Here is a 72089-nt window from a genome sequence, read left to right as displayed (position 1 = left end):
CCCGGTAGAACGTCTTATACCTCCCCTCCCTCCCTTACTCGGTAGAACGTCTAATCCCTCCCCTCCCCCCCCCCGGTATAAGGTCGAATCACTCCCCTCCCTCCCCAAGTAGAACGTCTAATCCCTCCCTTCCCTCCCCAGGTATAACGTCTTATACCTCCCCTCCCTTCGGTAGAACGTCTAATCCCTCCCCTCCCTCCCCCGGTAGAAAGTCTAATCCCTCCCCTCCCTTACTCGGTAGAACGTCTAATCCCTCCCCTTCCCCGGTAGAACGTCTAATCCCTCCCCTCCCTCCCCCGGTAGAACTTCTAATCCCTCCCCTCCCTCCCCCGGTAGAACGTCTAATCCCTCCCCTCCCTTACCCGGTAGAACGTCTTATACCTCCCCTCCCCCCGGTAGAACGTCTAATCCCTCCCCTCCCTCCCCCGGTAGAACGTCTAATCCCTCCCCTCCCTTACCCGGTAGAACGTCTAATCCCTCCCCTCCCTTACCCGGTAGAACGTCTTATACCTCCCCTCCCTCCCCCGGTAGAACGTCTAATCCCTCCCCTCCCTCCCCGGGAAGAACGTCTAATTCCTCCCCTCAGTCCCCCGGTAGAACGTCTAATCCCTCCCCTCCCCCCCCCGGTAGAACGTCTAATCCCTCCCATCCCTCCCCAAGTAGAACGTCTAATCCCTCCCCTCCCCCCCAAGTAGAACGTCTAATCCCTCCCCTCCCTCCCCCGGTGGAACGTCTAATCCCTCCCCTCCCTTACCCGGTAGAACGTCTTATGCCTCCCCTCCCTCCCCCAGGTAGAACGTCTAATCCCTCCCATCCCTCCCCAAGTAGAACGTCTAATCCCTCCCCTCCCTCCCCCGGTAGAAAGTCTAATCCCGCCCCTCCCTCCCCCGGTAGAACGTCTAATCCCTCCCCTCCCTTACCCGGTAGAACGTCTAATCCCTCCCCTCCCTTACCCGGTAGAACGTCTAATCCCTCCCCTCCCTTCCCCGGTAGAACGTCTAATCCCTCCCCTCCCTCCCCCCGGTAGAACGTCTAATCCCTCCCCTCCCTCCCCCGGTAGAAAGTCTAATCCCGCCCCTCCCTCCCCCGGTAGAACGTCTAATCCCTCCCCTCCCTCTCCCGGTAGAACGTCTAATCCCTCCCCTCCCTCCCCCGGTAGAAAGTCTAATCCCTCCCCTCCCTTACTCGGTAGAACTTCTAATCCCTCCCCTCCATCCCCCGGTAGAACGTTTAATCCCTCCCCTCCCTTACCCGGTAGAACGTCTTATACCTCCCCTCCCCACGGTAGAACGTCTAATCCCTCCCCTCCCTCCCCCGGTAGAACGTCTAATCCCTCCCCTCCCTTACCCGGTAGAACGTCTAATTCCTCCCCTCAGTCCCCCGGTAGAACGTCTAATCCCTCCCCTCCCCCCCGGTAGAACGTCTAATCCCTCCCATCCCTCCCCAAGTAGAACGTCTAATCCCTCCCCTCTCTCCCCCCGTAGAACGTCTAATCCCTCCCCTCCCTCCCCCAGTAGAACGTCTAATCCCTCCCCTCCCTTACCCGGTAGAACGTCTAATCCCTCCCCTCCCTCCCCCGGTAGAACGTCTAATCCCTCCCCTCCCTTACCCGGTAGAACGTCTAATCCCTCCCCTCCCTTACCCAGTAGAACGTCTAATCCCTCCCCTCCCTTACCCGGTAGAACGTCTAATCCCTCCCCTCCCTTACCCAGTAGAACGTCTAATCCCTCCCCTCCCTTACCCAGTAGAACGTCTAATCCCTCCCCTTCCTCCCCCGGTAGAACGTCTAATCCCTCCCCTCCCTCCCCCGGTAGAACGTCTAATCCCTCCCCTCCCTCCCCCGGTAGAACGTCTAATCCCTCCCCTCCCTCCCCCGGTAGAACGTCTAATCCCTCCCCTCCCTCCCCCGGTAGAACGTCTAATCCCTCCCCTCCCTCCCCCGGTAGAACGTCTTATCCCTCCCCTCCCTCCCCCAGGTAGAACGTCTAATCCCTCCCCTCCCTTACCCGGTAGAACGTCTAATCCCTCCCCTCCCTTACCCAGTAGAACGTCTAATCCCTCCCCTCCCTCCCCCGGTAGAACGTCTAATCCCTCCCCTCCCTCCCCAAGTAGAACGTCTAATCCCTCCCTTCCCTCCCCCGGTAGAACGTCTTATACCTCCCCTCCCTCCCTTACTCGGTAGAACGTCTAATCCCTCCCCTCCCCCCCCCCCCGGTATAAGGTCGAATCACTCCCATCCCTCCCCAAGTAGAACGTCTAATCCCTCCCTTCCCTCCCCAGGTATAACGTCTTATACCTCCCCTCCCTTCGGTAGAACGTCTAATCCCTCCCCTCCCTCCCCCGGTAGAAAGTCTAATCCCTCCCCTCCCTCCCCCGGTAAAACGTCTAATCCCTCCCCTCCCTCCCCCGGTAGAACGTCTAATCCCTCCCCTCCCTCCCCCGGTAGAAAGTCTAATCCCTCCCCTCCCTTACTCGGTAGAACGTCTAATCCCTCCCCTTCCCCGGTAGAACGTCTAATCCCTCCCCTCCCTCCCCCGGTAGAACTTCTAATCCCTCCCCTCCCTCCCCCGGTAGAACGTCTAATCCCTCCCCTCCCTTACCCGGTAGAACGTCTTATACCTCCCCTCCCCCCGGTAGAACGTCTAATCCCTCCCCTCCCTCCCCCGGTAGAACGTCTTATACCTCCCCTCCCTCCCCCGGTAGAACGTCTAATCCCTCCCCTCCCTCCCCGGGAAGAACGTCTAATTCCTCCCCTCAGTCCCCCGGTAGAACGTCTAATCCCTCCCCTCCCCCCCGGTAGAACGTCTAATCCCTCCCATCCCTCCCCAAGTAGAACGTCTAATCCCTCCCCTCCCCCCCGGTAGAACGTCTAATCCCTCCCCTCCCCCCCGGTAGAACGTCTAATCCCTCCCATCCCTCCCCAAGTAGAACGTCTAATCCCTCCCCTCCCCCCCGGTAGAACGTCTAATCCCTCCCCTCCCCCCCGGTAGAACGTCTAATCACTCCCATCCCTCCCCAAGTAGAACGTCTAATCCCTCCCCTCCCTCCCCCGGTGGAACGTCTAATCCCTCCCCTCCCTTACCCGGTAGAACGTCTTATGCCTCCCCTCCCTCCCCCAGGTAGAACGTCTAATCCCTCCCATCCCTCCCCAAGTAGAACGTCTAATCCCTCCCCTCGTTCCCCCGGTAGAACGTATAATCCCTCCCCTCCCTCCCCCGGTAGAACGTCTAATCCCTCCCATCCCTCCCCCGGTAGAACGTCTAATCCCTCCCCTCCCTTACCCGGTAGAACGTCTAATCCCTCCCCTCCCTTCCCCGGTAGAACGTCTAATCCCTCCCCTCCCTCCCCCCGGTAGAACGTCTAATCCCTCCCCTCCCTCCCCCGGTAGAAAGTCTAATCCCTCCCCTCCCTCCCCCGGTAGAACGTCTAATCCCTCCCCTCCCTCTCCCGGTAGAACGTCTAATCCCTCCCCTCCCTCCCCCGGTAGAAAGTCTAATCCCTCCCCTCCCTTACTCGGTAGAACTTCTAATCCCTCCCCTCCATCCCCCGGTAGAACGTCTAATCCCTCCCCTCCCTTACCCGGTAGAACGTCTTATACCTCCCCTCCCCACGGTAGAACGTCTAATCCCTCCCCTCCCTCTCCCGGTAGAACGTCTAATCCCTCCCCTCCCTCCCCCGGTAGAAAGTCTAATCCCTCCCCTCCCTTACTCGGTAGAACTTCTAATCCCTCCCCTCCATCCCCCGGTAGAACGTCTAATCCCTCCCCTCCCTTACCCGGTAGAACGTCTTATACCTCCCCTCCCCCGGTAGAACGTCTAATCCCTCCCCTCCCTCTCCCGGTAGAACGTCTAATCCCTCCCCTCCCTCCCCCGGTAGAAAGTCTAATCCCTCCCCTCCCTTACTCGGTAGAACTTCTAATCCCTCCCCTCCATCCCCCGGTAGAACGTCTAATCCCTCCCCTCCCTTACCCGGTAGAACGTCTTATACCTCCCCTCCCCACGGTAGAACGTCTAATCCCTCCCCTCCCTCCCCCGGTAGAACGTCTAATCCCTCCCCTCCCTTACCCGGTAGAACGTCTAATCCCTCCCCTCCCTTCCCCGGTAGAACGTCTAATCCCTCCCCTCCCTCCCCCCGGTAGAACGTCTAATCCCTCCCCTCCCTCCCCCGGTAGAAAGTCTAATCCCTCCCCTCCCTCCCCCGGTAGAACGTCTAATCCCTCCCCTCCCTCTCCCGGTAGAACGTCTAATCCCTCCCCTCCCTCCCCCGGTAGAAAGTCTAATCCCTCCCCTCCCTTACTCGGTAGAACTTCTAATCCCTCCCCTCCATCCCCCGGTAGAACGTCTAATCCCTCCCCTCCCTTACCCGGTAGAACGTCTTATACCTCCCCTCCCCACGGTAGAACGTCTAATCCCTCCCCTCCCTCCCCCGGTAGAACGTCTTATACCTCCCCTCCCTCCCCCGGTAGAACGTCTAATTCCTCCCCTCAGTCCCCCGGTAGAAAGTCTAATCCCTCCCCTCCCCCCGGTAGAACGTCTAATCCCTCCCATCCCTCCCCAAGTAGAACGTCTAATCCCTCCCCTCTCTCCCCCCGTAGAACGTCTAATCCCTCCCCTCCCTCCCCCAGTAGAACGTCTAATCCCTCCCCTCCCTTACCCGGTAGAACGTCTAATCCCTCCCCTCCCTCCCCCGGTAGAACGTCTAATCCCTCCCCTCCCTTACCCGGTAGAACGTCTAATCCCTCCCCTCCCTTACCCAGTAGAACGTCTAATCCCTCCCCTCCCTTACCCGGTAGAACGTCTAATCCCTCCCCTCCCTTACCCAGTAGAACGTCTAATCCCTCCCCTCCCTTACCCGGTAGAACGTCTAATCCCTCCCCTCCCTTACCCAGTAGAACGTCTAATCCCTCCCCTCCCTTACCCGGTAGAACGTCTAATCCCTCCCCTCCCTTACCCAGTAGAACGTCTAATCCCTCCCCTCCCTCCCCCGGTAGAACGTCTAATCCCTCCCCTCCCTCCCCCGGGAAGAACGTCTAATCCCTCCCCTCGTTCCCCCGGTAGAACGTATAATCCCTCCCCTCCCTCCCCCGGTAGAACGTCTTATCCCTCCCCTCCCTCCCCCAGGTAGAACGTCTAATCCCTCCCCTCCCTTACCTGGTAGAACGTCTTATGCCTCCCCTCCCTCCCCCAGGTAGAACGTCTAATCTTTCAACAAAAAAACAATATGTATGAAATTGTGTACTACACACAAATTGCACTCAATATTTCACTAAACGTTGGAGCTATCTTTCATTTATCATAATTCAGAAAGTCGATAATATTTTTAAAACAAATATGGTATCTATGGATATAAATAAAGATGGGAACATGGTGTATGTTTGTTTGTCTGTTTGTTTTTCAGTATCTTTGGTGTAGATTAAATATTGTCACTTTAAATTCAATTCAGTTGGATGAATGTCTACAAACTTCACTCGTACTTGATAACTGACAGTATATTGTAATACAGTTGGAAAAAAATTTCCGACCAAAATAAATTATTTCAATCAAACTAAAAATTACATTTTACACTAAGATAAAAAGTAAAAAGGAAATTTATAATACTGCTGTATCAATGTCAATAGATGATACCCAATCGATGGTCTTTGATATATGTATAATGCAGTGGTTCCCAACCTTTTTCGAGTGGCGACCCCCTTTAATAAAATTAAGTGACCCGCGACCCCCATTGAATTAAAAAGCCGAAATTAGTATGGAAATTAATAAGCACTAAAATAACATTTTCTAGTAGACTTTCAATATGAACTACTCTTGATAACTGTTTTAGTACAATGAGTAACATTGCATACTATTCACTAAACATTCGTGGTTAATTTTTTTTAAAGCATTTTTTTTGTTAACGCCAACCTATGTCATTATCATTATCGTAATTTTGTTTTTAATCGAAAAATAGTGTTGAAAATCTATTCTCGAAAAGTCAATCAATTTTACGTTTGGGTATGAACGGTGAATACTACACCAAAATTGAGTGTGCAGTTTTTTATCTTACACGGAATCATTCTACAAATCAAAGAATTCATCTTGTAATTCATCGTGAATGCTGACAACATCAAGGGAAGAAGAGAATGGGTAATGCGTCAATGCAGATTCTTCTTTTTTTTTCAGCTCAGAGAAATAGCGCTGCAGTTCGTTTTCACTTGATTCAAGATGCCCAAAAAATTTTTCTTTCAAAATTTTAATTATCTCACAATTAGATTCATCTACCAAACTGCAGAGTTTCTCAAATTTACAATATTTCTAAGATTTATTTTCCGATTTTGCAGCTTTGATACAAATGCCCCGAGATAATCATGGAAAGTGTTAATATTTGTTCATTTTCCCTGAAGCTTCAGGTTATGCTTATGTTGATGTTCGAACACATCTGCTAGGTATGAGACTCTCTCCAACCACTCTATGTCGTTTTAAGTATACCAAAAGGTCTTGTTTCCTTTGCATTCCCAAGAACAATTTGATTTCAGATTTCAATTCAAAAACACGATTCACAACAATTCGTTTGATAACCAGCGCACTGTAGTGTAGAAGAGCAGAACCTCGTGATCTTTATTCAGGCCTTTGCTGAGTTCTTTGAAGGCTCCAGGCAATGGAGTCTTGATGGCGATTGGTGAGGGCAGTGGTTAGGGAGCTAAATCTTTTCTGCTTTCTGAAAGCTCGATTTTGACCTAAACATAGATGGTGCACCATCCGTACAAACCCTCACAGCCGTTTTAACCCATTTTAATCATCCTATTTTTTAAAAAAAAGCTATTTATTTTCTCCATGCTATCTTCACAAAAGAGCAACTCTTCTTTGCTATCATCTGAATGAATATAGACAAAGACCAGCAACTGCGAACACGAACTCACGACTGTTGATTTATCAACTTGAAAAGCAAACAATGGTGAAAGCTTAATTTCAATAAAAATGTGTTATTTAACATCTACGGACATGTAATAATTAACTTCACCATCTTCAACATGCAGCGTTTGATGAGATTTTCTCCTATTGTGTTTTTTTTTTTTTTTGCTTGGCATTTTCTGTCGCGACTTCATGTGATGCTTGCACTAATGTTGTGTTTCCTTGGTGAAAACTTCCTGTTCGATCAAGTCTCTGACGTTTGCAACTAGCTTCATACCGACGAAAGAACTCCATATCTTTTTTGGTGTGTTGCGAATGACTCGTCTCAAATGACGTTTTAGTTTTAAAGAATTCATAAACTCGTGACTGAGAAAAACTTTGTACAGTACGCTTTGCTTCTTCTCTATTCTTCTCTATTCCCTTTCCGGTGTTGTTAGTAAAGCCGAATTTCAAAAATTCTTCTAATTATTTATGTTTTATTTCAAATCACTAAGGTTTAGTATACCAGTTGGCGACCCCCCAGAAAGCCCTTCGCGACCCCCAGGGGGGTCGCGACCCCCAGGTTGGGAACCCGTGGTATAATGCTTGGCCACTGTCTTTGTAATTAATTCAGTCATCGAACTTTTAACGACACATATAAGAATAAAGCTAATACTGTTTCTTTGTATCAACATTGTATCTTGATAATTGATTGCATGAAATTATTGGCCTATTTTAGTATATAAAATGAAAATTCAACGATATCAAGTACGGAGGTAAGTTATATGTTCGGTTATCGCCCTTGAAATGTTTTCGAAGAAGAAGGTAGCATATTAAGACCATTTATTCTAGCCTAATTGCGTAATTACTTAATATACATTGGGATATTTTTAATGAATGTAACACTGTATGATATTTATCCCATCAGTAAGCCACGTCATTTCTACTGTTATTTCATAATTAAATTGAAATCCTACCAGTACTTAGCTAGACGCGTGGAAAGTTATAGCAGCTTGCCACTCAAGAAACACATCCAACACTTAGACCACTCAGGGTGTGAGCTGAGATACAAGAAACACATCCAACACTTAGACCACTCAGGGTGTGAGCTGAGATACAAGAAACACATCCAACACTTAGACCACTCAGGGTGTGAGCTGAGATACAAGACACACATCCAACACTTAGACCACTCAGGGTGTGAGCTGAGATACAAGAAACACATCCAACACTTAGACCACTCAGGGTGTGAGCTGAGATACAAGAAACACATCCAACACTTAGACCACTCAGGGTGTGAGCTGAGATACAAGAAACACATCCAACACTTAGACCACTCAGGGTGTGAGCTGAGATACAAGACACACATCCAACACTTAGACCACTCAGGGTGTGAGCTGAGATACAAGAAACACATCCAACACTTAGACCACTCAGGGAGTGAGCTGAGATACAAGAAACACATCCAACACTTAGACCACTCAGGGTGTGAGCTGAGATACAAGAAACACATCCAACACTTAGACCACTCAGGGTGTGAGCTGAGATACAAGAAACACATCCAACACTTAGACCACTCAGGGTGTGAGCTGAGATACAAGAAACACATCCAACAATTAGACCACTCAGGGTGTGAGCTGAAATACAAGAAACACATCCAACACTTAGACCACTCAGGGTGTGAGCTGAGATACAAGAAATACATCCAACACTTAGACCACTCAGGGTGTGAGCTGAGATACAAGACACACATCCAACACTTAGACCACTCAGGGTGTGAGCTGAGATACAAGAAACACATCCAACACTTAGACCACTCAGGGTGTGAGCTGAGATACAAGAAACACATCCAACACTTAGACCACTCAGGGTGTGAGCTGAGATACAAGAAACACATCCAACACTTAGACCACTCAGGGTGTGAGCTGAGATACAAGAAACACATCCAACACTTAGACCACTCAGGGTGTGAGCTGAGATACAAGAAACACATCCAACAATTAGACCACTCAGGGTGTGAGCTGAAATACAAGAAACACATCCAACACTTAGACCACTCAGGGTGTAAGCTGAGATACAAGAAACACATCCAACACTTAGACCACTCAGGGTGTGAGCTGAGATACAAGAAACACATCCAACACTTAGACCACTCAGGGTGTGAGCTGAGATACAAGAAACACATCCAACACTAGACCACTCAGGGTGTGAGCTGAGATACAAGAAACACATCCAACACTTAGACCACTCAGGGTGTGAGCTGAGATACAAGAAACACATCCAACACTTAGACCACTCAGGGTGTGAGCTGAGATACAAAAGAACCACATCCAACACTTAGACCACTCAGGGTGTGAGCTGAGATACAAGAACCACATCCAACCCTTAGACCACTCAGGGTGTAAGCTGAGATACAAGAAACACATCCAACACTTAGACCACTCAGGGTGTGAGCTGAGATACAAGAAACACATCCAACACTTAGACCACTCAGGGTGTGAGCTGAGATACAAGAAACACATCCAACATTTACAGTGACAGTAGCAGAACAATGTGATCATCAGAAGTTTTGGCGTTAATCTATACGATTTTTTTCAATAAAGAGAAGAATAAAATAAGTCATGTTGTCGACAATTTTTATCCCTTATTGTTGTATTGTATAACGGCTGATTATGATAATGGCAGACTTTACATAGTAGTGGATCACCCTTATCAGAGCATCATCCTATTTGTGGTAAAAATAATGGTGGTGTTGGTGATGATAATAATAATTTGGATGATAATGAAAACATATAGTTGAATCTACTTTTGCAATGTCGAGTTTAGATCGTTTACCTTGTCTTTGTCTATGCATAACACTCCAGTAAATTCACCGTTAATATACATACGTGTGTATGTCGGACAGTTTCACCATATCTAACCGTCCAACACGTTCACCTTTGGCACACATCTCTTTGTACTTTGACCAGTTTTAAAGTATGTGAGACATTTAACAAAATGAGTAGCCATGAACCCGATGTGGCCTTACGACCTTTGAATGTTATGATCGTTAATAACACATCGAACGAGTACAGTGAATGTTACTTTTAAAGGGAAGACTAAAAAAAGAACAATAAAAATAAATCAAGATTTTGTATATTTATACTGTGAAGTTTAAAATAGTGTATTTATTCTGTTTTTTTTTTCAAGTCTATGTTTTACTTCCAATTTGTAGTGCTAAATATAAAAATGATCTAAAATAAGTCGCTGTATTAAAGTGTTAATTAATGGCGCTGAAAGATACACAATACGTGTTATTGAATGAGTTAAGTAGGTGTAATATTTTAGTGGTCTATTAAGTTTTTGTGGACGTTAGCATCAGAGGTGGGAGGTTGATTTGGTTGTTGACATGTGACACGTGTGGACTGGGTGAGGACTGAGGGGGTGGGTGAGGGGTGTAATATTTAAATATTTTCGGTCGCCATACATGGTTAGATAACCTTTTATTCGATATAATACAATTAATTTTGAAGCGTCTTATAACTTGCGCACTCGAATGTAAAAATATTATGTTTTAAATGCATACGACTTGTCATGCATAACTTGTGTTTTAAATATTACGTGTCTCCATGTGTGGTGTATGTGTCAAAAAATATTATTTGATTTGGCCAATGGTTTATTTAAATATTATAATAAAACACAACTCGTATTACAACATTTTAAGCCCGATTATTTTAAAGAATGTATTAATTAGTAATTGGTTATTCTGTGGAGACAGGGTATACGCTAATATAGATGTACAAATAGAACATGGCTTATACATGTATGCACACATGTAACCTGGCTTATACAATATGTTTGTACACATTGAACCTGGCTTATACATGTATGTACACATGGAACCTGGCTTATACAATATGTATGTAGAGGCCTGGCTTATAAATGCATGTAAAATTAACATCTAGCTTATAACTTTTTTTTTTATTTGGGTTGAGTGGTGTGGACTAATAACTATTACTGAAATACATTTGAAAATTTAAAAACAAAATAATAATATAAGTAACTAATTAAGTTTTTGCAGCTACGATGTAAACGTTGTGATTACATTGCTGGATCCTTTTATTGTGTTAATAATGAATTAAAAATGTTCATGTATTTAAACATGTTTATTTATGACTTCCCATTTTGCTTTAAAAATCTGTTAAGGGAAATAATGACTAAGAAAAAAAAAACCAGTACATCAGTCAAAGATAATTAACTTTTGCTATACTTTCTCTATATTAAATATATTAAAAATGTTTTGTTATAAACAAATATTAATTTTTTTGCAAGATATCTGAAAAATATAAAAATTACTCATAAGTTAAAATGTTTAACGGTATTAATATGTTTTAAAATTTAGTACTTGAAATAAATCTTCAGTTTAAATAATGTTGGCATGTCTATATCTCTTGTAGCGTAATATTTGTGCAATTAAAAATGAAAATGGCCTCTTCTTCCATTCGAAGTAACAAACCTGCATGAGATGTGGCACATGAAGTAGAGATCAACTGTTTCTTGAGATAACACATTGTCAGATGACCTGACATATACCAGATTAAGGTGTCATCATACCATCTTAATCTTAATCAATTTATCTGAAACTTAAAAATGAACTATATATGTAAACCTAGTCTGTTGTTTGTAATTATAAAGCTTTATATAAATTAACCATTCAGTAATTAAAATGCCTTTAATTATAAAAATTAGTAAAACAGAAAGTTGGGCACTAAATAAAATGACTGTTTCTAGTGATATTATAAAGTTTATTAACACGAAAAAAATATGATACTGATACCCCTGGCTATAACAACATATTTACAACAAAAAAAATGAAAAAAATAAAAATGAAAAACAAATTCATTAATTAGAAGTCATTTAATTAAAGTGAATATATGATTCAATTAAGTTTCATGTAATGTGTATGTATGATCCATGTAATAAACTGTAGTCTTCAAGTAAATTTTCTTGACTTGTGTTGTTATTAATATTTTTAAAAAAAATTATTTAGTAACTCTATAACACAAGTTGATGTTTGAGAACTTTCATCAATACAGTATAAAAACGTTAATTTCCAGATAAAACAGTATGTGATATGTATAACGTTAAAAGTGTTAATTTTTTGTTTGTTTTTGTTTTACTGTGAAACATACTGCAACACTTAACAGCAAGTTTGTCGTATTCGTGCACATGTCTTACGACACAACAAAAACAGAGTTAGATCAAGTCCATTGAGAAGAAAATTAGCTCAGGTTAAGCTGCAACTTTTTTTTTTTAACTCAAAAAGAGAACAACGATTATGACAGAAGTAAATTAAGAGACAATTAAACCAAAATTGTTGTGGAAAAGTGTATGGTTATATAACAAACGTCAAATATTCACAGTATCTGTTAATGGTATTATGCTATTAATATATTTACGCATAGCTGTATTAGCTAGACCTCGTTAAAACTATATGATTTACATAATCGTCTTGTTAACTTTAACATATAAGTTTATGCAGACACATTTAAGAATTAAAACACTTTTATCAAAATAGAATACAAATAGATATGGCTAACTATTTTTCATATTTCAGCAATATACTTTATAATTAGATAAGTAAGCCAAGACCAGATGGTAATGTGATGTAACATAATCTGTGACACAATCAGATGTTGGGTTAATACAAAACAAATTAACAGCAAGTTGACCGACAGGATGGTGACGATGTAACAGATGTAACATCAACATTTACTAAATGAACCTCTACTAGACGGTTTACCTTCCAGTATATCACACGATCCTGACAACGTCTATGTAAGACCCTTGCCAGACATATGCTAGGCAAGTTAGAGACACAAGTTCTAGTAATCCAGTGAAATAACCATTAAGATTAGAACACACAAGTTCATTATCTGATTGGTAAGGTAAACCATGATGTGACTGAGTAATTATGACTGTCGCAATAGTTTCAGGAACGTTTTATACATAAACCATGCACTAAATACAATTTTACTTTGAACCCATTCACTAATTATTTACCAACAGTCCCGCAAAGTTTTCTATCATATCCCTAACATGGTTTAAATATTGGGGTGTCGGCGCCCCACGTACATGTGTGGTTGAGCGCCCAAAGTTTTCTATCATAGGCCTAACATGGTGTAAATATTGGGGTGTCGGCGCCCCACGTACATGTGTGGTTGAGCGCCCAAAGGTTTCTATCATAGCCCTAACATGGTTTAAATATTGGGGTGTCGGCGCCCCACGTACATGTGTGGTTGAGCGCCCAAAGTTTCCCAGTGCCTGTCTTAGCACACGGGGTCCGCCTATTGGATGACCTGCACAGCGGGATCAGTCGCGATACAATAGGCTTCTCCTCCGGTGCCCCGGGCTCCCATATGAGCACTATGGCCCCTACATTCGTTTAAAAGATGTGTTCTTCTTCACCATTGATGAGGGTAGTCAGAGTAAACTAAAGGTTTGTTTACTGCACATGTTGGTGCGTCTCCAGTAACTAATAATATCAAAGAAATAAAGTGCCGACACAATTATATAAAGGGAGATCTGAGAAACAAGGTCACGCATTAAAAAAAAATACATTATTGGTAAAAGTTTGATGGCAACATTTTAAAAAGCTTCCTCAGTTTTTCTCACGTAGGACTAGTTCTAGACTTTAAAAGACCGTGTTTCTCACATGGACAATTCTATGTGGCCATCTCACGCGTTGTTAAAATGTAAGAATAATGTTTTTATTTTAAAAACGGTGAATATCGTGTATTATTGTTATTAAAGTATACTACGGAAAACGAAGTATAACTTAAGATGAGTGTTTTATTTTTAATAAACCGGGAGTGATCTCCTCTAAACTTTCTCGAATATTCTTATGTAAAACAACAGGGGATGGGAACTTGGGATATAGTTATGATTTTTAATCCATTTTAAATACATACACTTTTTAAAAATAAAATAGAATCTCATAGAAAAAAGTATTGCGAACGCCAAATAAAAATGTTCATAATGGTGCGCAATAGTATTAGTACTTTATAAATTTAGATGCGTTTTTGAGAAATCGGAAATTGCGTAAATTAGTACTTCCCGTCAACGGAAATCACTCAAAACAGAAGGTAGAGAATTAGATCTTTTACTTACAAGTGAAATTTCAATTATCTATCTAAAATATTACTCAAGTTATAGGCTTTTGAAAAAATTCAAAGTAGAAAAAGTACCACTTCCGGTTATCGGAAATCGCTCAAAAGTTGATACGAATCTACGATTTTGATAAAATAGTTATGTATGAAATTTCATCAACCTAGCTGTAACGGTACTCAAGTAATCGTGTTTACACACACACATACAGACACACACACACAAACAGACACACAGACATACGGACAAGATTGCAAAATTATGTTTTTCAGTATCAGTGAGGTGTAAAAGGTCGAGATTTGTATAAATCTCGATTTTTTTTTGCACGATTACAATACTTTCTCTATACTACGTGTATACGAGAAAGTAAAAAAGCGACACGTGATCATTAAGCGAGCTAATTATGTGTTGTTAAAATATTATACGGTTACGAATTTTAAAACACTAACATGTGTGCATATATTTTATCTTAGAGATGTGACAAATAATAGTCGATGAATGTTACATTCAACATTCTCTTAAAATATTATTTTTTTAGCAGGAAATATTTTCCAATACTAAATCTATTCTAGCCCTGACTTGCATGTTGTGACCTACTTAGGTCTGTTTTGCTTTATGTATATTTAATCTCCTGAGTTATGTATTTGTCCTTGGGAGAATTGTCAGTTCACTGGTACAACCCGGTCAACTGAACGCTGTCACATCAGGTGATTGTAAGTTTAATCCCTGGCAGAACCTCAACCAATGGACTTGCGACCGTGAGGATCCTTGACTGACCCTCAACCAATAGTCGTAAGACTTTTGAGTTATTTCCCCTTACTCTGAGTTGTATTTAATCACGGGTTTCTCAAGTCCAAAGGCCGCCAGATTGACCTAGGGACCAGGAGAGGTGTGCCTGTGGTTAGGTACGCCATTTTGCAGTATTGTTATTTTGTGACATGATTTCACCTTTTGTATAAGGAATTATGTGACTAGTTGTAGTTTACTGAATTTGTGTTCTGGTGTATTATTACACCTTTTTGACTATCGGTGATAGTTTAACCTGTATAAGGATTTCTATTGTTGTAGAGGCAAATTGTCTCTCCTTGGTCTTTTGTGGTGGTTATTATGAGGCCAGTTCAGTTGTGTGTATTAATGATTTATCACAGCTGTGATGTATTGTGATTTTTCCTCAAACTGTAAGTTGGAGTTGAGTTTATTTATATTACACTGAGAATCTGTACATTTTGATCTTAACTAGTGTCATTATCTTGTACATAAATTAAAAAGGTATTCATAGTTTAAGTCGTGTGAGTCTCTTCGATTTGTCGTGTTTTACCCCTAGACTGCATGAACGAGCTCACGGCAAGTTGTTGAGATTCCGTTACAACGTCTTCTATCGGTACCATACCAAACGAACCTGGGGCGTCCGCTTCCTCCGCGGCTGTCGGAGGTCGTACATAACAAGTGGGGGCCCGTCCGGGATTTTGATTTATGTGCAAGTTTGGCACTAGATCTAGTTTGAGTTTGTGATCTAGAGTTTGGTCAGAAGTTCGAATAAGTTGAACTAGTTATTGAGTAGTTGTTTTTGTTATCAGTTGAAGGTAAACATTGTTACTTTGTAGCTATGGAGGCTTTGTTGTTAAGTCCTACTGTGGAAGCAGTTGAGAACTTAAGTAGGAAAGATTTGATAACAGTTGTCAAAAAGTTAAACCTGGACTATATTGTTACTCAGACCTCTAGGGTGTTGAAGGACAAAGTTATTGTTTACTTCATTAATGAAGGCATGTTAGATGAGAGTTTTCTTTCTGAAGTTTTGGCACGGGAAGTGGAAATTGTTGATAGGGAGTTTGAGGCCAGACTAAAGTTAGAAAGAGAAGTTCAGATGAAGCGGTTAGAATATGAGTTTGGTATTATTGACAGTAGTTCGAAGTCAGGAGGTCCTTCTCAGATGTCTGTGGCCCAAACATTGGCCCAGTTTTGCAAATTAGTCCCTAAGTTCGATGAGTCAGATCTTGTCGTATTTTTTAATACATTTGAGAACATGGCTGAAAGTTGTCAATGGCCTAGTAACGTAGTCACAACGTTACTAAGCACTGTTTTAATTGGTAAGGCTGCCACCACATACCAGGCACTCTCTCGCGAAGTCCAGTCAGATTACAAAAAGGTCAAGGCTGCCATTCTGAAGGCTTACGAAATAACTCCAGAAGCCTACAGAATTAAGTTCAGAAAAATTAGGAAACAACAGAACCAAACCTATGTTGAGTTCCTTTTTGAAAAAGAAAAAGTCTTTTCAAGATGGCTCCATTCTGAGAATGTCGACGACTTCGACAAACTCAGAAGTCTGATACTAAGAGAAGATTTCCTCAACGCAGTACCTGAAGAGATCAGACTACACATCTTGGATAACCGAATAACAGACATCAAAAGGGCAGCAGAATCAGCTGATACATACGAGCTGGTACATAAGAAGTCACAGGGTTCTGGTACCAAATACAATCCGGTACTACCTCTCATCAGCAACAATCCCTCTGCTGGCCAGTTGCTGCGATCTCGTCAATCAACACAGATACCCAGAGACACAGCCAGGCGACTGATCTGCCACTATTGTTCCAAGCCTGGGCACATCATCAAGAACTGTTTCCTGCGACAGCGAGACAACAGAGAGTATGTACGAACATCTCGTAACGCTCTCCCCCATCAAGCAAGGCCAAAGGTGAACCTAGCCCGTCGTGATGTCACTACACCAGCGTGTCCACAGGGAGGTAATGAAGTGCACACCACTTTCGTCCAGTCATCTTATGACTATCCTCTTCACCAACCGGTTACATCAGCAGCAACCAATTGTGAAGAATCGAGAACTGTTGGCTTCACATCATTCATGACAGATGCTGTCATCAGCAACCCTGGAGACCCAACATCATCGCGGAACATCGTCGTCCTAAGAGACACTGGGGCTTCTCAGTCACTTTTGCTGAGAGACTCATTGAACATCGCTCCAGAAACCAACACCGGGGATGTCACCATCATCCAAGGAGTGGGAGCTGAACCAACGGTAGTTCCACTACATAAGTTCAACCTGAGACATCAGCTCATCCAAGGAGATGTTATCCTTGGGGTGATAGATTCCATACCTGTCCCAGGAGTACACTTGCTCCTAGGTAATGACTTAGCGGGAAGCAAAGTCCACCCCCAGGAAGTTCAGAACCCGTTCTCTACAGACCCCGACGGTGAAAATGAACTGCTCTTTTGGCCGAGAATGCACCACGATGACACTCGTTATTGCAGACATTGTAAGAACTGTCAGTTGGTTGGGAATCCCAGTCAAAATATTCCCCAGGCCGATGAAACAGATTCTTGTGCTAGACGAAACATTTGACAAGATTACCAAGGACTGCGTCACCTACTTCCCAGACCGGAGAAAGAAACAACTGGTTTATGATGTAAACTCACTAACTCTTTCTCCCCAGCTAAGTTTATGTTACATATAAGTATTTCTAGTAAATTTGATGATGCTACTCTTAAATTGTTAAATTCCCCATTTTTGACCCAGTTAGATCATATTGAACATTTATCTTCTAATGAGAATCAGACATTCTCACAGGTAGTTAAAACTTTACCCTCCATTCCTTGGGATGGCAGGTTACTATAGGCGGTTTTGTAAAAACTTTTCAGCTGTAGCTGAGCCACTTACTGCCTTATTGAAAAAAGGATGTTGAGTTTGAATGGTCAACTAAATGTCATGAAGCCTTTTTGACCATTAAGTCATTTTTATCTAATGCTCCTGTTATGGCTGCACCAGATTTCAGCAAGCAAGCCTTTTAAACTTGCCATTGATGCTAGCAATTTAGCCATTGGCTCAGTCTTATTCCAGGAAGACAACCGAGGGATTGATCATCCAATAGCCTTTTTCTCTAGAAAGTTAAATGAGAATCTAAAGAATTATTCCACTATTGAAAAGGAAGCTTTAGCTTTGGTTTTGTCCTTACAACATTTTGAAGTCTATGTCACCTCTTCCATAAATCCAGTCATGGTATTTTCTGACCATGATCCTCTTAAGTTCACCACTAAGTTGGGACAGAATAACAACAGAATTTTAAGATGGTGTCTATTTTTCCAAAATTTTAATCTGGTTATTTCCCATATTAAAGGAACTGACAACATTGTAGCTGACTGTTTGTCAAGAATGTAAAACAACTTTTGATGTTCACATTGATCTTGTGAAACTTTTTTGGTTATTTATAACCATTTTTGCAAATGTTATGGTTGATTAAACTGTAGCCTGGTGGCTGGAGTTCCAAGCTTTCAATCAGATCAGAATTGTACGGTTTTGTCAAAACTAATTACTTGTTGAAAATGCCTCTTATTTTCAAATGAACCTTATTTAAAGGTGGTTTTGTATAATGTGCATTGAGTTGTTATAAAAATGTATCACATTATGCACTTGATGTTATATTGAGATATTTAAATAAAGAAATTAAGTTGTAAGTTTCCCACATATTATATCCAGATGGATATGTTTTGTTTCCTTTGCATAAGGAACTTTGATGTATTATTATTTTGGGAAGGATTGTTTCCCTTTGGTAAATTGTAAAAAGGTGAATTGTGTCCCTTTAATTTTTAAGGATGTTTTTTATTGACATAGAAATTTTGTAAGTTACTATGATTGGACATTTTTTGTGTCAGATTTGTTCCATATAGTGATTGACATTTTTGTGTAACAAAAATGCCTCTCTAAAAGGGAGGGGATGTGACCTACTTAGGTCTGTTTTGCTTTATGTATATTTAATCTCCTGAGTTATGTATTTGTCCTTGGGAGAATTGTCAGTTCACTGGTACAACCCGGTCAACTGAACGCTGTCACATCAGGTGATTGTAAGTTTAATCCCTGGCAGAACCTCAACCAATGGACTTGCGACCGTGAGGATCCTTGACTGACCCTCAACCAATAGTCGTAAGACTTTTGAGTTATTTCCCCTTACTCTGAGTTGTATTTAATCACGGGTTTCTCAAGTCCAAAGGCCGCCAGATTGACCTAGGGACCAGGAGAGGTGTGCCTGTGGTTAGGTACGCCATTTTGCAGTATTGTTATTTTGTGACATGATTTCACCTTTTGTATAAGGAATTATGTGACTAGTTGTAGTTTACTGAATTTGTGTTCTGGTGTATTATTACACCTTTTTTACTATCGGTGATAGTTTAACCTGTATAAGGATTTCTATTGTTGTAGAGGCAAATTGTCTCTCCTTGGTCTTTTGTGGTGGTTATTATGAGGCCAGTTCAGTTGTGTGTATTAATGATTTATCACAGCTGTGATGTATTGTGATTTTTCCTCAAACTGTAAGTTGGAGTTGAGTTTATTTATATTACACTGAGAATCTGTACATTTTGATCTTAACTAGTGTCATTATCTTGTACATAAATTAAAAAGGTATTCATAGTTTAAGTCGTGTGAGTCTCTTCGATTTGTCGTGTTTTACCCCTAGACTGCATGAACGAGCTCACGGCAAGTTGTTGAGATTCCGTTACAACGTCTTCTATCGGTACCATACCAAACAAACCTGGGGCGTCCGCTTCCTCCGCGGCTGTCGGAGGTCGGACATAACAATGTGAAACACACGTTAACTTTGGAGCGGCTATTTTAAAACTTGGTTAAAAGTTTAACTTAAAACAATACTTGCCTTTATAGAGGTGGGTGAGTCAATATAAGGCTTAGGTAATTATACAACTCATCATGGCTTTAAACATGCATTTCTGGTTATTTTAAACTAAGCTAGTTTATAGAACATCTCCTAGTAGTAAACCAATGTTATTGTGTTAGACTCATGAACATGATTATAGAATTCCCCCATCAGTTAACACATACTATTGTATTAGACACATGCGCATGTTTATAAAATTCACACCTCAGGGTATCCATGTGGAGAGTAGCAATTTTTTTTTTAAACAGCATGGAATAAATTTGGAAATTATTTTTTAATATTTAGCATAAACGAAACAGCTACTAAGTAGTGGATACATTGGAAGAATTTAAATAAATATAAATGTTTCTAAAAAATACTTAAAGCATTTCATTTTTCTGAATATAACTCAATTATATATTTACATTATAAAAACTATAATATAATGTTTGTGTAGTTTACTAACATAATTATTAATTACATTTTCTATTTATAACCAATAGTGGATTATTTTATTTTGTTAAATTTACATAATATTTGTTCTACGAAGTTTATTCTTTGAAATTTATTTCCCCTAAAACAATTTTGTAAAACTTACATTTGAAGTAATAACACAATTAATTAAAGACATACACATTACATTTTTGTAAACACTATGATTCAACAATTTAATCAACGTAGTGATACTGTACCTGTGTTTTAAGTACTTTCGCAGATGCAAATTAGCATGACAATGTGCCGAGTGTAGACAACAGGTTATGTGTCGAGTGTAGACATTTTAATTAATTCATAAAAAAAATAATTAGGCAACCAATTAAGTAAAATTTAATTTCATGTTGCATTGTCTTCATATATTGACCCACGTACCAAACAGGAACCGTATCTCTCACTTAGAAGTGACTGCAATTTCGCTCGGGCGTTTCGATCTAGACTGACTGACGACAGAATGACAGAGACCCAATTAGGGGCCCATAACTGACCATAATACATTTTTTATGGTTAAAAAAAATAATTTTCTTGCATTTTTGAGTTGACGGTAAAAGCTTTTGTAAATAACAAACAAATCTACTACAGTAGTGATGTTATACAGTAGCTAACACATGCTGTTGCGTAAAAAAGTATATATATGCATGAGCTGTAGTGTGAAAGATAGACACACGTTCAAAACACTTCCATGATTTATTTCCCTTTTTATATTGTTAAATTGGGTTGCACATAGGCTCATATGATTCAAGATCGGATTTTCTAATTCAATAAAACTACTACCTCACCTAAGATGAAACCAGTTGATCATCACGATCGAAATTAATAAATTCGACGGACATGTTCTCCAGTTATTAAATAATCCTAAGCCCTACTTTATGTCACACTAAATCTCCCTCACTCTAAGCTGGCAATAAACTAAATGTCTTATCAGAGAAGTGAAGACAGCAATCTTTGGTACCCGGTGTTCAGGGTAAAGTTGTGAACGTGAAAAAAGAATAAAAATAAAATAAAATGACGGAACAGTGTCTTGGTGGGGAGGCGGGGATTAAGTTATGCCTACTTGTGTATAAATATGTTTAATTGTTATTATACAAAAGTTATTTGGTTATGGACAGTTTTATATATATATATATATATATATATATATATATATATATATATATATATATATATATATATATATATATATATATATATATATATATATATATATATATAAATGAGAACCGGATGGGGTTAGATAGTGATTGTTATGTTAATGTATATGCCATAACCCTAACCCAGGATATCACGACGTGCGATTCTAGAAGCTTTGCAAGTTGACTTTTTAAATGTAGACTTTTGCCTGATGTAGTTCTTAGGAGACGAGGATTGTATTTTTCATGTGAGTTTAGTCTGACTGACGGAATTCTTGCAAACACTTTATTATTTCAGCGAATATAAATACTCATGAACATTTTTCTGTTTTAAATGCAACCTCTCCATTATGTGCATCTGTTCAATGTTGTATCAAAATTTTTATTTTATTCGTGTACTGCTTTATAACAGTTTGAAAGTACTTGCTTTATAATTATCAGCGTGTACTAACTTTATAATTATCAGAGTGTTCTAACTTTATAATTATCAGCGTTTACTAAATTTATAATTGTCTAGGTGTACTAAATCTAAAATGGCCTACGTATACTAAATCTAAAATTATATAGGTGTAGTAAATCTATAATAATTGTATACGTGTACAAAATTTATAATTATCTACGTGCACCTGCTTTCTAAATGCACCCTGAACACACCTGACCTAACAAGTGAAAGTCAAGGAAATGTGAATGCAGTAGCGTAGCGAGGGGGGGGGGGGGCGGGGGGTACATATGTCCCCGGGCGCCGAGCTTAGGGGGCGCCAAAATGGGTTGAAAAAATAAATTGAAAGGCTGAGGGGGGTGCAAATTGAAAGTTTGAGGGGGGGGGGGGTGCAAATCAAAATCTCGAGGGGGGTGCAAATCGAAAAGTCTGTCCCCGGGCGCCGGGAAGGGTCGCTACGCCTCTGTGTGAATGGAACGATTGTCGTAAAGTGGTATGCTGTGGTTTAGATATTCTAAACAAAATCTCATGACTGTGAAAAAAAACAACGAGATTTGTAATACACGATATAAGACGGAGAACCCGAGCTATGTGATGTATCAGCTGTGAAAAACAGAATGTGACAGACATCTATTTTGTTTTCGTTGTATTAGTAATATAAGAATTAGAAATTTTAATTAAAAAATGTAGCATCTTTTTTTATTGTTATTCGTCCAAAAAAAAGTAGAAAATGTAATTTAAAAACTATAGCATCAGCTATCATAACTTAAAATTATAATTAAAAAACAAAAACATTCGACTATGTCATTTAAAACATACATTTTTCGCAGTTGCCAAAATGAAAATATTGCCGATCTAAATTAATTTGTTAACAATCTATATATATAATTCTCTTCTGGGAGACGCTAGAAAACAAGCTGTAAACGCGCTCCCTACCATCCCCACCCCTACATGGTCTTAGTGAGCTGTGGTTCACGCTATGTTTACCTTCGTGGAGTCGGGTTTAGTGACGGCTATTAGGGGCAGATAATTTAGTTTGAAACGATTTTAAACGTTGGAGAGGGGGGGGGGTTATGGTCCTTAACGATCTACTTATAGTGTTTTAAAGAAATATTTTCAGTGACAGCGTTGGTACTGTCGAATTCACAAATTATGAATTACTGAAAAGTAGAAAAAACAACAACTAAATAGCGGCGTATGTTATGCCGCGGGCCGGCCCGTAAGGTTTTAGTAGCTTAACGTAGACGAATCATATTGGCTGGTTTTTTTTTGTTTTTTTGTATCTGGCTAGTTCACCCACGATAATATAGCAAACATAATGAACACCAGGTTGTAATTAAAAATACGTTGATAGATTGATGGGGATTTTACAGCTCAACATATGGAGAATAAAAGAAAATTATAAACGTATTTTAAAAAGTGCAGGTGTTACCTACCAAGCGATGCACATATTGACGAAATGAATTTTATTATATGATACATATTGGTTGCAAACAAGATATACACACTTAGTGTAGATGGTGCAGATAGGGTGTGAAGGTGACACTTTGACCATAGGGGCTTTGACCATAGCGGGGCTTTGACCATAGGGGTTTTGACCACAGCGGGGCTTTGACCATAGGGGGTTTGACCATAGGGGCTTTGACTATAGCGGGGCTTTGACCATAGGGGATTTGACCATAGGGGCTTTGACCATAACGGGGTTTTAATATCATTACGAGTAGCACCAGTAATAGCTATTTGGAACTTTTGAGTGCGATGTGACCTTCTCTTGTAAATCTCTTCAAATTGACCCTTCTTGTGTTTCCTACGGTACAGCACAGTCCAGTTGATACAGGGTTACGTTTCATTGCATGTGAGCGCTCACATTTGTGGCTCAAAAAGTGAAAAGTCATGCCATCTGCCATGGCCTGGGTAGATTTTGAGGCCACTGTATGAGCAAAGTTCGATCTTCATTGTAGACGACAGGAAACCAGATTTTGTTTTTAATATGTCATGTGTGCAAGTGCCTTAGTGTGCTTTTTAAAAATCAGTTTTATTGTATCTCTGCTAAAATAAAGGAAACCAGAAAACTTTTTTTTTTTTTTTTTTTTTTTTTTTTTTTTTTTTTTTTTATAGCCACAAAATTTTTATTCGTTATCAACATTAAGGGTTTGTTTTCCCTTAAATTCAGCACAAGGAACATGTGTCACTAGGGTGTACAGTCTGTGAGTTGAATCCTCATCTTCATTGCGCTTGCGTGCAAGACGAACACGTAACCTGTGAGGAACATGTCTAATGCCCTGGGACCAGATGTGCTTGTTCAGACGAATATCAATTCTAACATCAGGGGTACCCATCATTTTCTCAGCAAACTTGCGGATCTGCTTGATAGCTCTAGGTGCCCTCTTCTTAAATCCTACGCCATGTACTCTCTTATGCATATGAATAGTACATTCCTTGGTAATTACTTCATTTGTAACTGCCTTCTTTTTTTCACGCTGTTTTCTGGGAGGAGCCATTGTCAGCCTATTCGATGACGGCTTTAGTCGGAAAGGAACTAGATTCGAAACCAGAAAACTTGAAACATATTTTCACCAATGCCTCGAGAGTAAGAACGTTTAATAAACGCAGTTAATTACTTGTCTTAGAAAATTTTATACAATTAAGTCACTGTTTTCAATTTTTTTTTAAAATTTAGATGACTTTTAATGTAGAGTAACTTTTTAAATAATTTTTTAAAACATTCTCCAAACATAAATGTTGATTTTGTTTTTATTACTACTATGCATATTCTTTTGAACTGTAATTTTAAATTAAGTAAACTCTTAAAGTTGTAAGTTTTTTCTATGCTTTGTCTCCCTTTCAATTATTTATTTATTTTAAAATAAGAAAGTGCAATAGTTTTTAAAAATATTTATTTTAATTCAAACAAAAAAAAATTCTAATTTCCTGGTGAGAAAATAAAAAAAAATAAAAAAAATAAAGGGGTTATGTTGATGGGTATGGCCTTTTAACTAGAGCGACTATTAACAAAGGTAGAAGGATTGTTTTAATGATTTACTGATATTGATATTTACTGATATTGGATCACTCGAAAAGAATATTAAATAACTGTTTAACTGGAGCGTTAAATAGGTTTTAAACAATCAAACAAACCAAACAATCAAACAAACCAAACAATGAAAGAAACCAAACAATAAAATAAACCGAACAACCAAACAAACCAAACAATCAAACAAAACAAGCAAACAAACAAACCAAACAACCAAACAAACCAAACAATTAAACAAAACAAGCAAACAAACAAACCAAACAACCAAACAATCAAACAATCAAACAAACCAAATAAACCAAACATCCAAACAACCAAGCAATCAAACAATCAAACAAACCAAGTAATCAAACAAACCAAACAACCAAACAAACCAAACAACATAACAAACCAAACAATTAAACAAACCAAACAATCAAACAAACCAAACAATCAAACAAACCAAACAATTAAACAAACCAAACAATCAAACAAACCAAACAATCAAACAAACCAAACAATTAAACAAACCAAGCAATCAAACAAACCAAACAAACCTTACAAACCAAACAAACCAAACCAAACAATCAAACAAACCAAGCAATCAAACAAACCAAACAAACCTTACAAACCAAACAAACCAAACCAAACAATCAAACAAACCAAACAATCAAACAAACCAAACAATCAAACAAACAAACAAACCAAACAATCAAACAAACCAAACAATCAAACAAACCAAACAATCAAACACACCAAACAATCAAACAATCAAACAAACCAAACAATCAAACAAACCAAACAATCAAACAAACCAAACAATCAAACAAACCAAACAATCAAACAAACCAAACAATCAAACAAACCAAAACAATCAAACAAACCAAACACACAAGCATGCAGTAAAGTTACTACCGTAATATATTATTAAATAAACAAAAAAGTAACTATATGAGAATTGCTATGTGTGTATGTAATTGTTATTTCTTTCTGACGTGTACTTTCATTCATTGAGAATTTTTTATTTAAACAATACATAATTTCTCTAAGATTTTACACCTGACATTTTTTTAAAGAATTAAATAAAATCTGAAACTAAATAAATTTTGTATTAAAAGAACATAATGCCATTGCCATGGATACTGTGTAGAGTAAAATCAGAAACTTATATGTTCTGTTTTGTGAATCGTACTTTGTTTTGCATCAGTATAATGAAAATTGAAGTGTATGAACGTAGACGAAATGAAACAGGTTGTTGAAATGTGATACATACCGTTAAAGAAATGGTAAAACGATTCTTCTTAGTCAAGGTTATTATGTAAATCTAAATCAGTGGGTTATTAGTCAAAAGAAATGTTGAGTTTAATTTAGTTTGCTATACTTGGCGATAAAATTAAATTATTATATTATTCCAAATACGACGCGTATATTTTCACCTATAGCATGACTGCCGCTATAAATTAACCCTAACTACCCCACACCTTTCCCTCTATAGCCTTAAAACGGCCACTTGGCTACATATCCTCAACAAATCTCACCTTCTGAGTACACTTTCAATGTGTGAAGTTGATATAATTTAAGTCTCACCTCCCCCAGCAAACATAACGACATGCAAAATATGTAACAATGACTTTAAATGTAGGTGTCAATGTGAATTGTTTGTGTTCTTAAAATGACAAAATTTACTGTAGGTTTGAGCATAGATAGATGCGCTAGTGACGTGACTACATGGTTTTACAATGTCGCTAATCTCTAAAACAAGAATGTTTGTACTGTGAGCTCAAACACATTGACAATAAAACGATCAATAAAAAGTGTATTAATTCATACACGCCAAATACTTGATGTCATAATGAATTAGTTTGTTATTTACAGAACTAGATTTTAGCGCAATTTCCATACGGGCAATTGCGATTATTAACTCGTCATTTCTGGATGGATGAATGGATGTATGAATGAATGGATGGATGTGTGTCCGCAGCTTTAAGTGGTATCTCCTCCTCAACGAAGCAATATCGAGGACTAGTTCCAAAAGCAAATATGTTAAGCAAGTTCCAAGGATGATTGTGGGCCAAACAAAGTCCCTGAATTACTTCCTGGATTTCCCGGAAAAGCCAAAAAAACCTCGAAAAAATGCAGTTTTTGCTCCATATCTCGGCAACCAGACCACGTAGCGACTTGAAACATTTATCAATCGATTCCTGTCATAATTTAGACTAATATTGCCGAAGAAAGTTTTCAAAAATATCCTTTCGTTCGGTCACAAAAAATTAATTACTACTTTTTTAAACTAAGCATCGTGTAGGCCTAGGATGATATTTACTACTTGTTTAAACTGAGCATCGTGTAGGCTTTTTTTCCCCTTTGATGCGTAGCTGGACGCGTTCTGCGGTACACGCTGCCATTGGCCAGACTCGCGCAGATCTCGCGAGGGGGCGGGGACTAGCTCTGCTCGTGTGGAGAGAAACGAAAAGGGGTGCAAACATCTACGGGTGATTCGTTCGGTCACAAAAAAATTAATTAAGGAAATTGCGCTTAAATTGTCACTAGACTTTTTATTAACTTGTTTAGTGTTTCGACGATCGAAGTAGGCAGGAAATGAATTCAAAATGCGTGCCCAAATACTAACACCATTTCTTGGATCGCAGTATTTATATCACGGGTTTATCCACAGTATAACCCAGATCCAAACCTTGATCATTGATCTCCCTCTACACGGGTGAAGTAAAACACTCAGATGTTATTTCGAGAGGGTCACTAACATAAACTTGATACACCGTGTTTTTTAAACATATCTCTCACAGTAAAAATATGTGCTTATTTTAAAACTCATCCAAACTGCAGAAAATAAAACAACAAAAACAAGCACAATACAATAAAATAAATTATATTCTCAAAGAAGATATGTGAATATTCTGCTTGTTTCTGTGTAATGAACGACTAAGCTAATACCCATATACGTAGGCCAACTAGGCCTATATTATTAATTTGATTTACCATGTGTTACAATAACATGTAAAGGTTATTTAATTAAGTTTCAGATTCATAATCCATGTTTTTCCTGTATGCACATACACAGCGTGAAGGCATTCATTAATTAGAAAATATAACAGGTCTGAAAACCATAGCGCACATTCCTGTAACTGAACTATGTCTAACAAAATATTGTCCTGTAGACTTTACAGAGTTTCTTCTATGCATCTTTTCGGGGGGATGGGAGACGAAAGTTACCCCCCCCCCCCCCCACGACAAATTAAAAGTCTCGAAGCATTTACTGGCAAGTCTTCCTCTTTTATTTCTGGCACATCTGGCACTAACCGATGCGTCACAAGACAACTGTAGTACACAGTTTATAATCTCCACGACATTAACAAACATCGTATGTCCATCACGTGACCTCTAACCTCTCGTGTTAGCTACTGCCCGTGCTCCTACACGATCGTGGTGTCTTCCAAAGACTAAATAATTATAAAGTTATATTGTGGTTGTGTTGTATTTATAATCTTATGACATTTAAAAAAAAATTTAACTGTAACTCTGATAAAAATAATAATTGTATTGAGATAGTTGTTAATAAAACTACATTTAAAAACAAGGTTCAACCTAAGCACCATAAACCTAAACCTGAGCACCATAAACCTAAACATTAGCATCATAAACATAAACCCTAGTACCATAAACCTAAACCATAAACTATAAACCTAAACATAAACGCCATAAACCTAAGCCTTATCACCATAAACCTAAACCTGAGCACCATAAACATAAACCTGAGCACCATAAACCTAAACCTGAGCACCATAAACACAAACCTTAGCACCATAAACCTAAACATTAGCGTCATAAACATAACCCTTTGCACCATAAACCTTAACCTGAGCACCATAAACCTCAACCGTATAATTATAATCCAAAAAACTGAGCATGTTTTGCTTTATAGTCCCATTCAAAAGTATACATGAATATGTTTACATCTTGTCATTTTATTTCTTGTATAAGCACATTGATACAACAATAGAGAAACGATGCATTGGTGTATTTAATTCTGTTGTCATCTTACATTTTAGCAACCAGATACAAAGAAATATTTAGGCCGAGACGTGAAGCGTCCTGGTAATTTTAGTCGTCGTATACATCCTTCAAACTCGCTGACGTTAGTCTAAAAGAGAATACAAAAGCCGGTCGATAAAACTTGGATCCTTTACTGTGCTAAATGTAAGCACGGCAGTTCAAAATAAAGATATAACCTACTGAATATAGACAATCGATTGTTACCTTTAACATCCAGGGATGGGAATAGTCTCTGTTGGCGATGGGGTACATTCCAAATTCTATCTTTGTTAAAGGCTCACAATCGGCACTTTTCGCAAGATTTTGTCTATAAGCATCAATCGTCACAATAGTGGTGAATAAGTTGTTCCAATAATACCCCTTTAAACAGAATATAAAACAATTTATTATTATGTTAGCAATAATATCCTGGTTTTAGTATGAAAACAATACGTTTTTATGATAGTGTTAAGAAATGTTATAAATGGAAACAAAATGGTGATCCATTATGTATTTATCTACTGCTGGTGTTCTTGTTATCATAAGGCAGCCATCTTGGTTTTGTCTGTTTAAGATATCACCTGTTTGTGCCGGGTTAAAAAAAACGTGGCTGTATCTTGTTGATTCTGGTGGTTTTCAAGAACTGGAGATGTAGTGGCTTCAGAAGTGTAGGATTATGGAGGATTTAGTGGCTTTAGAAGTGTAGGATTATGGAAGATTTAGTGGCTTTAGAAGTGTAGGATTATGGAAGATTTGTGGCTTCATAAGTGTAGGATTATGGAAGATTTAGTGGCTTCATAAGTGTAGGATTATGGAAGATTTAGTGGCTTTAGAAGTGTAGGATTATGGAAGATTTGTGGCTTCATAAGTGTAGGATTATGGAAGATTTAGTGGCTTCAGAAGTGTAGGATTATGGAAGATGTAGTGGCTTCAGAAGTGTAGGATTATGGAAGATTTAGTGGCTTGAGAAGTGTAGGATTATGGAATATTAAGTGGCTTTATAAGTGTAGGATTATGGAAGATTTAGTGGTTTCAGAAGTGTATGATTATGGAAGATTTAGTGGCTTTATAAATGTATGATCATGGAAGCTGTAAGAAGCCAGAAGCCAGTGTTTCTTTCAGATTTTTTTCTCCGAGAGGGCACTTGATAGTTTTTTTTTTGGGGGGGGGGGGGTAGGAGGGAGAGCGGACCAAATTTTCCAGGGGAAAAGAGAATGGAAGCTGGGAGAGAATGAGAGCTAGGAGAGTCTGAGAGCTAGGAGAGTCTGAGATAGGAGAGTCTGAGCTAGGAGAGTCTGAGAGCTAGGAGTGTCTGAGCTAGGAGAGTCTGAGCTAGGAGAGTCTGAGAGCTAGGAGAGTCTGAGCTAAGAGAGTCTGAGAGCTAGGAGAGTCTGAGAGCTAGGAGAGTCTGAGAGCTAGGAGAGTCTGGGAGCTAGGAGAGTCTGAGAGCTAGGAGAGTCTGAGCTAGGAGAGTCTGGGAGCTAGGAGAGTCTGAGAGCTAGGAGAGTCTGAGAGCTAGGAGAGTCTGAGAGCTAGGAGAGTCTGAGAGCTAGGAGAGTCTGAGAGCTAGGAGAGTCTGAGAGCTAGGAGAGTCTGAGAGCTAGGAGAGTCTGAGAGCTAGGAGAGTCTGAGAGCTAGGAGAGTCTGAGAGCTAGGAGAGTCTGAGAGCTAGGAGAGTCTGAGCTAGGAGAGTCTGAGAGCTAGGAGAGTCTGAGAGCTAGGAGAGTCTGAGCTAGGAGAGTCTGAGCTAGGAGAGTCTGAGAGCTAGGAGAGTCTGAGAGCTAGGAGAGTCTGAGAGCTAGGAGAGTCTGAGCTAGGAGAGTCTGAGCTAGGAGAGTCTGAGAGCTAGGAGAGTCTGAGAGCTAGGAGAGTCTGAGAGCTAGGAGAGTCTGAGAGCTTGGAGAGTCTGAGAGCTAGGAGAGTCTGAGCTAGGAGAGTCTGAGCTAGGAGAGACTGGGAGCTAGGAGAGTCTGAGAGCTAGGAGAGTCTGAGAGCTAGGAGAGTCTGAGAGATAGGAGAGTCTGAGAGCTAGGAGTGTCTGAGAGCTTGGAGAGTCTGAGAGCTAGGAGAGTCTGAGCTAGGAGAGTCTGAGCTAGGAGAGACTGGGAGCTAGGAGAGTCTGAGAGCTAGGAGAGTCTGAGAGCTAGGAGAGTCTGAGAGATAGGAGAGTCTGAGAGCTAGGAGAGTCTGAGAGCTTGGAGAGTCTGAGAGCTAGGAGAGTCTGAGCTAGGAGAGTCTGAGCTAGGAGAGACTGGGAGCTAGGAGAGTCTGAGAGCTAGGAGAGTCTGAGAGCTAGGAGAGTCTGAGAGATAGGAGAGTCTGAGAGCTAGGAGAGTCTGAGAGCTAGGAGAGTCTGAGAGCTAGGAGAGTCTGAGAGCTAGGAGAGTCTGAGAGCTAGGAGAGTCTGAGAGCTAGGAGAGTCTGAGAGCTAGGAGAGTCTGAGAGCTAGGAGAGTCTGAGAGCTAGGAGAGTCTGAGAGCTAGGAGAGTCTGAGAGCTAGGAGAGTCTGAGCTAGGAGAGTCTGAGAGCTAGGAGAGTCTGAGAGCTAGGAGAGTCTGAGCTAGGAGAGTCTGAGCTAGGAGAGTCTGAGAGCTAGGAGAGTCTGAGAGCTAGGAGAGTCTGAGAGCTAGGAGAGTCTGAGCTAGGAGAGTCTGAGCTAGGAGAGTCTGAGAGCTAGGAGAGTCTGAGAGCTAGGAGAGTCTGAGCTAGGAGAGTCTGAGCTAGGAGAGTCTGAGAGCTAGGAGAGTCTGAGAGCTTGGAGAGTCTGAGAGCTAGGAGAGTCTGAGCTAGGAGAGTCTGAGCTAGGAGAGACTGGGAGCTAGGAGAGTCTGAGAGCTAGGAGAGTCTGAGAGCTAGGAGAGTCTGAGAGATAGGAGAGTCTGAGAGCTAGGAGAGTCTGAGAGCTAGGAGAGTCTGAGAGCTAGGAGAGTCTGAGCTAGGAGAGTCTGAGAGCTTGGAGAGTCTGAGAGCTAGGAGAGTCTGAGAGCTAGGAGAGTCTGAGAGCTAGGAGAGTCTGAGCTAGGAGAGTTTGAGAGCTTGGAGAGTCTGAGAGCTAGGAGAGTCTGAGAGCTAGGAGAGTCTGAGAGCTAGGAGAGTCTGCGCTAGGATAGTCTGAGAGCTTGGAGAGTCTGAGCTAGGAGAGTCTGAGAGCTAGGAGAGTCAGAGAGCTAGCAGAGTCTGAGAGCTAGGAGAGTCTGAGAGCTAGGAGAGTCTAAGAGCTAGGAGAGTCTGAGAGCTAGGAGAGTCTGAGAGATAGGAGAGTCTGAGAGCTAGGAGAGTCTGAGCTAGGAGAGTCTGAGCTAGGAGAGTCTGAGCTAGGAGAGTCTGAGAGCTAGGAGAGTCTGAGAGCTAGGAGAGTCTGAGAGCTAGGAGAGTCTGAGAGCTAGGAGAGTCTGAGAGCTAGGAGAGTCTGAGAGCTAGGAGAGTCTGAGAGCTAGGAGAGTCTGAGAGATAGGAGAGTCTGAGAGCTAGGAGAGTCTGAGCTAGGAGAGTCTGAGCTAGGAGAGTCTGAGCTAGGAGAGTCTGAGAGCTAGGAGAGTCTGAGAGCTAGGAGAGTCTGAGAGCTAGGAGAGTCTGAGAGCTAGGAGAGTCTGAGAGCTAGGAGAGTCTGAGAGCTAGGAGAGTCTGAGAGCTAGGAGAGTCTGAGAGCTAGGAGAGTCTGAGGATATTGTATGAGGTATGTGAGTCTGGAACTAGTTTGATGGTTTTTGAAAATGTTAGTCTCTCTCTTCCACTACCCCAACACCAATCTCTCTCTCTCTATCTCTCTCTCTCTCTCTCTCTCTCTCTCTCTCTCTCTCTCTGTGTGATCTCTCTCAGATACACACTACTGACCGTGAAGGTAAGTTTATGCCATCTGTCGTCATTACATTTCAAGAGTGACATTTCAGAATTCATCGATGGGCAGAAGTGCCTGTAGTTCATTTTCCCATTAGTAAGAAAGAACGCGATCATGTTATTTTTATCTTGCATTTTCCCATATAAAATTACACCGTTTGATGAATTAGTCTTGAATTCAAACTCAATGTTGATCCTGTATTAACAGTTTATTTCATTTAAAAAAAAAATTAAAACAACCAACTTACCGCATATTACACATTATAATAGGTTATTTTAAAAAAAAAGTAATTGGCAGAAATTAAACATAATAATCTCAATTATGGGATATTAAAGACGTTGGTCTTAACAAACGGGTTGTCAAGATGCGTCGTGTCCCGTCGTGTGGTACGTACGTCCGTCGGTTTACTCGGGTTGTATTCAGGATGTCAATCTCCACGCGGCTGTAGGTTTGAGCTTCAATACGGACACCCTGACAACCAAATACATTGATCCCATTTCCCTGGAATCATACACAAACAGTAAGACAATAACAAACACAAATCTTCAATATTTTATTAACTTTAAATGTAAGAGTGAACAATTCTAATGCACTCAAACTTTATATGTAAAACCAGAACTTGAAGCTCGAAGACAATGTGTTTGTGTAAACATTAATAACAAATCATTCAAACTGTGTGGTATAAATGCTAGTTTAGAGAGTAGTCTACAAAATATATAAACATTAATTAACACAACTTTAAATGACAAGTCTAGGGTGACGCCTAGTCGGCACCGCTAATTATTCTAAGTACAGAAAACTTAGAGAATAAATTACGCTGTTTATGATTTAAGTAAATGTTAAATACCCTATAACCTCTGAGACATACCGTGCAAGTATTGGCAACATGATCACCTGTAGTCACATGCAAGCCAAGGTAAGCAAACCAGAGCAGACGACACAATCTATCCATGACGTAGGATGACGGAAGTGATGAGGCTCTGGATATGTAATCTGGACAAGGTAAATAATGTGTCTGGGGAAGTATGAATAATCTCAACGTTCTACACCATTCTGAGTCAGAGAAACGATGTTTTGCAGTGTGTCTGTATGTCTTCCTGTCTGATAGTATGTCTCTCTATCCGTTTGTCCGTCTGTTCATCTATATGTATGTCTTATTGTTCTCTCTGTCCGTCCGTCGGTTAGTCCGTTTGACCGTTCGTACGCATGTCCCACTGTCCGTCTGTCAGTCAGTCAGTCAAAGAGTCAAGCAGCCAGCCAGCCTGCCTGCCTATCTTTCTGTCTGTCTGTCTGTCCAATTGCTGCCTTGATACTCTCCAAAGGAGCAACTAACATGCATGTCTTTTCTTTTTTCTTTTTAAACTTTTAGAAATCAGAATCATTTCTTTAAAAAAAAATATTTTGTTTCTTTTAAAAGCAACACCTACCTGAAAGATTGAACCAATGTTGTAACTAGTACATATGTGCAATAACTTGTTAAGCTCAAGATATATAACAGATGCGGGCCAGTCTATTTATAGAATGTATCTAGCGCTGCAACATAGCTAGGACACTGACTTTTAAATCCATCTCAGCATCTGATTGGATAATTATGTCACGTGGCTCGCCCAATATGTCAAACAGATATCAGGGCCAGGGTAATAAAAAAGTGCTTACGTCTGTAAATGAAATAAAACGTAAAAATACTCCGGTCAACATTAATCTTGTATGGTATACATACTTTTGAGCTATGTTGATATTACTGACTTAATAATTGTAATTCTGTATATTTTCCCAGTTACATAACACATACAAACTATAGTATGGTCTATATATTAAACATATAGCATCTACCAGTGCTGGTGATTTGATAAAAAAAATAAAACACAGAAGACAGAAACACATCTGGCACAAGTTTCTTATCTTTTCACATTAAGTCGACAGCTCCACTTTTTCTTCGACTTTGTGCTAATCCGCTAAATTCAAACAATTCTGTACAGGCTGAAAATTCCACAGCTCTACCATATGTTGTGGTGCAATAATGTTTATATATACTGTTTGTATTTGTGTATGAGGGTTGACTTTCGTATGTGAGGCCTGACAGTTTCTTCATTGTGAAATATAGCAACACTGACACTGTTCCAAGTTCAATAAAATAACGTTTCTCTTTTTTTTCATAATTCAAAATAACATAGCCCTAGTTCTACTGATATCTAATATTATACATTACTAATTCGTAAAAACTATTTCATTATTTCTTGACAACATATTCACACTTCTATCAACTGAATCATCTCAACTGTAACTTAATTGACTTATCTCAGCTCAACTGCTTCTAACACTCGACTGACTTTCTACACGCTTGACTGCCAACTGACGCTATATCTGACCAACTGACCGTGACTGCTCACCTCTCTTTTGATTGGTCGGCTATGTGATTGGTACTTACTCCTACCTAGTGAGACTGCTTAAAAACTTATAAAAGACAATCTATTCTACGTTATTCTACCTCACTCCTTTGTTTGAGATAATTATGTTAATATATGTCTTACTTATATACATATATATAATGTTGTATGCATTCTTTCCTTGATATCAAATATTTCAATACATATCCTATTAATTATATTGTTTCAATCAGTTGAGATGTCCGAATAAATATTATGTCGTTAAAATACTTACTTACAGATTAATTTACAGTTTTTGTTTAGAGACACCACAAGGGAGACAAAACAAGAAAAACTCTCAAATATGTCTTCTTAAATGGATCTAACAATTAAAATATTACACAAATAATAATTGATACCTGTTAAATTAAAACAAAATTTTTGTAGGAAAAATTGAATATATTTAACATCAACAATAATATTTTATTAAAAACTTTGTGTAGTTACATATTTAAAAACCTTTATCTTTTTTGTATGCTCTTCTCTAAGACGCGTGAACATTTCCATTTAAACTATATCCTGCGCTACTGTCCTCCCTTAACCCATATTCTGCTAGCGTCCCACTTATGGGACGCTTGGTAAAAAAATTGCTACAATTTATTAAATACTAGTTAAAACACAAATTATGTTTCATTGTATTTGAAAATGGTTAGACTATTGAATTTGTGTGTGTTTTGTGAAAAAAATTAATTTAGAAAAATGTTATAGTGCCGGATTTGCAGGACTTGTCAAAATGACGGAAAAAAGAAAACATGCGCACAGGATAATGCATATCTTCTAAAATATTAACATTTTAAGTGCAAAATACATTTGAAACTTGTAGCAGTACCATATTTCTATCTGATAAAAATTAAAAAATAACAATTTTTTTTTACTACTTCGTTATATCAAGTGTACAACAAGCGTCCCATAAGTGGGACGCTAGCAACGAATGGCCCCATGTAGATTGTTACACAAACGTCACATTTATTGGACACTAGCGAGAAACACAAATGCCAATGTTTAAGTTAAATGGTTATTTATGGTGAAACAATTGTTGACTTTGTTAACTTCTGAATTTGGGGTGTTAAGTAGTATGTATAGATATTTAATTATGACCTTGACCTATATTTATGCAGATTGTTATACAAACGTCACATTTATTGGACACTAGCGTGAAACACAGATGCAAATATTTATGTTAAATTGTTATTTATGGTGAAACAATTGTTGACTTTGTTAACTGTTGACTTTGGGGTGTTAAGTAGTATTTATAGATGTTTAATTATGACCTTGAGCTATATATTCTTATATATTATTGTATTAGAAAATTGCATAATATCGAAAAAATTACATTTTATTTTTAAGTTTTCAGAATTACACTTACTGAAGTATTTAATACCATTGAATACAAACTAATTTAGTATTGCTGTAAATTTACTAGCGTGTGATATTAAAATTATAACAAACCAGAATAATAACAATGGCCACGATTTAGGTGAAATGATTCAGTCATGGGGGTTGGTTAACTCTCTTCATATAAGAGGGCTTAAGCTACATATAGCAGAAAAGTGAATTAGCTGTGTACAGTTGTCATGCCCTAATAATATCCCCCTCCAAAGGTTACCGATACCAGCTTTACTTTGTTAACTTTTTAAGGAGATTCCTGGTGTTAGATTGGGAGCTGTTGGCATAGTGAGGTGCATACATGGATGAGAGCCATGAACACTCAATACAAGCCCCCAGAGACAGATCCGTGACCTAGAAATAAGATGTCTGATGTCCTAATGTACGCCTGTGGGGGGGGGGGGGATAGCGAGGGTAACAAAAGACAAGATGGCTGGATGACATCTGGGACTGGACCGGAACATCTTTTGCAAATTCACTAAGGGCAGAGTTTCTTTCAGGCATCATTTCGGAGGAGGGGGGGGGGGGGGGGCTCTGCCCCCAGAAGAAAATGGAATTTATATACAAAACATACTTTTACCAATGTCCACCCTTCCCCTGAAATTTAAGTCCCCACCCCTGAAAATTTCAAGTACGCCCCCCAAAAAAATCAATTATTTATATTTAATTATATTATAGTTTCGATGAATAATAACAATATTTGTGATCATGTGTGTATAATTAGATGTACTAGTCACAGCTTTACTTATTTCCAAGTGTTGTTCACTTTGATGGATGCTAGATTGAAAGAAAACTAGACTTTTGAACATAATTTCTGCATTTTAGACCATGGTATGGCTAACCCAATTGATCATTATCAGTATTTTTAGCTGTCCTAAACAATTAAATCATTGGTCTAACAATACAAAATCAGTACACAGCTTAATTTTCGCGTGATTAGCCATATTTCGTGAAAAATGATTTTATTTTTCAATAAAAGTACATGGGGCCGTTCGTTGCTAGCGTCCCATTTATGGGACGTTTTTTAAAAAATCGATATTTTAAAAAGTATTGATTTTTTAAAAAAATCCATAGTCATTCCTTCATTCAGTGCCCAAAAGCTAAACCATATCAAAAAATTATAAAAATTTGAGACCTTGGGATAATATGGGTTAATGAATTTTCCAAAACTAAAGCCATACCAATATTCCATACAGATCTAGAATCTAGTTGTTCGATATAAATATGACTAAATCGTCAATGAATAATTGAGTCCATCACATTAAATTGCTATCTCATAAATATTGTCTCAACTGAAATCAACAATGTAGCAACGCGAATCGACATCCGTCCACTTTTACTTTCTCGTATACAAAATAAAGAGAAAGTATTTTAATCGTGCAAAAAAAAAAAAATCTAGAATTTTGAAAATCTCGACGTTTTACACCTCCCTAAGTCCGAAAAACAGTTTTACAATCTTATCCGTATGTCTGTGTGTGTGTGTGTATGTGTGTGTGTGTGTGTGTGTGTGTGAGTCTGTGTGTCTGAGTGTTTGTCTGTAAACAAGCTAACTTGAGTACCGTTACAGCTTGGTTAATGAAATTTCATATATATAATAAGTATTATATCAAATTTGTAGATCTGTCAATTTTTCAGCGATTTCCGAAACCGGAAGTGAAACTTTTTATACTTTCAATTTTTCAAAAAGCCTATTATTTGAGTACTATTTCAGATAGATAAATGAAAATTCGCATGTAAGAAAAATATCTAATTCTCTACCTTCTGTCAAATTTTAAGTACTTTTATTGCAAAAATACAGTACGTCGATTTCAGCACTATACCTAAGTTGAGTATCTTAATGAATACTTATTATAGTTCGGATAAGTATTACTAGTACGTTTTGTGTTGACTCCATATGATCAGGCTATTCTGATTTGGGTTTGGATGAGAACAATGTTGTATTTGATGAGGTTGATATTTCAGCTTTGGCCAGATACATTTTCTGTAGCTTCACAGTGTAGTAACACGCTCTACCATTAGGCCGTCCCATTATCTAGCAGTTAATTGCACTATCTCTCACACGTAAAATGTGAATAGTGAATCCAACCACGTATGAATGAATGGTCACACGTAAAATGTGAATAATGAATCCAACCACATATAAATGCAATGGTCACACGTAAAATGTGAATAATGAATCCAACCACATATGAATACAATGGTCACACGTAAAATGTGAATAATAAATCCAACCACATATGAATGCATTGGTCACACGTAACATGTGAATAATGAATCCAACCACATATGAATGCAATGGTCACACGTAAAATGTGAATAATGAATCCAACCACATATGAATGCAATGGTCACACGTAAAATGTGAATAATGAATCCAACCACATATGAAGGCAATGGTCACACGTAAAATGTGAATAATGAATCCAACCACATATGAATGCAATGGTCACACGTAAAATGTGAATAATGAATCCAACCATATATGAATACAATGGTCACACGTAAAATGTGAATAATGAATCCAACCATATATGAATACAATGGTCACACGTAAAATGTGAATAATGAATCCAACCACATATGAATACAATGGTCACACGTAAAATGTGAATAATGAATCCAACCACATATGAATGCAATGGCCACACGTAAAATGTGAATAATGAATCCAACCACATATGAATGCAATGGTCACACGTAAAATGTGAATAATGAATCCAACCACATATGAATGCAATGGTCACACGTAAAATGTGAATAATGAATCCAACCATATATGAATACAATGGTCAAACGTAAAATGTGAATAATGAATCCAACCATATATGAATACAATGGTCACACGTAAAATGTGAATAATGAATCCAACCACATATGAATGCAATGGCCACACGTAAAATGTGAATAATGAATCCAACCACATATGAATACAATGGTCACACGTAAAATGTGAATAATGAATCCAACCACATATGAATGCAATGGCCACACGTAAAATGTGAATAATGAATCCAACCACATATGAATGCAATGGTCAAACGTAAAATGTGAATAATGAATCCAACCATATATGAATACAATGGTCACACGTAAAATGTGAATAATGAATCCAACCACATATGAATACAATGGTCACACGTAAAATGTGAATAATAAATCCAACCACATATGAATGCAATGGTCACACGTAAAATGTGAATAATGAATCCAACCACATATGAATGCAATGGTCACACGTAAAATGTGAATAATGAATCAACCACATATGAATGCAATGGTCACACGTAAAATGTGAATAATGAATCCAACCACATATGAAGGCAATGGTCACACGTAAAATGTGAATAATGAATCCAACCACATATGAATGCAATGGTCACACGTAAAATGTGAATAATGAATCTAACCACATATGAATACAATGGTCACACGTAAAATGTGAATAATATATCCAACCACATATGAATACAATGGCCACACGTAAAATGTGAATAATGAATCCAACCACATATGAATGTAATGGTCACACGTAAAATGTGAATAATGAATCCAACCACATATGAATGCAATGGTCACACGTAAAATGTGAATAATGAATCTAACCACATATGAATGCAATGTTCACACGTAAAATGTGAATAATGAATCCAACCACATATGAATGCAATGGTTACACTTAAAATGTGAATAATGAATACAACCACATATGAATGCAATGGTCACACGTAAAATGTGAATAATGAATCCAACCACATATCAATGCAATGGTTAGTGTGTCTAGTGTTGACATACACAAATTACTTATTTAGTTCACAGAAAGAAAAGTCTGAAGTACTGTATATTATAAAAGCTCCTAAAATAAAGTAAAATTTAATAGAACTTAAAAAACGTAACTGAAACGACTTAAGCTATTGAGGCATACACTATTAATGGGCGGTTAATTTATACCATTTCGTCATGACAGGTATTTTTTGTCTAACCCGACTCAGTGAAAATTGCTTGAAAAAAAATATTTAATTACCTTAAAAAAATTAATAAACCTTTACAAGTCCGTGCTTTTCGTTCATCTTTCAAGGGAAACAACTTCTTTAATAATAACAATATATTATAACAAACGCAATCAAATTAATAAAATAAAATCAAATTACTGGTTATGGTTAAGAATATCAGTTATAATAAATATCTAAAACGTATGCTAAATTGTATTTTTAGATGTGTGCCATTTTCGTTAAAATTTGAAATGTAAATCTAAATATATATATATAATTATCTTCTTGGAGACGCTAGAAAACAAGCTGTAAACGCGCTCCCTACCATCCCCACCCCTACATGGTCTTAGTGAGCTGTGGTTCACGCTATGTTTACCTTCGTGGAGTCGGGTTTAGTGACGGCTATTAGGGGCAGATAATTTAGTTTGAAACGATTTTAAACGTTGGGGGGGGGGGGGGGGGGGAGGAAGGGGGGGGGGGGTTATGGTCCTTAACGAGCTACTTATAGTGTTTTAAAGAAATATTTTCAGTGTCAGCGTTGGTAATGTCGAATTCACAAATTATGAATTACTGAAAAGTAGAAAAAACAACAACTAAATAGCGGCGTATGTTATGCCGCGGGCCGGCTCGTATAAAAATAAACCTTTGAGACAAAGAACATTATCTTTGAATAATAACAATAATGTCACTGTCCTTAACGAGCTACTTATAGTGTTTTAAAGAAATATTTTCAGTGTCAGCGTTGGTAATGTCGAATTCACAAATTATGAATTACTGAAAAGTAGAAAAAACAACAACTAAATAGCGGCGTGTGTTATGCCGCGGGCCGGCTCGTATAAAAATAAACCTTTGAGACAAAGAACATTATCTTTGAATAATAACAATAATGTCACGTTGAACAACGGTATGAAGATATTTTCAATATACATTTACTTATTGCATTGAAATGAAAAATAAAATGGAACAATCAAATTGCGTAATATCCCCAAGCCCAAGATGAAGGTCTGTGTTCTTGGTGATCAAGTCCATTGTGATCTGGCTAAGGCAAACGACTTGCCCCATATGGATATTGAAGCTCTAAAGAAACTCAACAAAGACAAAAAACTTGTGAAAAAATTAGCCAAGAAGTATGACGCCTTCCTTGCTTCTGAGTCTCTGATCCGTCAAATTCCCAGAGTTCTAGAGCCGGGTTTGAACAAAGCTGGCAAGTTCCCCGCACCAATTACCCACAATGACAGTCTTAATGCAAAGATTGAGGAGACCAAAGCCACCATCAAATTTCAGATGAAAAAAGGTACTTTGTTTGGCTGTTTGCATTGGACATGTCAATATGAATTCAGACTAGCTGTACCAAAATGTAACTTTGGCTATCAACTTCCAGGTGTCCCTCTTGAAGAAAAAATTGGCAGAATGTGAGAGCATTGTATATCAAGAGCACTATGGGTCCAGCTGAAAATACATACTAATTCTGAGAGCACGATTGTGCAATAAAAACATATACATAAAAAAAAATGATACATATTATATATTTGCTCTATGTAATCATGACTAAATGGTCAAAGAATACTTAAGTCTAGCACATTAATACATTGCTAACTCATAAAGATTGCTTCAACTGAAAACAACAATGTAACAATGCGAATCGACCTCCGCACAATTTTAATTTGTAGATTTTTAAAGTCATCAACAAAGTAAAATAGTTGATTGTCACACTTACCCATTCTCAACTTGACTTCTGCCTCTATAAATAAACGTAAAACAAAATTCATAAAAAACGTTTTAATAACAAGCTTTTGTGTAATAATGCACTAAAAAGTAGAAAATAAATTATAGACTACTATTTAAATAACTAGAAAGAAAAGCGTGGGTCACTTTAGTATCTATTGGATACCTACACTAATGTTTAGGAAGACACCCACGCTTTTCTTTCTAGTTATTTAAATAGTAGTCTATAATTTATTTTCTACTTTTTAGTGCATTATTACATAAAAGCTTGTTATTAAAACGTTTTTTATGAATTTTTTTGTCAGTACTTTACATGTTTTATTTACAACTAGCCGTCCCGGCCAGGCCCTGCTCTGGCTTCTGTGAAAAACCTTTCTGTTAAAGACCATTACCTGTGTGTTTAGTAATCATCATAAACCCGGCATTGCCCACCCAAACCACAACCAACCAAAACAACAAAACGCAAACATAACGCTAACACAATTACAAATACAAACGAAAACAAAAACCTAACAACAAACCCAACCACAACCACAAACACCAATACAAACACAAAGAAAAAACAAACAAAAAAGCAAACGAAAACAAAAACCTAACAGCAAACCCAACCACAAACACCAATACCAACAAAAAAAACAACGAAAAAGCAAACGAAAGCTAACCAAATCCAAACGCAAAACCAACCAAAAACACAAATACAAACCCTAACAAAAAAACACAATCAAAAACGAAAAAAAGAAAGAACAAAAAGGAACCAAATCAAAACGCAACCACTAACGCAAACCCACCTAAACACAAAGAAAACACTAACGCGAACATAAACGCCCGGGGCGGAATCACCTGTTTTAGCTTAATGAACGACTATAGTACCCCAACTTATTCATAGTCTTTTGCACTCACTTAAACGAACGCGCCTGTTTCAATTTAATGAACAATTTTAATACTCCAAGCTTAGCCGTAAATACCTACAACATGTGCACTTGATCAATCCCCGCTAATTATGTAATTATTTTTTTTTCACAACACCAAAACAAAGTAATAAAAAGTAAATTATTTTCCACTAATGCAATGGTTTTATAAAGGAAAGTAATTGTGTTTTCCTAATTTATCAAAGGGAAGTAAGTGCTATAGGACTAAATAAAGACATAATTAGAATTTTTGTAAAAGATGATATTTTTTTTTAAACTTGTGTTTAATGAACATGCTGACAATTATTACTATAATTTGAAAAATGAAAATTATTTCCCAACACTTTCAATAGTAATTTTTTAACTCATAAATTTAGACAAATCGCACGATAATTGTCTAACACTTAAATCCATCCAAGACCAACGACAAACATATGCGTTACATACAGAACTGAGCTTTATATATTAGATAGAGTTACATGACTAAAAACCATTGCGCGCCTACTGAACATCACGTTCAGTAGGCGCGCAATGGTTTTTGAACGCAGCCATTGATCGTGATGGCGCAGCTATTGAAGGTGATGACGCGTGTGGTGTGGTTGGATAGACATGCCTACTCATTCGGTCCAAATTTTAATTAATTCATAAAAAATTAATTAGGCATCCTATTAAGTCAAATTTAATTACAGATTGCTATGTCTTCATGTCTTGACCCACGTGTCAAATGTGAATCGTATCGGTCAAGTAGAAGCGTCCGAATTTTCACTCCTGCGTTTCGGTCTAGACTGACGACAGAGGATGCAAGTTAAATAAAAGCTTGTAAAAATGTATAGTTTCATTTAAGAAATCTACGTCTTTCATTAGCTTTTAAATAATTCTTATACGAACAAAGTTATAGATGTTTGGAAAGGTGTTACTTTTTACACCTTTTCGTTGTTTCCATTGCAACCAGTGATGCTATTGACGGCTATATATTATTTTTTGTCTATAGGTTAACATCTATTAACATACTAGGCATGCTGCCCAGCTTCGCTTAGGCTTTCAAAAACATTGAGAATTTGAATGCTTAATTAATTCGCCCGAGGGTCGGTCTACGACCTCAGGAGTTATGAAGAGGTTCCTACGTGGACACATTTTTTTTTCGATTTATAGTTCATATAAGGCGCCGGTCAGTCGAGGTCTGTTTTGACCCCCTCAACGTAGACCCTTAGGCCAACCGGCACCGGTCCCCGTGTTCTGTCGCCCCAAGGCAAGATCCTGCTAAATTTGAAGCGCCTGCGGCGCCGGGAAGTGCCCGATGTCGGGCACCCGACAACTTTGCTTCATATATTATAGAGATTAGCAAATTGCATAGATAAACAAAGATTTCCAAAGTACTTCCTTTCTTTATAGTCTAAAATAGGAAGATTCACATATAAAAAAAAAGGTGAGACTTGGTGTGTCTCGATCCGGCACCACCTGTGTGGTATCAAATACACTATCATCTCAGCTAATTAGGTACCTTTAAGATATGGAGAATAAAAGAAGTGTTTAAAAAAAAAATAACTTACGCGAATATGCCTATTTTTTCAAATTAATTCTTTTACCCAAAATTAGCCAGTTTCATTGCTAAACAAACAAAGATTTCTATAAAATATTTAAGTCCTGAAAAAGTTTATTATAGAGATTTATTTTTGGAATAGATTCTACAGTAGATAGAGTCTAAATCTAGATCTAGAATAGATCTTAGCGACGTAGCGTAGATTTAGATCTAGTCTAGATCTAGAATCTCTAGATCTAGAATCCAAATAGATAAAATATTTTTTTTTAAGTTTAGGCCGAGAAAATGGTATTGTATAGTTTACATTTTATAGCGTACATAGCTCTAAATCATATTTGAATGAAATAATTCATTTCTTTTTATTCTAAACTCGGAAGATGACGTCATCAGTTTCGTGCTCTTTTTTTAGTGTAAACAATAAACGACGTCATTGTTAAATGCGTTCTTGTCCCAAGTTTAAACACTTTTCCGGTTGCATAAATACAATTGTTTTTCTACATTCGAACACGCCTTTATTTTTTATTTTTCTTCTTTAAATTAAATTGTGGTTATACATTTAAAACATCTAACATATTATTTTCAACAAAATAAAGTTCTTCATATATCGCTGCAGTTTCTGACGTGATGTCCGCGAAAATATTTTGTGGACAGACAGACAGAGAGAGAGAGAGAGAGAGACACAGAGAGAGAGAGAGGTAGAGAGAGAGAGAGAGAAGTGCGCACGGGGGGGGGGGGGAGGTTATATATTAGGATGAATTTATTAAACACCCAGAATTGTATTAAAAAAAAGTTCTTTCCGTGGTGTCTATCCTTAAAAGAATGATGGATAATTATGGGTTTTGTTGACTTTCTTGTCAATGCTTACATAATACAACATTCTTTGCCCGTTTTAAGTGTTTATATATATATATAAATATATATATATATATATATATATATATATATATATATATATATATATATATATATTTTATATATATATATATATATATATATATATATATATATATATATATATATATATATATATATATATATATACATAAACATATATATATTTATTTATTTATTTATAATATACTTAATATATATAGCATATAATTATATAGCATACTTAATTCATAACGTTTTTTTAGTTGGCCTGAACAATAAATCAAGTTTGAAATAAAAACTAAGTAGTGTATTATCTGCTAATCATACACATATACATATTTTTAAAGCTGAATTATCTAGAACGCTACTATATTTGTCACAGTTCTTTTGGTTTTGGGCTAATTAAAACATAGAATTAAATTAATTGATCAATTCTTCTCCATTTTTTAAAATTGAAATTGATCGGTTAAGATCTCCAATTTTAAAATTTTACATTTTATTAAAGGGGAATAACTTACGTACGAATAGCTAAAATAATCAAACAGAACTAAGAGATGCATACATAAAAAACATAATACAAACGCTGTACATGGTTTTAGATTACAACAATAACGTTACATTTATACTGTATTTGTGATCTGTCAAAATAATAAATTTAATATATTAATATTCAAAAGCCATTGTAGTTTGAAAGTATAAACACATTAGCTTTAATAGAATATGTTTCTTAACAATTAAGTTTACTTATAATTGACTTTCGACATCAAATGTAACTCAAGAGTTATTTCTGGATCCCTGGTATTTAAGGGACACATTAAAAAATGAAATATTAATAAAAGGATAATTTAAGCAGCAATTCAGTTCTTTAAATTTTTAATCAAACCGTGTAGAGAAAATGCGATAGTAGGAGAACACTATAACTGATTAAATTAATGATAAAAACGTTCTCTCGTCAATACAGAAAAAATACAACACTTTTTTAAAAGTAATTAAGATACCATTGTTTAAAGCGCATTTTGTGTCCAATTTCTTCCAGAATGTCAGTCCCATCAATAACACATGGCTCCCCAGCCTAAGCGAGCAACAACATTATAAACAAATCATTATCAAGTCCTTCATTCCCTTAAAATATGGCTAAGCCAAAATCTGGTTCCCTTATGTTACCACTCAACACAAATGGATACACTTTGGGCTATCTACCACCACACACACACACTCTCCACAATTTACAATGTCACGCTCATACGTCACTTATATCATAAGGGACAAAAAAAGATCCAATAATACATGATCACCCTCTTAAAAAAACTGAGAAGTTACCCAATGATTCCAACTTCCTTGGTGCATTCATTGTCTCCATGGGTAAAATGTAGCCATATATATGAAACCATGTATTTGTTCAACCAAATTTTAAAATAACTAAAATGTTGATGCTATATCATGTCTGATTTATACTTTAACATAATTTTGATTTAAAATGAAAACAGTTCCCTTTTTGTTGGTTTATTCCAATTGGAATATATTTGATATGCGCTGGCGGCCTGGAGAAAAAAACGAAAAAAAAAAAAAAAAAATAACCAGTTCGTCCGCCTAAATTCAACTATTCTGTACAAGGTGAAAATTCCACAGGTCTACAATATATTGTTGTGCGATAATGTTTATATATATTGTTTGTATATGTGTATGGGAATTTACTTTCTTATGTGAGGCCTGACAGTTTCTCCATTGTAAGATATTCAACTGCTTCTAACACTTGAGGGACGTAGTGGTCTAGTGGTAGAGAGCTGGACTGCAAACCCGTAAGTCTCGAGTTCGAATCCGTGTTCAAGTCAGTAGAGTCCACCCAACTCTGATGGGTACCTAACTCACGTTAGGGAGAGTAAAGGCGTCTGGGCATAGTGCTGACCACACTATCTCTTCATATGCCGAGGTCACAGAAACATGTGAACTTTACTTCACTTGCCCCATAGACCGTCAGGTTTGAAAGGGAAAAGTTTTACTTTTTACTGTATAAAACTGGACGTAATACTTGTGAAGAACACGTATTCGCTAAATAATGCTATCGAGTTATATCTGTATGGAATTAGCTACTTTAATACAATTCACTACAATTTTATAATTTTTTAAAATTATCATTGTAATAATAAAGTTGAGTTTTTCGATTTAATCAATCACTGCACACAGTCCGTATAAAAACAAAAGTAGCTTAAATCTACATACCACTTAAAAACACAAGGACTTCTTAATGAAAAGTCTAGTCTATTTCCTAAATGAAAGAGAGAGAAGGGGCAACATATGGGAAAATGATCAACGAAATGTCTAACGAGATACAACGCTAACATGCCACCCCCCCCCCCACTCCCCCGCTAAACTTGATATAGAAAGCCTAGCCGAGTTTCCCCACATATGATAAATGATATAGCAGCATAAACATTGATGGGCTTCATCTCTGGAAGGTATTGTCACCGACTGTATGGTGTCAATATATCAGGGCAGGTAGGATAGTTTTATATCAGGGCTGGTAGGATAGTTTTATATCAGGGCTGGTAGAGTAGGTTTATATAAGGGCTGGTAGGGTAGGTTTATATCAGGGCTGGTAGGATAGTTTTATGTCAGGGCTGGTAGGATAGGTTTATATCAGGGCTGGTAATGTAGTTTTATATTAGGGCTGGTGGGAAAGTTTTATATCAGGGCATGTAGGATAAGTTTATATCAGGGCTGGTAGGATATGTTTATATCAGTGATGGTAGGATAGTTTTATATCAGGGCTAGTAGGCTAGTTTTATATCAGGACAGGTAGGATAGTTTTATATTAGGGCTGGTAGGATAGTTTTATATCAGGGCTGGTAGGATAGATTTATATCAGGGCTGGTAGGATAGGTTTATATCAGGGCTGGTAGGATAGGTTTATATCAGGGCATGTAGGATAGTTTTATATCAGGGTAGGTAGGATAGTTTTTATATCAGGGTTGGTAGGATAGTTTTATATCAGGGCTGGTAGGATAGTTTACTGAACATTCACTCAGAACGTTGAAATGTTTATATCAGACGTTAGCTAAAATAAACGGCTAAACAATTATAGGTAATTTTAATTTTTTGGTTGAGTTGATGATAAGAAGAAAATGCAACTGCGCACACAATAAATGGAGGAAATCATGTCCATGTTTTGTTAGGAGAATTGTGTCGGGCTCTATACTTAGCCACACATAAATTCTTATATTTAACCTTTTGTCAATTCTTTTTTTTTGTTTTTTGTTTTTTGTTAAACGTAATGTTGTCTATTTTTTTTTTTTTTTACTTTTAATTTTTTTTATGCATGAGAAACGCATACAGAGCCATTATAGTTTCACTCTCCTACTTCATTCAAAGCAAACACTTCAGGTTATTGAATTTTAACTTGTACAGTCTAGAGTTTAGATCTTTGACGTTTGTTACTAAATATTTTGCGTCACACATATTATACATACTGCACTTGTTCTCGATTTATACTACATTATTGATTACACGCTTTCTTAATATTTTTTTTTCTTGTTCTCTTCTTTCTTAAAATTTTGAAACATTGTAAGTTTAGTTGATGTTTGCGTTGCAATTTTAAAAGTAAATACATAAAATAAAAATAAAAAGGACTGTGGTAGATTATAGGTTTATATGAGCAGGGTTTCAGGAAAGTCCATACCCCTCCCCCCCCCCCCCCCCCCCCACCCACCAAATAAAATAAACCATGCAGAGAACTCCCACAAAAGCAACACGGAAAACTTCCTAAGAAGACATCCATAAATGACGTCACGCGTTTTAAACAATTTTACCTCCCCCCTCCCCTTAGTCACACATCGTTACAAAAAGCCACACCCCCCTAAAATGACGTCACACATCAGCCTACAACCCCATCCCCTTAACATTGCTGTTGAATTTTCCTTAAAACAGCGATCTTTTTCCCTTATCTTTTTACAATTTATTACAATTTAAATTGGTGACGTCACACTATCTGAACACCCCCTCAGAGGCGTAGCGACCCTTCCCGGCGCCCGGGTACAAAGTCGTTTTACCAAAACGTATTTTGCGACAAACTCCTTCTTAAGCGTTGCGGTGTTAAAGTTTAAAAAAAAAAAATAATAATAATAACGCTATTCAAACGCTATACATAAATTGCAAGTTATACCATTACAATTAATATTTCATACTCTATTGGTTAGGGTTCTAAATCATTAAAATGTTGTCTAAAACAAATTGTGTGTTTGTTTGTTTTTTAAACTTAAATACATATCTGTCAAAGACCTTTGCCATTTTTTTATATGGGGAAAAATTACAAGGGAGACAACGCAAAGCAAACTACTAGCCGCTGTTGGTTTTAGTAAATTTAAAAAAATGTATATTTAAAAAAAAAAATCATAGAACAAATTATAAGACACAAATACGTAAAAATATTAGAAAATTAGTAGCCCCACTAATATGCATTAAAAATCTCTCAAGTTATAAAATTTGAAAACAGTGACTTTAAGGGGACAAGATACCCATAATTTTGATAAAAGTTTAATTTTGCTCGCCAAAATTTTTATTTCTTAATTCGGTACTAATACCTTTTATCTATCTAACTCGAACATTTCGGACTTTTACAGCTTACGGTTATCTGTTTATTGCCATGTGAAACATGGTAGCCCCCGGCAAGTTTTCACACTACTACGCGGACAGCGGCTATCTTCGAGTGGGTATTACATCATTTATAACCCGTGAGGCACCATAAACTTTACAGCAATCTAAGGGCCAAGCACTCGTGTACCCGCTGATGTAGTTACCTTTTCTTTTGTTCTAAAAATAAGTGGGATAGAGGTTGTTTTCTACAAAGTAAAATTTTATGTCAAACTCCATATAAGGGCATGCGCGTAAAAATTATGAATGGAAAGAGATTCATTGATACGCTTGACCAATCATATTTTAGTACTTAAAATAAAAATAATTCACGATAGGTTGCAACTAACCACGTGTGCTAGGCAGCCATCTTGTTTCTATATAAACAAAACAATCGCCTGTCTTAGTTTGTTTACTTTATTTGCATATACTCTTCTATTTGTTGTTTTAAAGTTATACAACAACATTAAGTTTAATAACTGAAACTTTGCCTAGAAATGTGCTGTTGATTATCACTGGAACAATATCAAACACTGTTTCATATGCTTTATACTAAGCTGAAACAATGCGTCATGGACATGACTATTGGTTTGATGAAGAATGTGCTGTCCATCCCCTTTACCCCCTTCATTCCCTTCTCGCCATTCAACCGGCGGCCGGTTTATAATCTTGTTACGGCATGCTGTGTTAGGCTTGAACGCGTTCATCAGGCTTTACACCGGACTGTATACGACACATGTGTTAATGTGTATGCCCATCTCTCCGTATAGGGTTTGCTAGCAATGAATGTAAATACTAGATAGGATAGCTGAGAAGCATTCACTTAGGGCCTGTACTTGACCCAATCTACACAGATGTGTTATTCGCGTTTGAATGAACATTGGTAATCTATGGCTCATTGGTTCCTCATGCACTATCCAGCGGTGGGGTGGGGTGGAGGGGCGTGTCTAGCCTCAAGCGTTATACCCAGTGTTGTGTTGTAGGCTATTATCATAAGGCAATAAACTTGTGTAAGCTACAATTTGAGTAGAGAAAGACATTGTTTTGAAGTGAGAAGACCGGCTAGCAAACAAAACTTGATCTGGTTTGATGATAGCTGTTCTGAGAATACCGCTCGATTGATAGGATGTGTAATACTTTATAGTCATAAATTCATTACCTGTTGTATACATATTTTCTGCTTACATAGAAAAAAATCTGTCTAAAACTTACAACATAAATCAAAGTGTATTTTATTAGACAAATGGTTCTTCCACATATAACAAGACGTTTTTTTCTGTTTTCTTTAAGAGAAAACGCACCGTGCCTTTTCCCGCTCTTCTTTTCACGTTTTCTCAACTTTGCATTTTTACTCAAAATTCAACATTCAAATCGCTAAGGCTTTGAAACCCTTTGTCATACAAGAATAAAACATTCCACGTGCATTCAGCATTATACCATCTACAAAACTACGTTTGTACATTAAGTTTACTACAATACTTTAGGAAATATTGATATTTATGTAACACCACCCCCTAATTTTTGCACATAAATTTACGTAAAAATTTGTATTAAAAATTGAGTACAAGCTATCGCAATGAATAAACGTAGAAATGTATAGTTTGGTTTGAGAAATCTAAATCTTTCATCCGCTTTTTAAAATCTCTTATGGGAACAAAGCCTTAGCGATTTGAAAAGGTGTTAGTTTTCACACCTTTTCGCGGTTTCCTTGGCAACCAGTACTACTATTGACGGCTATATATTATTTTTGTCTATAGTTTAACAACTATAATTATATGAACTTATTAAACAACCAGAAATGTGTTAAATAAAAAAAAAATTATCCGTGGTGTCTATCCTTAATGTATACCTTTTTTCTAAGACAAGCAATTTATTTAGATTCACCAACGGTTAATGGTCTGGATGATATGATTTACAAATATTTTAACAAAAATAAAATTAAAAAATAATAATAATAACACATTTATATAAGCCAGGGGTCGGCAACCTGCGGCTCGTGGCTCTTTTGATTTAAAGTGGCGGCTCTCGAGTTACATGCACAAATAATGTAAATTATTGAATTGGTGACAGGACAAATGATCTCAGGACAAATGATCTCACGGACAAATGATCTCACGGACAAAAGATACCAGTACAAAATATATCAGGACAAATGATACCACGGACAAATGATCTCAGACAAAATATCTCAGACAAAATATCTCACAGCGGAATTTTAATAGTATGTACGAAGACCCTAGATGATTTGAACTTTTTTATTGACTGTTAATATGGTTTTGTTTACTATTTTACGCTTAATAATTGTGAATAAAATGAATTTGTTAAACCTAACAAACCATCAAAAGATTTATTAAAACTGTGTAGTAGCATTTGATTTGAAAAAGTAAAAATTATAACAAATTTACTCTTCAGGTTTGTAACGTTAAACTATTGTTTTTATTGCATCATCAACACAAACATAATGTTTACGTTTCTTTGCTGGCAGGTACATCTTTATGATCACACCTCTCCAATACTATCTGATCATGTATTGTGTGAACTCTTGCTCGACATGTCCTAATTTTAAATTTTCAAATCTCTTTGCCTGCTTATGGCAAACATAAATTCATCAGAATTCCTAAAACCTTTCTGCGAGGTAACGAAAGAGGCGCTAGCTGAGTAATCACCACTAACTCTGCCTAATGAGCTGCCTTTTCTTGTCCCCCCCCCCCCCAAGGCTTTATTACATTATACCTCCCGTCTTTCTTTTGAACACTACCCATGAACCGAGCCCAAAGTTAGTTACACATAGTGGGGTAGTGCCTATCTGTTTTACAGTTGGGGCACAACATCCTTCTCTCTCTGAGAGGTGGATCACTACCACCTGTGCCGCCCCTACAGCGTCTTTAAATCTTATAAAGTGAGGTATTTTTTCTTTGTCCATTTTGGGCTTAATTATGAATGTATTGTTGTTCCCTCGGTCTTCAGTCTTGATGTTTGGGGTGGTCCCCTCTTCACATAGGTCCTAAAGGGCTGTTTCCAGTTCAGCCTTACTATTGTTAGGGGGAACGCATCTCAGTGTACCATTAACACAGTTCTTTTTGTCGACATGAGTGACGCTTACTCTAAATAACCTCTGCATACTTTCATTGGCTAGTTTCTGTGGCTCGTAGAATTCGGTGAGCATAAGACTCTCGTAAATTTTCCTTGAACTCAGCGTGGCATACCAGACATTTACTTCCCCATTGTTGTAAACTCTTCTGAACTCGGTCTCTTGGCAGCCTTTATTTTGACAAATTGAGTTAGAAACTCGGCATTTGTAATCGTCGTCAGCCATCGGCCTTGGAGGATTGCAATTTCTACCGTATTTGGTTCGTGGAAGAAGGCTTTGAATCCCGGTACGCAGACGTCAAAGAATAAGTTATCTTCATCCATTCTTGTTTTGTTTAGTATGAAAATTTACTAACAAATGAAGTCCACAGGCAGAAATAAAAACACGCAGACTAAATCATGATAACAAGGGTATATCGATTCAATCACTGTCATTGAAATCAAAATTTTGAAATAAAAATAAACAACTCAAAATTGTCACTAACTATTATGTAGAACGAATATTTATTAAATATATTTTTTGTTATACACAATCAGTTTCAAATAAAGCTATCACATTTGTTTTTACATTTTTCTTGCTATAATTTCAAAATTTACTAAATCGTAAACACATTTATATTCGTAAAATGAAACATTTATGACAAATTATATTTTGTTAACAATGTTTATATATCGAAATAAAAGCATGTTATACTGTGAAATGTAGTTATTATTTGGTATTTCTGAACGGTTCATAAATTAGTTCCCTTAGTCTAGATATACACATATAATGGGAAACAACTTTGAGCAGACACTAAATCAATAACTTCAATTCTATAGTAATACCAGTAAGACATGTATGTCCTTAATGTCTGAAAAGCAAGTGTAGCATACCTCATAGGCATTTTTACATGTTATCACAACTCTTTGAAGCTCTGCGAAAGTTGCCAATCTTAACTCAAGATTGTATACGCTTGCTTAAAAGATCCCCTGTGATTTTTTTTTTAAATAGAAGAAACAAATATCTATATATTATTATATAATTCTCTTCTTGGAGACGTTAGAAAACAAGCTGTAAGCGCGCCTTGCAGTCCCCTCTCATCATCTCTAGGAAGTCTGGTGGGCTGTGGTTCACGCTAAATGTTTACATTCGTAGAGCCGGGTTTAGTGACGGCTATTAGGGGCAGATAATTTAGTTTGAAACGATTTTAAACTTAGGGGAGGTAGCTAAGAGGACAGGATAACTGCTTTCACGGGGGGGGGGGATGTTAGGGGTTGGGGGAAAGGAGGTTGGGGGTTTAGGGGTTAGGGGAAGGGAGGGTTGGGGGGGGGGGGGGTTATCGTCTTTAACGACTTACTGATAGTGTTTTAAAGCAAATATTTTCAGTGGTAGCATTGGTACTGTCGAATTCACAAATTATGAATTACTGAAAAGTAGAAAATAAAACAACTAAATAGCGGCGTATGATACGCTGCGGGTCGCCTCGTTCTTATATAAAAAAAACATTGTCGACACGGTTGATTGCACACCACACAATACGTGTGGACCACACACTACAAAGTTATGTTAGGGTCACGTAGTTTTGATCATACAAAACAAACCCGGATAAAAGTAGTAAGATAAGTAAGTCAAGACCAGATGGTAATGTCATGTAACATAATCTGTGACACAATCAGATGTTGAGTTAATACAAAACAAATTAACAGCAAGTTGACCGACCTGATGGTGACGATGTAACTACTGTGATTATTTCACATGATGTCTTGCTATCATTGTAATGTGATGATTCCACATGATGTTGGGCTATCAAACTACTGTGATGATTTCACATTATGTTTGTCTATCAAACTACTGTGATGATTCCTCAATGATGTTTAGCTATCAAACTACTGTGATGATTCCATATAATGTTTGTCTATCAAAGTACTGTGATAATTCCACATGATGTTTAGTATTTAAGAAATAACTATTTAGTGGTCTGTAAATGTATATGAGCATTATGTTTTACTTTGTTTACTGTTGAATTTTCATGAGCGAGTATTCTATCTAGCCTAGCTGCGCTATCGTATGTTATGCTGTAGTGTGTAATTTTATTCCAACTTATATGATAAACATTGAACAATATTTACTTAATATAATATCACATAAACCGCAGTGGAAAATTTAATGCCAACTGACTCAACCGAAGATATATTGTAACGATAAAAGCACTATAACAAATTATTGCGGTTATGCCTTTTATAACATGGAGAAATATTGTATTTATTTAAATGTCCTGCAAACATATGCACGATACATTTTGTTAAAACTAATTGTTTAAATAAATCTTTATGTAGAACATTTTGCGTATTTAGTTATTTTTGTCTATTAGTAATTTAATTTATTTGTGTTTTAACTTAAAGAAATACCTTGTAAATTACTTCCCTTAACCTGATTAAAATAACAAAATGGGAAATGATAAAAACATTTTACGTTATTAACAACTGAATGATTTAACGATGTAGTCACGGCATTTACATCGTAGCTGTGTTTTAGGTGATTTTGCAGCTGCAAAAGATTGATATGATTCACACTATAGACGACGATTTAAAGTGTATCATTTTACTCTCCATAACACCCAGGTTACTTTTTAAAAATTGGATTTCCAAATTTATTTCAGCAAGAGTTATTATTCCATACCACTTAACCCAAAGCCACACAATACATGTGTAAGCCAGGTTCTATTTTTACAACTTGTGTGGCCCATAACCTCTATCCACGGAATAGCAAATTACTAATAATGCATTCTTTAAAAATAATTAGTTTTAACGTTTTGAAAACATATATTTGTATGTGTATAATGTTAAAATAAACAAGTGCCTAAATCAAATAATATTGTTCTAAAATACCATAATTTAAAAATATTAAATTAGTATTATCTACAACTTGTTTTTCCTGTATATTATGTTTAAAATTGTTTAAGGGATTTAACTGTAAATGACGTTCTTAAATCCTGAACGAAAAACAATGGTAATTTAGACGGCACTATTCAATAGTTATTTTAAAAATACTTATAAACTAAATGTTTTCTAAAGGAAATTGGGACAACAATCTATGGTCGCCGTTGTTCAGGCTAACAAAAAAAAATAGTTAATGAATAAACGGTAACAGTTATGGTTCGTTAAATTGTAATTTTAGAATAGCTGACACACTTGGGTTCTCCTCTGGTTTTATTGTATCTAAAGCTTTTTAAATTAAGCTGAAAATTACTATATGCGTTGGATACGATGTATATATGGAAGTAGTTCATAATTGTTTCCCATTATTTAAATGCCAGCATTAAAAGAGAGGCAATCGAACATTGACACTCATAGAGATCTTTTTTAAATGATCGCACATTATTTACTAACAAAATACAGACTATCGGGTAACAATCGTGTTGATTGTTTTGCTTTGCTACTTTAGTTATATACGTTTCAGTTAGAGAAAAAACACAAATTATTTTGTTAAATTATTTTAAAAAAGGTGTTGTTGTTTTATACACATTTTAAAGACCAACAAAACATTCGGTTAAACTATTGCCATTATCGCTATCACATGTTGTCATTATTTTTTTCTTGCAACGAAGCTTAACAAACTTTAAAGCAGAACTTGTATTTAACGTAGTACCCGATAATGGTGTTTGTGGAATTTTCACATTAAAATGATAGCCAAACATCACGTTGACGTAACACGTTAAAGTGATAGCAAAACATCATGTGGAATCATCACAGTGGTTTGATAGACAAACATGTGAAATCGTTACAGTAGTTTGATAGAAAAATATCACGTGGAAACATCACAGTAGTTACATCGTCACCATCAGGTAGGTCAACTTGCTGGTAATTTGTTTTGTATTAACTCAACATCTGATTGTGTCACAGATTATGTTACATCACATTACCATCTGGTCTTGGCTTACTTATCTAATTATAATATACGAGCCGACCCGCGGCGTATCATAAGCCGCTATTTAGTTGTTTTATGTTCTACTTTTCAGTAATAATTCATAATTTGTGAATTCGACAGTACCAATGCTGCCACTGAAAATATTTGCTTTAAAACACTAACCCCCCCCCCCTTCCCTCAACACCTACCCTACCCCCCCCCCCCCCCGTGAAAGCAGCATCCTCTTAATTACCTCCGGTAAGTTTAAAATCGTTTTAAACTAAATTAGCTGCCCCTAATAGCCGTCACTAAACCCGGCTCTACGATTTGAAAACATTTAGGCCTAGAGTGAACCACCGCTCACCAGACTGTGCGTGGGTGGGGTGGGGGTGGTAGTGATAGTGATAGAGAGGAAGAGAGGGGACTGCAAAGGCGCGCTTGCAGCTTGTTTTCTAACATCTCCCAGAAGAGAATTATATATATAGATATTGTTGAAATACGAAAAAAATATTGTTTTAATGTTTAAATATATGTCTATATAATATGTCTATAAATATGTCTATATAAACTTACATGTTAAACTTAACAATACGCTTATGTTATGACTATTTATAGTTTGAACGGCTAAGTATATATCACTGGTGTAATACTATTCACATATAATGTAATGACGTTTGATGTATAACCATATACTTTACCACAACAAATTTTGTTTAATTATCTCTTAATTTACTTCTCCTTTTCAATCGATGTCATATTTTTTGTTGTATAACTCTTGAGTTCCCATTCAGTAGAAACATCACCCGTACTTTTCTTTGTTGTTCTGCTAGATAACCAGCTACGTTAGGTATGATTGATATGTTTCTAAAATATATTATTTCTATCGTCCACAGATATTTCTTTCTTTCTGTGACAACATTTGGCGTCGACACACTGAGAATATTCAATTGTCAATTAAACCGACGTAATATATTGTCTTTGATAAATGTATATGTCTTGGTCACTGTTTTGTGATTCATTTAGTCACATCTTATTTTTACACACATAAGAATAAATCTAAACCTGTTTCCGTGTATCAACATTTTTTTTTTTATTATTTAATAGTCTGCAACTATCGGCCTTTTGTAGTAAAAATAAAATGCACTGATATCAAGTGCAGTTGAAGTTAAATTTATGTTATAGCCCTTAAAATATTTTGGAAATAGACGGTAGTGTATTGGAAAAATGCATTTGTATTGCTATATTAAAATTGCAAAACTCTAGCCTAATATGGTAAAACCATATACAACCTAATCTGTTTTTAGCTTACCGCCTTAAATATGAAAAACCGAGTTGGCATAATATGACGTTATAGTAATGTTCCATGTCAACTGCTTGAAATAACACATTAGATGACCTGACAATACCAGATTAAGATTTTATCATGCCATCCTTAAACAAAACATGTCAAATGAAACGTGAAATTGAATAATATGTGTAAATCATTTGTTGTGTTTATAATTATAAAGCCCGATATTAATTAACCAATCAGTAATTAGCATGCCTTTAATTAGATTAATTAGACCAATCAGTAAAATTGAAACAGCGTCTCTAAATATAATCACTGTTTCTTGCAATAATATAAAGCTTATTAACACGAAACATATGATTGTATAGACAGCGGTATCTTATCCCCACTGACACCCCTGTCTATAACAACATATTTACAAATAAAGAACATTATAGAAGTTATTATCGTATAATGTATTTAATTAAAGTTTATTAAAGGACATACACGTGTTTACAGTCACGCAATGTATTTATACGTCGACCCACATACTATGTTACGAAAATGTATGCAGTAGTGTCCCAATGTTATATTTCATACTGAGTTTGAATTTGTTTTTAAATATGTTCATTACAAATAAATTATTAAGATTGAATTGTTAATTGTGTATAGAATGTTGTAGCTCTTGAATAGAAAAGTTGATTCTATTATTTGTTTTGTTACTATCTAGTGCGTTTTATTGTTCGGAATATGATACAATGCACACTTCATACTTTTTGATACAACAGTTTTAGTTTTTAAATTTCTCTTTTTACACCTAAATATATGATAGAGTTAGCAAAACGATTATGTTATGGTTACTTATAGTTTGTACGATGCCTAGTCACTGCGAGTATACATAAATATATATATATATATCTAAGTCATACTGCAAATCTCTAACGTTTGAGGAATAACTATAGATTTTACCACTACATTTTTTAATTATAAGATTGGTCATATCATTTTCCGGTCTAAATGTTCTCTCAATCACGTTTTGTATTGATTATTTTTTCCATCTTCAGCAAGGTAAAAAAAAAAATTGCTTTTTAGGGGTCATCCATAAATGACCTAACGCTTTTGTTACGATTTTTACCTCCCCCCCCCTCCCGCCACTCCCCTTAGTCACACATAGTCACAAACAGCCAGACCCACCCCCCTAACATGACGCCGCACCTCAGCCTACAACACCCCCCCCCCCCCTTCAAAATTCCCTTTTTTAATACTCGTTAGAAAACAGTTATTTCTTTACAGCTTTATTACGATACATCTGCATATGCATTTCCACTTAAAAAAAAATCGTGGACAAATCTTGGTAACTATGACAACGGCGGCCATCTTGAAAAATTAGCCCATTCGTAGGTTTTCTACCATTCATAAAATATTATATTTTAAGCCCAATAAAAAATGAATTATAAAAATTTTCCATATTTTGGGGTACTCAGCTAAAAATTGTAAGTGCATATCTTCAAAATAATTTATTATAAATTTTCAAAATTTGTATCCGTTCAAAATACTAGTTTTAATGCCCCAAAATTCCCCAAAATTAAGTAATATTTCCCCATTGCTTGTCTGAACTCTGTCAACATAGAGTGTTTTAATTAATTTTTATTACAATTTATTAAAACAGTTTTTTTTAAACGCGAAATAACAGTTAAAATTCGTTTTCTAACATTGCTTTTTGTAATGCTTAACACCCCCTCCCCCTCATTACACACCGTCACAAAATTACGGACCCCCCCCTTTTCCTCCTAAGAGTGTGACGTCATTTATGAACACCCCCAACCTGAGATAATTTTCTTAGCAATTGGCTAATGACAAATTCCCCCCCCCCCCCAAAAAAAAAAAAAAAAAAAAAAACATTAACGAATCTCGATTATCCGAACGAAGTTTGCCGGAAGACCGTTTTACCAAAACTTATTTACAACAACCTCCTTGTTAAGCATTGCGGTGTTTAACACTTACTAAAAAAAAAAATTAATAACGCAATTTAAACGTTTTACAGAATTAATACAATTAATATTTCATTCTGTATTGGTTGTAGTTCTAAATCAGTAAAAATACTGTCTGAAACTAGTTTTTTTTTTTTTTTTTTTTTTTTTTTTTTTTTTTTTTTTTAATACATATCTGCAAAAGACCTTTGGCATTTTTATATGGGAAAAATTACAAGGGAGACAACGCAAAGCTAATTACTGAGCTGTAGATTTTAGTAAATTTTAGAAAGATATAATTTTTGAAAAAAAATGATCTCAGTACGATTTATTAGACAACACTATTAAAACGTTTTAGAAAAATATTAAAAATGTTTAGTCAATCTAATATACATAAAAATTCTCTCAGGGTATAAATTTTTAAAACAGTGACTTTAATGGATACATTTTTCTAACACAAGCAATTTATTCCGCTTTAATCGAGGCTCAGTCACAATCACATTAACAAAAACAATTATTTTAACAATAATAGATTCATATAATTCTAATTCTGAATAAAACTTCATTGTTCAGATCATCTAAAAAATATTGAAATTAAAATTAAAAATATATATATATATATATAATTCTAATTCTCAGCCTATAACCCCCCCCCCCCCCCCCCCCCCGGGCGACGACAGAGCCAACAGCTACAATTTACGAAATTCCCAAATTTAAAAATAAATAAAGTGATTCTAGCTAATACGAGAACTTTGTTAACTTAATACAATCTATTTCAGAAGAGATATACGCCTCAACCCCCCCCCCCCCCAGCCCTCCATCCGGACTTGCGGATAGATCAAAGCCGGCGTTCGTGCACGCCAGGGGTCAATTTTAGATTCGTTTTATTTTCTTATCATTTCATTAAATTTAAAGGTTTATTGCTATATTTTATTTAAAATTAGTTTGCAAGCTTTTCTTTTAGTTTGCAACGTCTGTTTGTTTGCTGATTTGTTTCAAATATTTTACCTAAATTTGACCCACTTCTAATGCACAATTTCGTTTAAACGTTCTAGATAAGCTCCATTTCAATTAAAATACAAGTTTATCTACTTTTAAATTTAATTAGAAGTTTAATCTGTCATTAAAATTAACTAAACGATTTCGAAACTAAGGGGTGATAACAAAATAAATCGTTCGTTAGATTACTATTTTTAATACCAGAAAAATAGATAATTAGCTAGATGCTCTTACTCTAACAGTCTGATGAGCTGTGGTTCACGAAATGTTTACAATCATAGAGCTAGTAGATCTAGTTAAGGACATTAGGGGGAAGGGGAGACAAAAACGTTTTAAAAAATTTGAATTTAAGGGGAGGTAGTAGGATAAAGAACTATCCTTCGTTTTCTCAGCATGGTTTTGTCTGTACATTGTGGTCCCAACGTCTGCTTTCACAGGGCAGAAAATCGTCTTTCGGATATCGCGACCTACTGGTGGTATTTTAAAGCAACTATTTTTTGTCGTGTCGACTTCATAAATTACGTATCACTAAAAAGTAGAAAATAAAACTAATAAAAAAATAAAAATTTATAGCGACAAGCTATTTAAATGCTCTGAAAATAAGTTGGCTACATACAATTAATGGGCATTCTTTAGCAAAAGCTTAGTTCGCTCATAAGATCTTATACCTGTTTCATATTTAAACATTTATATATTTTAAATTTATATTTATTGGTCGTGTCTAATTCCTCCAAAACAAAAAAGCAAAAAGTATTAAGGAAATAACAAACCAGACTTATACAGTGACTTTTAAATCCATCTCAGCCTCTGATTGGATAATTATGTCACGTGATTCGCCCAATCTGTCAAAACGATCTCACGGTCAGTGTAAGCAAAGAAAGTGCTTATGTCGGTAAATGAAATAAACGTGCATTCGCCGGTCAAAATGAATCTTGTTTTGCTGCTATTTATTGGCCAACTTACTTTTGAGAAAAGCTGAAAGCTGACTTACTAATTGTAAATCTATATTATTTATCCCAGTTACATAACACATACAAACTATACTAAAATCTATATATCCAAATATATACTCACATTAGTGCTTGTCATGTGTTACTAATAATAGATCCCATACGTTTAAAGCGATTAAGAAAGTTTCTTATCTTTCACATTAAGTCGACAGCGCCATTTTTTCTTCCATTTTGTGCTAATACGCTAAATTCAAAATGCTCAAAATACTATCTCTGACCAACTGATCGTGACTGCTCATCTCTCTTTTGATTGGTCGGCTATGTGATTGGTACTTACTCCTACCCACTGAGACTGCTTAAATTGGATAATACTCTAAACTATTCTACCTCTCTCCTGTGTTTTACTTAATTGTGTCTAAATGTCTAAATTTACTTCATCACATAGCCAACATTATAACCTCATATCAAATAATTCAATTCGTATCTTATTTATTAAATTTTTCAATCAGTTTAGATGTCGAAATAAATATTATGTTATTAAAATAAAATACTTACAGATTAATTTACCATTTCTTGTTTAGAGATAATGTAAGGGAGACAAATCTAAGAAAACAGCTAATCATCTACTTTTATACAAGTAAACATTATAATATTACACAACTAATAGTCTATATGTTAAATACAAATAAAAATAAATTTAATGCATGAAAAATTGCATAAAATGCATAGTATAGTCAATATTTTATTAAAACTTTAATGCAATTAAATATATAAGGAAACTTTTACTTTTTTGAATACGTATTTTTGAGAATTAAGAACTGTTCTGAATAATTTACGACTGAAAAATCCTCTATTCGTTTCTTGCTTTTTTTTTCTCGCAAATGTAATTTTTTTATGTCATGGAAAGGTTTGGAATGATAGATCAGTACGTGATTACAGACACTTCTCCCACAGTCGTTTCTATTTCTGTCCATGGTGGCTACAGTGTGAACTTTTGACTCCGCAGCACACTAAACTAAGCAGTGAAGAGAAACCTAGTTTGCACACCTTATTTTAATCTAGTTCTTACGCCATTTTATTTTTTCCCATTTGATTATTATATATGCAATTGATGTTCATTGTTCATGCCTTTGATGCTATGTAAAATCTATCAAATATATTATTATTACTGATTTAAATGTTTAAAACAATTGAATTATTAAAAATAAAAATAAAAAAAATCTACCCCCTCCTCTCTCCCCCTCTATCCACTTTACCCCCAGACATGATAACCCCACAATCCCTTTAACTGTTCCAACGACCCCACCACCCACCGCAACATCAATATCCAGAACTTATTTAAAGTTCTAAATCTTGTCTCTTTCTCCTCATCTTTCACACTGCAACCTTTTGAAAACTCAATGCGACCACTACAACACCCTTTCAATTAGTCAACTTAAGTTGTTTCCCTACATAGAAAATGCTTCACTGTCCCATTGACCCTCTCTGAAAAATTTCCTTTCCTCTCCCCACCCAGACTTCTGACACTTTCATTTGACCTTCAACCCTTTTACTGTCATCCTTTGCAATTGTTTTTATAATCAAACACATGACATCATGTAAATATTCATTATGTACATTTGCAAAACCTTTCGTTTTCATTTGGTGTTCAAAATTATGTTAAAAAATTGGATGTTGATGTACTTGTTTTAATTGCAAATAAAAGTATTAAAAAAAAAAAAAAAAAAAAAAAAAAAATTTTTTCCTGCAAATGGTTTTCCCAGTGACCGTAATGTCCTTACTTAAGTATGGCACCTTAGTTGTGAGATCAATGCAACTTTCCCATTTTCCTGAACAAATCTCCCTCACTATTTGTCGCAGCCTGACAGATCTACAACATTTTTGTATTAGTGTGAGAGGATAATCAAATTTGGCAATTAAAAAATAGGCTACAATTTTAAAAAATCTTTAGTTTTTTTTTAAATTTATACAAAATAGGTTAAAAAACAATAAAACGTAAAAAAAAAGTCGAAGTACTTTTAAATAAATATACTGTTTCTCCGTATTTTAACAAAAGTAATATTTTATACTAAATTTTAGTGACGATAAATCTTCGAATAAATAACCCACTCTTCAATGTCTCTATCATGTGGTAAAGTGAAAGTTTTATAACTAAAAAAAAATTAAAGGACCTAATTACTACATTCAAAGTAACAAAAATGAATGGTCTAACACTGTCCTCATTTCAACTGTCCTACATACTATACTGACCAACTCTACTGACCAACACTAACACTACCCACAATTTAACTGTCCTACATACTCTACTGACCAACTCTAACACTATCTACGTTTCAATTGTCTTACATACTCTACTGACCAACTCAACTGGCCAACTCTAACACTATCTCATTTTTCAACTGTCCTACATGTTCTACTGACCAACTCTAACACTATCCGAATTTCAACTGTCCTACATTCTCTACTGACCAACTCTAACACTATCTACGTTTCAACTGTCTTACATGTTCTACTGACCAACTCTCCTGACCAACTCTAACACTACCCACACGTCAACTGTCCTACATAGGCCTACTCTATTGATCAACTGTGACTGAACCAAACTTCTTACTACTACACCCTCAACTGACCAACTCTACAACTGACCGCTACACCCTCTACTGACCAACGCTACAACTGACCGCTACACCCTCTACTGACCAACTCTACAACTGACCGCTACACCCTCTACTGACCAACTCTACAACTGACCTCTACACCATCTACTGACCAACTCTACAACTGACCGCTACACCCTCTACTGACCAACTCTACAACTGACCGCTACACCGTCAACTGACCAACTCTACAACTGACCGCTACACCCTCTACTGACCAACTCTACAACTGACCGCTACACCCTCTACTGACCAACTCTACAACTGACCGCTACACCCTCTACTGACCAACTCTACAACTGACCGCTACACCCTCAACTGACCAACTCTACAACTGACCGCTACACCCTCTACTGACCAACTCTACAACTGACCGCTACACCCTCTACTGACCAACTCTACAACTGACCGCTACACCCTCTACTGACCAACTCTACAACTGTCCGCTACACCCTCTACTGACAAATCTTTAACTGACCTTTACACCCTCTACTGATGTAGATATGTGGACCATGGGGTATGGGGGTCCTGAGGTTTTAGGGTGGGGAAGGAGTGTTTTTTTTTTTTTTTTAAGTACTTAACAACGGGAACTTTTGAAATGGTAACTAGAGTATTGTTTAATCTGAATGTGTTGCATGTGTTAAAATCAAGTATAACATAAATGCACTGTTTTTATCAGCATTGTTAATAATGATATTATATATAATTACATATATCTTGTAAAATCAAAATACACATTCATTAAAAAAATATATAGATATTCTATACCTATTTTAGTAGGCCTACTTAGCTTACAGTTTACATTATTTGAGCATTTATTTAAACATTTGGTTTTATTAAAATCTGTTTGTTACCTCCATGTTATTGTATCTAAACATGAAATGGTAAAAAGATAAGTACATATTAATGGGTCTATAGGCTATTGATTTAAGTGGTCTAAGTGTTTGATGTGTTCTTGTGGTCTAAGTGTTGGATGTGTTTCTTGTATCTCAGCTCACACCCTGAGTGGTCTAAGTGTTGGTTGTGTTTCTTGTATCTCAGCTTACACCCTGAGTGGTCTAAGTGTTGGATGTGTTTCTTGTATCTCAGCTCACACCCTGAGTGGTCTAAGTGTTGGATGTGTTTCTTGTATCTCAGCTCACACCCTGAGTGGTCTAAATGTTGGATGTGTTTCTTGTATCTCAGCTCACAACCTGAGTGGTCTAAATGTTGGATGTGTTTCTTGTATCTCAGCTCACACCCTGAGTGGTCTAAGTGTTGGATGTGTTTCTTGTATCTCAGCTCACACCCTGAGTGGTCTAAGTGTTGGATGTGTTTCTTGTATCTCAGCTCACACCCTGAGTGTTCTAAGTGTTGGATGTGTTTCTTGTATCTCAGCTCACACCCTGAGTGGTCTAAGTGTTGGATGTGTTTCTTGTATCTCAGCTCACACCCTGAGTGGTCTAAGTGTTGGATGTGTTTCTTGTATCTCAGCTCACACCCTGAGTGGTCTAAGTGTTGGATGTGTTTCTTGTATTTCAGCTCGCACCCTTAGTGGTCTAAGTGTTGGCTAGTGCGCATGACATGGTAGAATGTTTGCAAGTAAAACAAAAGACCTAGAGATTGTGTACGTCTCTTATTAAACAAGATTTCTGTTCATAATGTTACATCAGTGTAATCTCATCAGGACTGTGTTGACCTCAGATGGTATATGAGTGGTAGGTGTGGGGTGATGGGAGGATGGGTGATAGGTGTATGGGTGATAGATACATGAGTGGTAGGTGTGGGGTGATGGATGGATGGGTGATAGATACATGAGTGGTAGGTGTGGGGTGATGGATGGATGGGTGATAGATACATGAGTGGTAGGCGCGGGGTGATGGATGGATGGGTGATAGATACATGAGTGGTAGGTGTGGGGTGATGGATGGATGGGTGATATATACATGAGTGGTAGGTGTGGGGTGATGGGTGGATGGGTGATAGATACATGAGTGGTAGGTGTGGGGTGATGGGTGTAGGTGTGATAGATACATGAGTTGTGAATGATGGATGGATACAATAATGGCCCTCACACAGACACACTTGATAAAACTAACACTGGTGACAGAAATCAATTAAGACACATGCAAGACACATGTAAAACACGTTTAAGACACATTTAAGATACATTGAAGACGCGCTTCTACATTTCGATTGCAATATATATTAAACACATACATGATTTAAACGTGTGTATTAAAAAAACCAGTTGTATTAATGCAATAACTATCAACTTCGTAAGATATTGTATCGGGAAAATGGCAAGCTGCTGTAACTTTCCATTGTCTAGGTAAGTACTGGTAGGATTTCAATTTAATTATGAAAAAACAGTAGAAATGACGTTGCTTACTAATGTGATAAATATCATATAGTGTTACATTCATTGAAAATATCCCAATATATGTATATATATATATATATATATATATATATATATATATATATATATATATATATATATATATATATATATATATATATATATATAGAGAGAGAGAGAGAGAGAGAGAGAGAGAGAGAGAGAGTAATTACACAATTAGGCTAGAATGAATGGTTCTAATATACTGTCTTATTCGAAGGGCAATAACCGAAAATATAACTTCCATACTAATTTGTACCGTTGAATTTTCTTTTTAAATACTAAAAAAGGCCAACGGTTTCATTCAAACAATTAATAAGGTACTATATTGATAAATGGACACAGTTTTAGCTTTATTCTTATATGTGTCTTTAAAAAAATGGATGACTAAATTATTTACAAAAACAGTTGCCAAGCATTATACATATATCAAAGACCATCGATTGGGTAACTTTAATGGACGTTGTGAAATATATGCCGATGGTTTCCAATTTATTATATATACTTTTCTTCTTAGTGTCAAATGTAATTTTTAGTTTCTTTTTGTGAGCGCAGATTTTAGTGTGATTGCAATAATTTATTTTGGACGGACATTTTTTTTCCAACTGTATTAGAATATACAGTCAGTTATTAAGTACGAGTTATTGTCTTCCTATAAATTAAATATTTAAAAATTATATTGTTATAAACAGTTTTTGTTTTCCAAGATATCTAAACAAATATATAATTGCTTCATAATTTAAATTATAAGACGGTATTTATATGTTTTAAAATGTAGTACTTTTAAGAAATCTCAAGTGTAAATTATAATCACTGGTTGACTGTCTTTTTTGTGTGATATATTTACAATAAAAAAAATTGAAAAAGAAAATCTACCTCTTCCATGTCATCAACCAATACCACCCCGCCCCTCTAATGATAACGTTCACAAAAACTGAGTAGACCACTCGAACATTTCGTCCAATGAACTAATTGAATAGCATGCTTGGTGTACTTGGCTGATTTTAGGTTTTGTTTATTCTAGCACTAAATACTCTAAATATGACTGCAATGAGTATTCTGGTAAACAGTAAAGAGTAACACCTTATAAACTTATAAACTCCAAGCAAAAACTCTCATATTTACTATGTGGGTCAAATGTGATCTAGAACTAAAACACGCACACATATAATTACATCAACCAAAAACGTTGCCTGAAATGTCAACGTTTTCTATAGCATTTTAAAAAAAATATTATTCTATGGCAGAGGCGTAGCGAAGGGGGAGGGGGGGGGGAGATGCGGACCGCACCGGGTGACACCATTTAGGAGGGTGACACCAAGGCAAAATATATCAAAGTATATAGAAAAAAAGATAATTCCATTTATTAAGTGATTGGAGTGTTAAATAGTCTTTTAAAGGGCAAATTAAAGGGTAGGGGTGGGCAGGCGTGAAGCAAGCGACGTGCCTGTGGAGTACAACGTCCGAACGTCGTAAGTTCATCTCAAGTTTACAAAAGCCGTGTTGAGTTGGAGTAAACAATTTAAGATATTACATTGACAACAGAGAATATATGGCAACATTTGAGGTGGAAAAAAAAACAAATTTGATGCTAGATGTGGGATGGGTGGAGTCGTAATGATATCATAGAAGCAGGAAGAGGGTATTGGGGTATAGGGGATGAGGGTCTGACATTTTTCTTTTTTTTTTTCTAAATTTTTAATATAGTATACTATGGTGTATGGGGGTCATGGAACAAATACGATGGAGATATGGGGACTATGGTGTATGGGGGTCATGGAACAAATACGATGGAGATATGGGGACTATGGTGTATGGGGGTCATGGAAGAAATACGATGGAGATATGGGGACTATGGTGTATGGGGGTCATGGAACAAATACGATGGAGATATGGGGACTATGGTGTATGGGGGTCATGGAACAAATACGATGGCGATATGGGGACTATGGTGTATAGGGGTCATGGAACAAATACGATGGAGATATGGGGACTATGGTGTATGGGGGTCATGGAACAAATACGATGGAGATATGGGGACTATGGTGTATGGGGGTCATGGAACAAATACGATGGAGATATGGGGACTATGGTGTATGGGGGTCATGGAACAAATACGATGAAGATATGGGGACTATGGTGTATAGGGGTCATGGAACAAATACGATGGAGATATGGGGTCTATGGTGTATGGGGGTCATGGAACAAATACGATGGAGATATGGGGTCTATGGTGTATGGGGGTCATGGAACAAATTAATACGATGGAGATATGGGGACTATGGTGTATGGGGGTCCTGAGGTTCGAGCTCAGGGAAGGTGTTTATTTTTTTTTTAATACTTAACAAAAGGAACATTAACACTCCGTACCTACTATTGCTTAATCTGAATTTATCGCATTTTTTTAAACAAGTATAAAAGAAATGCACTGTTTTTATTAGCATGCTTTTATTACTGATTGGTTAATGTATTTACATCTTTATAATTACAAACAACGGACCACCCAAACAACAGACTAGGTTTACAGATATAATTCATTTTTACGTTTCAGATAGATTGATTTAAAATAAGATGGTATGATGACACCTTAATCTGGTATATGTCAGGTCATTTGATAATGTGTTATCTCAAGAAACAGTTGATCTCTACTTCATCTGCCACATCTCATGCAGGTTTGTTACTTCGAACAGAAGAAGATGTTATTTTTAATTTTAAGTGTAGAAATATCACGTGCCAGCGAATACACACATTTAAACATAAGATTTCTTTCAAGTACTAAATTTCAAAACATATTAATACCGTTAAACATTTTAAATTATGAGTCAGTTATATTTTTTTTTTAGATATCCTGCAAAAAAATCAATATTTGTTTATACCAGTACATTTTTTAAAAACAGTAATATATTGTATGAATAGCAAATGTTAATTAGCTTTGACTGTTGTACTGTTTTTGGTTGTCTTTTTTTATAAATAAAGGAATTCATAGAAAGTATTTCCCTTAACACATTTTAAAGCAAAATGGGACGTGTTAAAAAAAAAAAAAATGTGTTTAAACATGCAGATTTTTAATCCATTATTAACACAATACAAGGATTCAGCAATGTAATCACAGCATTTACATCGTAGCTGTGTTTTAGGTAATTTTGCAGCTACAAAAACTTAATTAGTTACTTATATTATTATTTGTATTTTAAATGTATTTAAGTAATAGTTATTAGTCCATACCACCACTCAACACAAATCAAACAAAAAAAGTTACAATCCAGGTGTTAATTTTACATGCATTTATAAGCCAGTTTTGATTTGTACATATATATATATATATATATATATATATATATATATATATATATATATATATATATATATATATATATATATATATATATATATATATATATATATATATATATATATATATATATATATTATAAACCAGGTTCCATGTGTACATACATGTATAAGCCAGGTTCTATTTGTACAACTATATTAGCGTATACCCTGTCTCCACAGAATAACCAATTATTAATTAATACATTCTTTAAAATAATCGGGCTTAAAATGTTGTAATACGAGTTGTGCTTTATTATAATGTTTAAATAAACCATTGGCCAAATCAAATAATATTCTTTGACACATACACCACACATGGTAGACACGTAATATTTAAAACACAAATTATGCATGGCAAGACGTTTGCATTTAAAACATAATATTGTTACATTCGGGTGCGCTAGTTATAAGACGCTTCAAAATTAATTTTATTGCACGAAATAAAAGGTTATCCAACCATGTATAGCGACTGAAAATAATATAAAATATTACACCCCTCCCCCACCCCCTCAGTCCTCACCCAGTCCACACGTGTCACATGTCAACAACCTAATCAACCTCCCACCTCTGATGCTAACGTCCACAAAAACTTGATATACCACTAAAACATTACACCTAATTAACTCATTCAATAACATGTATTGTGTATCTTTCAGCGCCAGTAATTAACACTTTAATACAGCGACTTATTTTAGATCATTTTTATATTTAGCACTACAAATTGGAAGTAAAACATAGACTTGAAAAAAAAAAACAGAATAAATACACTATTTAAAACTTCACAGTATAAATATACAAAATCTTGATTTATTTTTATTGTTCTTTTTTTTAGTCTTCCCTTTACAAGTAACATTCACTGTACTAGTTCGATGTTTTATTAACGATCATAACATTCAAAGGTCGTAAGGCCACATCGGGTTCATGGCCACTCATTTTGTTTAATGTCTAATATACTTTAAAACTGGTCAAAATACAAAGAGATGTGTGCCAAAGGTGAACGTGTTGGACGGTTAGATATGGTGAAACTGTCCGATATACACACGTATGTATATTAATGGTGAATTTACTGGAGTGTTAGGTATAGACAAAGACAAGGTAAACGATCTAAACTCGACATTGCAAAAGTAGATTCAACTATCTGTTTTCATCATCATCCAAATTATTATCATCATCATCACCAACACAACCATTATTTTTACCACAAATAGGCTACTACTCTGATGAGGGTGATCCGCTACTATGTAAAGCCTGCCACTATCATAATAAGCCTTTATACAATACAACGATAAGCGTGAAAAATTGACGACAACATGACTTTTTTATTCTTCTCTTTCTTGAAAAAATCGTATAGATTAACGCAAAAACTTCTGATGATCACATTGTTCTGCTACTGTCACTGTAAGTGTTGGATGTGTTTCTTGTATCTCAGCTCACATTCTGAGTGGTCTAA

The 72089-nt window shown here is 36.7% G+C and overlaps 2 protein-coding genes across 2 annotated transcripts; one reads left to right on the top strand and one right to left on the bottom strand.

Annotated features, from left to right (window-relative positions):
* Nucleotides 1-23820: 23820 nt before the first annotated feature.
* LOC131939175 (large ribosomal subunit protein eL31) lies at nucleotides 23821-24271 on the bottom strand. Its single transcript, XM_059297367.1, has one exon. It carries the CDS (start codon nucleotides 24232-24234, stop codon nucleotides 23863-23865), a length of 372 nt encoding a protein of 123 aa, XP_059153350.1. The 5' UTR covers nucleotides 24235-24271; the 3' UTR covers nucleotides 23821-23862.
* A 17129-nt stretch (nucleotides 24272-41400) lies between these two features.
* Nucleotides 41401-41898, top strand: LOC131939174 (large ribosomal subunit protein uL1-like). The gene has a single exon (XM_059297366.1). It carries the CDS (start codon nucleotides 41432-41434, stop codon nucleotides 41849-41851), a length of 420 nt encoding a protein of 139 aa, XP_059153349.1. The 5' UTR covers nucleotides 41401-41431; the 3' UTR covers nucleotides 41852-41898.
* Nucleotides 41899-72089: the final 30191 nt, after the last annotated feature.

The sequence above is a fragment of the Physella acuta genome, unplaced genomic scaffold (genome assembly GCF_028476545.2).
Source record: "Physella acuta isolate Inbredline_101_S28 unplaced genomic scaffold, ASM2847654v3 ptg000265l, whole genome shotgun sequence".
NCBI lineage: Eukaryota > Metazoa > Mollusca > Gastropoda > Physidae > Physella > Physella acuta.
The sequence above is the reverse complement of the archived record's forward strand: the minus strand, read 5'-3'. Positions and strand labels throughout refer to the sequence as shown.

Excerpts from the sequence above, each read along its gene's own strand:
- LOC131939175 (XM_059297367.1), bottom strand. The coding sequence starts at position 24,234 with ATGGCTCCTCCCAGAAAACAGCGTGAAAAAAAGAAGGCAGTTACAAAT.
- LOC131939174 (XM_059297366.1), top strand. The coding sequence starts at position 41,432 with ATGAAGGTCTGTGTTCTTGGTGATCAAGTCCATTGTGATCTGGCTAAG.